Source organism: Heloderma suspectum, chromosome 10 (genome assembly GCF_057233095.1).
Source record: "Heloderma suspectum isolate Gila_16-S chromosome 10, 16-S_ref, whole genome shotgun sequence".
Lineage (NCBI taxonomy): Eukaryota > Metazoa > Chordata > Lepidosauria > Squamata > Helodermatidae > Heloderma > Heloderma suspectum.
Window position 1 is genome coordinate 17675971 of NC_139467.1, and position 72089 is coordinate 17748059.

Genomic DNA, 72089 nt, shown 5'->3' on the forward strand with positions numbered 1-72089 from the left:
AGCAACAGCAACAGGGGGCTTTGGCAATCAGTATGGGGGCCCTGCCCAACAGTGCTGACCCCTGACGCTGGCCCTTCTCTGGTGGTAGAGAGTTCCACAGATGAATTGATGTGTGTGGGGAAATATTGTAATTGTTCTCTGTCTGTCACCGACTCACTGACTTGGAGGTCCTGATAACCAACAAACAGGTAAACAGTTGATGACTTGATAAGGAGCAACCGAGGGTACTGTCTTCTTCTAGGCATGGTGAATGTCTAGTGCCAAATGTTTAGTATCCCCACCCTGTTGGGATTTTTCAAGGAGAGAGGCTAAAGAGGGGAAGGAGATATGGTCTATTTGGCCTCTAACACCACTCAAGATAAGGTCCTTCTCTGAGGAGTCTGGCCGTTGATTCCAGGGTGAGTTCCTGAAAGCTATCAAAGGATATAAGTAAAGGGAGCATTAGGTATAAAGGGCAAATTTCTAGATAGAGGGATCTTTAGAGAGGAGGTCTCCCCTACCCACCAGAGAATATACTTAGGGTGGCTACATATGCAACACCCCCCCCAGAGGACAAAAGAGGACAATGATTTGCAAAAAAAAATGCACATATGCTAATGTATGTGGATAGATGCACATTCAGAGATAAACACAATTATGTAAATAGAAATATGACACATCTCACCATAGAAGGGAAGGCTGTGCCCAAGCGACTTGAATATTTGCCCAGATGCTAACTCTTGATGGGCAACTTCAAGGCTGCTGCTGCTCTCCCCACTTAGGGTTCTTTGTCCTTCGAGTGCTGTGCCACAAATCTCTCCCACATTATTTTTGACCATTCTCATTCAGTTCCATAGAAAATAAATTGCTTTCAAAAATAAATTCAAAGGTGAAGAAAATCTTGGAGACATTTCCATGGTTTGGGTTCTCTTGTGCTTGTCTTACTTCAGAGGTGGCCTAGGAGGGCATGCTACGGCTGTGCACTGCTTCAGTCCGAATCCCAAATTCCAAAGTGAATTGGGGTGATTCAAGCCATTTCGGTCCGAATCCAAAGCGGGTCCAGGGCAGTCCAAAGCAGGTTGGAGAGATCCGAAGTGTTTCAAATCTTTTTGGATAATTCTGAAGCCAAGACAGCCTGTCTGAGCAAATGTAATACCTTGCTAGAGAAGGGAGAGGGGCAGTTGAAAGGGGGAACTGAGCCTTGGAAAATGACACCTCTGGGTGCTAATAGGGCTGAACTTTTAACTCAGCAGCTTGTTTTCTTACTTTGTACGGTTCGTTCTTTGGCTCCCCACCCTTCTCAATTACTATTCCTTCCCTTCCTATGTTTCAACTCTCTATATTCTTTTTTTTTTTGTTCAGTCGTTCAGTCATGTCCAACTCTTCATGACCCCATGGACCATAGCATGCCAGGCCTTCCTGTCCTCCACTCTCTCCCGGAGCATGCTCAACTCCATATTCATTGCATCAGTGATGCTATCTAGCCATCTCATCCTCTGCCGTCCCCTTCTCCTTTTGCCCTCGGTCTTTCCCAGCATCAGGGTCTTTTCCAGAGAGTTTTCTCTTTGCATTAGGTGGCCAAAATATTTGAGCTTCAGTTTCAATATCTGTCCTTCCGATGAGCACTCAGGGTTGATTTCCTTTAGGATGGACTGATTTGACCTCCTTGCAGTCCAGGGGACTCGTAAGAGTCTTTTCCAGCACCACAGTTCGAAAGCATCAATTCTTCGGCGCTCAGCCTTCCTTATAAAAGACCAAAGAATACAAGAAAAAAAAAACCCCTTTTCTCTTCTGTTAGGCTTTAGTGCTATTTCCCTTCCCCTCACCCCTTAGCTTGTAGGTAGGGTTTTGTTGTTGTTGTTGCTGTTTGTTTTTTCTGTATCTGCTTTTTTGATTGGACACATGTGTGTTAGTGCACCATACACATTATTGTGCACAAGCACACAGTGTGGCCAAAGCAGTACACTAATACACAGTCCAATATATGTATATACAATCCAATATATACTATGGGGCAAAGGAGTGCACAATACACATAACCTGAAGCATCATAATTTTTGCTGATTTCCCAAGACACTTTGTGTCTTGTTTTCCCTTCTGTACCTGAAATGACCATAAGAATATGATCAGGCCAGGCTATATGTGTTTTTTTAATGTTTGCTTCATCTTACCCTTCCTGGGGAAAAGGGGCTGCAAAAATGATCAGGGGGCTGGAACAACTCCTCTGTAAAAGGCTTCAATGTATGGGCTATTTAATTTAGAAGAAAGGCAAATAAGGGGGGAGGTTTACACAATTATATGGAGTACAGAAAGTGTAGCAGAGCAATTCATAAATAAGCCCCACTGAGTTCAGTCAGTGCGACTTTTCCAGGTAATGTGCATTGCAATTTGCAGCCAAAGAGATGTTTGACTTTTCATTCTTCCCTTAATGACAGCCTCAGGTCAGTGGCAGATTCAGAACAGACAAAAGGAAAGCACTTTTGCATTTCAACAAACAAACAAATAAACAAAAAACACTACACCGGAGATTAGGGATAGTGACCACCTAATTGTCACCTTAAACACCTTTTGATTAGGATCTGTAATCCCCTGTGTGGCTGATAGTTTTTTACCTTGTATTTTAGTCTCTGAGAAACTGAAATTTTATGCATGGCTAGCACAAAAACTACTGCACCAAACTGTCTGAAATAAGGCAGGTTCAGTCACCTCCACAGCGGCTGCCAGTTGCCCAGATTTCATGCACTTCTGTCAAAGCACTGAAGAATTATAGAAAAAGAAAAAATCTCTTTTCTTTGAGAGATTTCCTTGAAAAAAGCTAAATTTACCTGTGCTTAGCACCAAAACTACTCGGCCAAACTGTCTGAAGTTTGGCAGGTTCAGTCATATCTACTGGGGCTGCCAGCTCTCCAACATTCATGTATTTATCATAAAAACTGTAAAGTTATGGTCATTTCTGTTTTCCAATGCAAGTCAATGGGAAAAGGTAAAATCTGAATAATTCAGATATCCAGATCTCAATTTGGATCTGAATCCAAAGCGACTCAGATTGGGTGTACATTTAAGAGAGGGTTGATGAGCTGCAGAAATCAGTCTTATGAATTGATGAAGTGGTCATGTGATTGATAACTACTTTTGTTTCCATCCCACAGCTCGACCCATGCACCCAGTCATTTTCCCGCAGCTCCAAACTGAGCCAAAGTCAGGATGTGCCCTTCTTTGCAGAACTGATGGCATCTACCCTGGTATCATTTTGAACCCAAATTAGCATCCTCCAAGCAGGATTGTAGAGTCCCCACTTGGATCCGATGGACCTGCCTAATCAAAACCTTAAGTCTTCAGTAGTGTTAGGGTAAGAAGATGCAGTGAAATGACTTGAACGCATTTTCCTCCTAGTGGTGGTTTGCAGATGTACAGAAAGTTCAGGGCTAAACTCAAATCATTTATCCTGGAGTTAGGGAAGAGGGGGCAGTTCTCAAGGAATTGCATCTAATTCGTATTTGCTTGCAGAAGTTTGAATTTATGTTCTCCTAAATCACAGAACTTTTTCCCCAGCACTCCCAACTATGCAAACTGTTTTTATTAGCAAGCTGACAGCAATATAATTGCCCTAATATTTATTAAGGACATGATTAAAAATTATTTAAATATTTCAAGAAAGAATGCACAAAATTACCAAAAAAGAGAAAAATAATTATATGTGCAAGCAACCACCATTATTGATTAGTAAATGAAGCAGAAAAAATGGGGATGCTGGAGAAATCCGACACAGACTCAAATGAAGCCAGATTCCAAAGACTCTGACCTCCGGAGTCCACAGCAGACCAGCTGCGCTCATCTATGCATATGAAAGAGTTCCTGCAGGGCAGCTCTCCAGCTTTCTAAAAAACGCAATAGCCGCCATTAGCCTATCACATCTTTTGGAAAGCTGTAGAGCCTCCCTGACAACCCCAGCAGACATGGCAGGGCTCCAAAGGAATCCACGGAGCCCCAAGAGGCCCGAATTGCCCTGTGGTGGACCGCCTCATGGTGGACCAGACATTTGGGGATTCACCCATTGCTAAGAACAATACCAAAATTGGAACGTAAATTCAAACTTCTGAATTTCAATGTGTGTGTGTGTGTGTGTGTGTGTGTGTTTACTTTAATGTGTAATCTGCATAACTTCTAGGCCACCTTTGGAAACATTTTTTTAAAAATTATTATTATTTTAAAACATGTCAGAAAAAAAGTTCTTACTGCCTCCAAAAGCTTCTCCAAGTTGGAATTCAGCCCCTCAAATTGAAAGAGGTTTAACACCCCTGGCTTTAACAGATATGACATGCAGCAGTTCAATGGCTGAAACATCTCCTCGCATAGAGATGCAGTGATGGGGAAAAGTTTTTTCTGCTGATGGCAGAGGAGACTAGCCAGGAAAACATGTTGACAATCTTTGAAGACATTGGATCAGTTTTCTATTCTAATAAACCATAGACCACCCACTTCTTCCAGAGCCCTTGCATTAGACCAACCTACCCCATTCAGTGACTGAGATTTTGAACCTGTTGACAATTGGGTTAATCTTTGCCATTGCGACTGGCTTTCTCATACCAGATATGGAAAAAATCATCTCACTCCCTGTGACAAACCCCTACTTCTACTATAGATCTACAGTGCCCCTTGGAGAATCTGGTCAGTCAGTACCCTGCTGGGCAACCTGAATAGTTTTATCTAAGTTTATCTCAATTCTTTGTCCTCCAAAATGTGAACAAAACCTTAATCAGTTTTCTTGAATAGGCTGACTGGTTCCAACCACCTCAGTCTTTTGAGACATAAGTTAGAGTCATTAAGAAGGTGGGTCCAGCACTGCACACTTTTGTGATTTGCTGGTTAGACCACTGATATCAGAAATGGAGGCTACCACATTATTGGACAAACCAACCATCAGTCTCTGCTAAGGGGCTGGCTTTTACGGAACTGAGATCCCCATTAAAAAGATACTTTCAGTCCTTCTCAAGCTTTCCTATAAACCATCTAACTAGAAGCCAGATGCGCTCTCTCTCTCTCTCTCTCTCTCTGATCATCCTCTCTGCAATAAACTTGTCATAAGCTCTAGGATCCAAGACTGTACTCAAGTAGGTAATGTGACTAGACAACCTAGATGGAGTTGTTGATTTTATTTGAAATTCTGTGTATGTGTGTATTTGTTGCCTTCCCTGTCACCCCCCTTGTTTCTCCTCCAACCTAAATAAACTCTCTCTCTCTCTCTCTCTCTCTCTATATATATATATATATATATATATATATACACATATACACATACACACACACACACACACACACATACACACACACACATTTGGCTGTGCTGTTTTAAGAGGGGTTTCTCACTGAACTCTTCCCTATGTGAAAAACTGCATGGTTAAAAAAGGTACTGCTTATGTTCTAATATTTGTAAAGGGTTTTGGTTAAGTTCTCTGTATCTGGACTTTGAGAAGGAAAGTCCAAAGAACTTTTCTTTCTTTCTTTTCCTGTAAGCCTGAGTTGAAGGGAGAGGTCCTTGGCAACAGGGCTCAGAAACTCCCCAAGCAGCTGGACAGACTAAGGTGTTTCAGGATGTTCATCCTGACTGGTGGAAGCCTATCAGAAATTCTTTTCTTAAGAAAAAGTTTCCTGGGGAACTTAAGTAAAGAAGGAGTCCACCAGGAGGAACAGCAATCACCCCTCATGGTCTCATAAGACTCTCCAATACCTTGTCTCCTCTAGGATGTATTCATCTTGAATATATTCTGAAGATTTGTCCTGTTCAGCTGTTGAGTAGAGACTGGCAGCTTTGATGCTTTGGATTTTTCCCTCTTGAAAAACCCTTTGATGGAATGACTATTGCCCTGTTATTAAATCACCTCCATAGTTTTGCTGTGATGCTGTTTTCTCCAACCCCTGCTTCTTCCCTTCCTGGAGTCATCACCCAGTCAGGGATCACACCCAATAGGATGAGGCCATAATGCTGCATAGCCAGGTTTAGTGATGTGATGACATCAGTAGGGCAACTGAAGACAATTAAGAAGTGAGGGCATTGCAATTAACAAGCAATCATTTCATAAAGCATGCTGCTGGGAGTGTGGGAAGTGGCTTTCAGCACTGCCCAGAGTGTTTGTGAAAAGGGTTAGGTGACCAGATCCAAAGGAGCACAGGGTTCCTGCACCTTTTCAATAGCTCTGTAGAAAGTGGACACTCAACAAGTTCAGGTTTTCATACAGGGGCCTGATGACATCTCCAGCTGGTTACTCTAGGACTGGACTAACTTCCATAATACTGTAATGTAAGAGATTACTGTTGCATCAGTGCGGTTCAACTGTGCGGTTCAACAATTTTAGCTAGAGAGAGGATTGCAGTCTAGAATGTAGGTGACCTCGGTGGCTTGGAGTGACCATTACCAAATTCAGTCAGTGCACCAACTATACCCGTTCCTGGATAGGGACAGCCTAGCCTGTACCCTAGCCTGATTCATGCACTGGTAACCTCACGATTAGACTACTGTAATGCACTCTATGTGGTGCAGAAGCTGCAGCTACTACAGAATGCAGTAGCTAGGGTGCTCGCTGGGACACCCAGCTATGCTCACACAATATCTACGTTAAAAGAACTGTGCTAGCTGCCTTTTAGTCACCACGCCGTGTTATTGTCATACAAAGCCCTAAACAACTTGGGGCCAGGATACCACCTTCCCTTATACACACCCAGCCAACCTTTTAAGGATGTACGAAAGTCACTTACCTTTTCAACAGGGTGATTCGCAGTGGGGGGGAGGCACTCTGCGCCTCCCCCCGAAATCCTAATCTGGCCAACTCCGCTCCGTGGAGGTTCCGCGGAGCCGCCGGCCGGGGCTGCCCACAGCCAGACATCCGGCCGCTGGGCAGCCATCCAGAAAAAAAAAATACACAGTGTACGCAAATGGCGGCGGCTACAAAGACCGCCATTTGCATTCCCTTTTTTTCACTGTTTCAGCCTACGTAAATATTTACGTAAGCTATTACAGCGAAAAAAAGGGGAACGCAAATAGCGTAGTGGGCGCTATTTGCGTTCCTCCCCCCCCCCCGCCGTTTTAGCCTATGTAAATATTTACGTAAGTATTATGGCAAAAAAAAAAAAAAGGAACACAAGTAGCGCCCACTATGGTGTAGTGGCAAGAGTGTTGGACTAGGAGCTGGGAGATCCGGGTTCTAGTCCCCACTCGGCCATGGAAGCTCACTGGGTGACTTTGGGCCAGTCACACACTCTCAGCCCAACCTACCTAACTGGGTTGTTGTTGTGAGGATAAAACGGAGAGGAGGAGGATAATGTAAGCTGCCTTGGGTTCCTTGCAAGAGGAATAAAGGCGGGATATAAATGCAATAATAAATAAATAATTATAAATAAAATATCTCTGGGACCTAGGATTGCCAACTGTCCAGAAGGAAAAACAAAAACAAAACAGCTTGATTTGCTCTTATGCTTTGAAGAGCATCTTGCTGTGGACAAATCAGGATAAGCAGTTTCACAGCATGATTGGCAGCTGGTTTTGTCTATATCTGCTAGATGAGAGCTCCTGTGAAAGGCACAGCTACAGTGACTTGTTGAAAAGAAGGGAAGAAGACGAATTCCTGGGAGTTCTCATATTTCCTTCTCTTTCTCCCTGCTCCATTTCATTAGAATTCTTGCTCAATTTCCTGATGGCCTTCTCCGTCTATGCTAAAAATGTTCTTATCAGGTCTGGATAACTGCTTAACATATCTTCTGACAGTTCTTGAGGACGTGGCGGAGAATGAATCCCAGCCACATGAACTGGGATTCCTTCTTCCTGCTGAATCATTGATGTGATGATCTCCTTCTTTCCCTCGAATGTGCAAAACACTTTTATCATCATTGTCCAGCAACCCCTCTGATGGAAGCCCTGATTACATTCAAACATGGCAAATCAGGAACTGAGATTCCAAGTTCACAGTGGATGTGAGCATTTTGGAGATGTCACCGAGGTTCATTCACAAATGCAAAACTTGGTAGCTCGTGATGCTCATCTAATGTCTTTGGTGAGCATGACAGTCCCAAAGTTAGTGTCTAGGATTTGGACAACAACAAAAAATGCCATTTTAACCCAGTTCTAATGCAATGTAACCAACGTTACCACTCAATTTAGGACTCTTAGGGTTGTCGTGGTGAGGATACTTTCCCAAGAGTTCTCCAATTATACATATAATTAATTAGTAGTCCATTCTGAATCAAGCTGAGGAGCATTCACCTAGCCTTCCCCAACCTGGTACACTCCAGATGTCTTGGATGGCAACTCCTATCTGTCCTGTTCAGCTCCATGCTATACGAACACACACAAGAGTTAATGGCAATGGAGGCATCAATTAAGCTGGCCAGGTGTGAAGCAAAGTTTTGTTTGTTTGTTCTTTACAGGCTAAGTCAGGGCCATAGCCAAGGTCAAGCGCATGGGATAGCAGACAAGCATAATTAGAACCAGAGGCAGCATCCAGCAGAAGTCCAAGGTTGATAATACAGAGATCCAAACATGAGTGAAGGTTACGTTAGGAGGAGCTGAGAACCAGCACTGTTTTCAGCAAAGTCCAAACAGAAAATGCAGGCTTATATTCCCAGGGCCTCCTGAGTAGGGATGGCAGCCATGGATTTAAGTGAGGCTAAATGCACTGGCATTCGGCCCCCCGAAATCTGTGGCGGAACGGCCTGCTCCCCCGCCCCCCCGCGGATTCCCCCCGGGACAAAGCTTACCTGGGGCAGATGTTCTGGACGGCGGCGGCTCTGGCAGCGGTTCCGGCGGCGGCAGCAGCTGGTCTTTCGACTGGCTGCTCCAGCCGCCATTTGCATCCTGGTCTTTGCTGTGATAGGCTACATAAGTATTTAGGTAGTCTATAAGAGCAAGCCAAAAAACCCCAAAAACACGGTGTACACAAATGGTGGCGGCTACAGTGGCCGCCATTTGCGTTCCCTATTTTTCACCGTTTTAGCCTACGTAAATATTTACATAGGCTATTACGGCGAAAAAAAAGGGGAACGTGAATAGCGTAGTGGGCGCTATTTGTGTTCCTTTTTTTTCGCCGTTTTAGCCTACGTAAATATTTACGTAAGCTATTATGGCAGGGGGAAAAAAAGGAACACAAATAGCACCCGCTACACTATTCGCGTTCCCCCTTTTTTTTTTTTTTGCCATAATAGCCTACATAAATTTACTTAGGCTAAAACAGAGAAAAAAAGGGAACACAAACAGCGGCCGCCGTAGCCACCGCCGTTTGCGTATGCTAGGGATGTCAGAGAATTCCACCATGGATCTCGGTGAGGCCGAATGCCAGTGCATTCGGCTCCCCAAAATCTGTGGCGGAATGGCCTACCACCCTCCGCCCCCCCGCGGATCCCCCCCGGGATGAGACTTACCTGGGGCGGATCTTCCAGGTGGCGGTGGCTCCGACGGCGGCTCCGGCAGCGGCTCTGGCGGCAGCTCCGGCGAAGGCAGCGGCGGTGGCCAGTCTTCCGACCGGCTGCCACCACCGCCATTTCCAGGCTCGTGGGGAAAAAAAAAAAAGACGTGATAGGCTACGAAAAGATTTAAGTAGCCTATCATGGATAGGTTTAAAAAAAAAAAAAAAGATGTGATAGGCTACATAAATCTTTACGTAGCCTATCATGGTTGGGGGTGGGTTTAAAAAAAAAATGCATACGCTAAAACACGTATGCTAAAATTTATGTAGGCTAAAACGGGGAATCAAAACGGGATGCAAATGGCGCCCGCTACGCTATTTGCGTTCCCCTTGATTTTCACCGTCATAGGCTACGTAAATATTTACGTAGATTAAGACGGTAAAAAGAAGCAACGCAAATGGCGGCGGCCATAGCCACCGCCATTTGTGTATGCGTTGTTTGTTTGTTTGTTTTACCCAGAGCCCTCCGCAGCCGGAAATCCGGCTGCGGACGGCTCTGGCCTGGCTGCGCCGGGCCAGGCCGGCTGCTCTGCAGAGCTGCCGCGGAGCGCAGCCGGCCATTCGAGGATTCCGGGGGGGAGGAACGGAGTGCCTCCCCCCCGGCCAGGATTCCAGGGGGAGGGACAGAATGCCTCCCCCCCACCATCAACATAATCCGCAAAAGGTAAGTCACTTTTGTACATCCCTAGCGTATGCCGTTGTTGTTTTTTTGCTTGGCTTGCCGTGATAGGCTATGTAAATACTTACATAGCCTATCACGGCAGCCTGGCTGGATGCAAATGGCAGCCGCTATGGCGGCCATTTGTGTCCACACCAGCCAGTCTGCGGCCGGAACTCCAGCTGCGGATGGCCCTGGCCAGCTGCTCTGTGGAGCCGCCGCAGAGTGGAGCCAGCCGGGTAGGATTCTGCCCCCCCGCCCCCCCCCCCCCCGGGACGGGACTTACCTTGTGCGAATGTCCCTGGCAGCGGCGTCTCCGGCAGCGGTGTGGTGGCAGTGCGGTGGTTGCGGCAGCGGCCGGTCTTCTGACTGGCTGCCAGCACCGCCATTTCCAAGTTAAAAACAAAACAAAACATGATAGGCTACGTAAAGATTTACGTAGCCTATTACGGCTAGATTTTAAAAAAACAATGTGATAGGCTACATAAATGTTTACGTAGCCTATCACGGCTGAGTGAAAAAACAAAACAAAACCCTGCGCGTACGCAAATGGCGGCGCCCATGGGCGCCGCCAGTCTACATAAATATTTATGTAGACTATGGCGAAAATAAGGGGAATGCAAATAGCGTTCCCCTTATTTTTGCCGTAGTCTACATAAACGTTTACGTAGACTACATGTGCCAAAATAAGGAACGCAAATGGCGTACGCGCGGGGTTTTTTGTTTTTTTTTCCACTGTATGTAAATGTTTACGTAGCCTATCACGGCTGACTGCAGGGACGCAAACGGTGGTGGCTATGGCCACCGCCATTTGTGTCCCGGCAGGACAGGATTCGCGACCGGAGGGACAGGGCGCCTTCCCCCCGGCCAGAATTTCGGGGGGGAGGGACGGGGCGCCTCCCCCCCACCGCGAATCAACTTTCAGGTTCAGGTAAATGACTTTCATACATCCCTACTTGCTCCTGAGGAATTCTTCCTTGGAGTCGGGTATTTCATCTTAAAGGAGCCCTGCTTATTTGCCTCTTAAGGTAATGGCATTCTCTGAGACTGAGTGGACACTCAGACTTGACCTGTGAACAGAACACCTCTCTTCCGGCAGTGCCAGACTCATGGTCTTTTCTCTCCTGCATGCCCATGTGACTCCCTGTCAGAGGTTGCTCCATGGCTTCACCTGTCTCAGGGAGTTCTAGCGCTTCAGAAGAGGAGGATGATCCGTAAAACGCGGGCATGAGACTATCATTCCTAGATAGTATAGCCAATGGCCATCCTGGCTGGGAATGATGGAGGTTGCAGTCCAACACATCTGGAGGACATCAGGTAAGGTTGGGAAAGGCCAGCCTGTCATTAGAGATTCTTGATCTTCTCCCAGAATAAATACTGCACTCTAAGTGGTTTACATTCCCACTCCGCCCTAGAGCCTGTGGTGTGACCTTGGGCCAGCTGCTGCCTCTCAACCTAACATGAGCATTGTGTGGTTAACATAAAATAAACCCTAGGTTTCTTGGATGAAGGACAGGATAGAAATCAGTGGGGAGGGCTGCCCTCTCCCCAAAATAGGTTCAGCAACTTGGATAGCTCCTTAAGAGTTCTGGCTGCTTCTGACTGAAATCCAGAATGGATTCACAGCTCCACCGAAATGAGCCACTAGCCTTCACTGAGGTGATTGTAAGCTTCTTTCAGGGGCCTATCCTGTGTGCCTTGGAAAGTACCACATGCACATTGATGGCATTGTAAAAAGATCCCAGACTGTGCATAGCAGTACACCCATACTTCCTTTGAGCCTGGTGGTGGTAGCCAGTGGCACCTACTCATATCCACCACTGATGTGGATATATTTATGTATGGGTTCTTCTCCACCCCTGGGGTGCTAACGCCTTTTTTTTTTTTTTTTTGCCTACTGGAGAGAACTGTACCACCTTTTATCGCATTATGACCTCATCTTACAGCATCAAGTGCTTTGCAAACATTAGCTAATCATATTTTCTTAACCTCCCCTGTAGCTTGCTACAGCCAAATTGCTTTATTGTGTTCAATGTGTGGCAAGAGGGACAGGAAGGGAGAATTAAAGTGAATTCATGAACCCAGAGGTCATGTCTCCTGTCTCTGTATCCTCCCTTGCTCCAGCATTCACCTTTAACCACTTTGGTCCATTTCTAGATGAAGGGAAGGAAACCAAGAGATGGGCTACTTTTTCTGTTCTTGCTGCAACTGGTTCCATCCAAACAGACTGTCTTGAATGGATAAAAAAGGGAAATGATTGCCGTTATTTACCCTCCAATATGCTTGCTTATCTCACTGAGCCATTCTGCGTCACAAAGGGTTATTATGATGAACGGGATAATAAATCTCTGAATCTCAAGAGCTGTTTTTCCAAAGGTCTGTGTGACACAGCTTCTTTAGTCTGTCGCCTTTCTCCCAGGAGGGCAATGCCTGCTGAGGCGTTAATGAGAAAGGTTTAATCCCAGTGGCAATAACAGGTGGGTGATGTTGACAGCTGCAGGGAGGCATCAGCAAAAGGGATCTCTCAAAGCTTGACCCTGTTGCTTGGGTCCATCCATCTGGCAGTGTTAATGAAACTGTCAAAAGAGTCATCCACTGGTTTGCTACAGCAAGTCCGTCAGTAGCATGCATGACTTTTGCCACAGGTGACAGCCACTGACCCAGAACCCTGCCTTCCAACAGCAGGGCATGCATGGAATACACCTCTGTTCTGATTCTTTGTGATCCCGCTAGGGATGTATGGAATGTGTAACATCCATTCCAACTGTGATTTGCAGGTTGTCAGGCACCTTTTGTCCATCCATTGATGGAACTGGAGTTTTTAAAAAATTCTGAATATATGCAAACTCACATGTGCAAACATATGCAAATCCCTCCCCAAATGTGCATTTTCACACCTTAGCCTATGGAGGAAACACACATTTTCGGTTGGGTTTTTAATTTTTTGCATGTTTTTCTACATTGAAATTTGCACAAAATTCCCAAAGGTTAGAAAAATGGCCTGCAAGTCTGTGAAATTCACCCAACAGGGAAAAAGTCTGTCCACTGTGGACTCCATGGGTTGGATTCATAAAAAAAAAAATGAACTCATTTGGTTCCATTGAAGATTTCTCCAATACCCCTAGATCCCACCACCTCTTCACTATAACACATTGCTGAAGGATCTTTACTGCTCACTTCCTTGGCAGTGGCTGGACCAGCATGATTTGTGCAGCCAAGAGGCTGATAGTTCTTCTTTTGGTTAAAATATATTTTGAAAACATTATTGTCCTATTTCCAGAGGCATAGCTGTGTTAGTCTGTAGCAGCAAAAGCAACAAAGAGTCCTGTGGCACCTTAAAGACTAGCAAATTTATTTATCATGGCATAACCTTTCATTAGGGATGGGCAAATGAGTGATGTTTGATATTGCTCAGATTCTCCGCTCATCTCATGCCTGATACCCATTTGTGTTTGCCATCACTGCTCACTTTGTGCGGATGGGAGATTTGCGCAAATCGAGAACTGATCAAATGGTAATTTTGTGCAAATCTCCCCAAATTTGTGTCAATTTCCATCATATATGAAAGCCTGGCTGATTCAGTCTACTGAGGAAATCTGTGTCAGGGGTGTTTCTGGGCACAGGGAGTGGGATAGTAGTTCAGATTCTGAGAACCGCCAGACATGGGGGAGGTGTTTTCCTAGGCTAGTCCAGACATGACTAGGCAGTCTCCTCAAGTTTCAAAGGTCCAGCTGGCAGAGGATGAGGGTCCCTCTTCACCCCCCTGCCATGAGAGACAGCAAATAGGGGGAGGTGGGGTTTGGGGAGTCTGATTTAATAGATGCCAGGCGCAGGCTCAGAGCAAAGAGAGAGAAGGCAGGGGCAGAACTTAGATGGTCTACCTGATTGGCCTTGTGTGAAAAGCTGTGCTTAGAGGCTTCACGAGAGAGTGAGACCCCCACACACACTCCTTAAGTTAGGCTAGTGAGACCGCCTTCCTCTTCAAATGGCGGGCAACTTTGGTAACTACCTTTTGAACCTCCTGAAGGCATTTCCTTGTAGATTGAGAGTCACTGAGAATTTGCATCTGTATGACCGTGTGAAGTAATGGATTAAAAGCTGTAGACTGAAGCCTCTTGTCTGCATATGTTTCAGTGTTTGAAGTTAAGTGGGGGCAAAAGGAATCCTGACAATCTGTGCAAATTAAGAAATTTGCACAAATCAAACTGGGAACTGGGAACGAGACAAATATGAGGACATGTTCTACAATTTGCGAATATTTTCTGTGGACATGTGCTCGCACGCATGTTCGGAGCTTCAAATGACGCATGCTCACATTTTTCAAGCCAAAATTAGGGATGTCAGAGAAATCCGCTGCGGCCTCAAAAATCCACAGTGGATCGGAACCACTTACCTCTGCTCCAGGAGGTCTGGAGGCAGAACGGCACTTGGCTGCTTCTTCCAGCCAGAGCCGTTCATCTCCTCCCTTCCCTGCCGATTGCCTTTTTTAAAAAATGGTGATTGGGAGGATGTGCCCATAGACTTATACGCAAATAGAGTCATGAATCTTGCGTATAAGTCTACATGTCCATAGGCTTATATGCAAGATTCATAACTCTATTTTGTGTATAAGTCTATGGGCACATGCAATCAGCAGGATGTGGCCATAGATTTATATGCAAAATAGAGCAGTGAATCTTGCGTATAAGCCTATGGACACATAGACTTATATGCAAGATTCATGACTCTGTATATAAGTCTATGGGCACATCCTCCGGATTGCCATTAAAAAAAAAAAAAGAAAGATTTTTTAAAAAAGGCAATCGGCAGGGACAGGGAGGAGGCAAACGGCTCTGGCTGGCAGGAGGGAAGGTAAGCGCCCCCAAGCCAGTCCCCCCCCCCCGAATCCAAGCGGAGCGGAACTGCTCTGGAGGATTCCGGGGGGGAGGAACAGATCACCTCCCCCACACACACACAGATTCCCCACCGGAACAGACAGTGGGGAATCCGTACACTCCTAGCCAAAATTAAATTCTCATAAATCCCTGGTTTTCATTCATCTGATGAAGTGGACAGTGTTCACAAAGGTTTACACCATAATTAATACATTTGTTAGTCCTTAAGGTGTCACATGACTGGTATCATTGCCCTATACATTACATTAATCAATACATTAACTATGGTTCAAAAATGCAATCACAGAGCTGCAGGGTGTGAAATAGCTGGCTGTGCAGTGCATAGTGCCTTTGTGTTAATGTGCATGGATGTGTGCTATAGACAAGATGTGTCCACCCTTCCCACCCAGGGCCAAACTAGACATGACCGCATTTGTGTAATTAGCAACCATGTTAATGGTTTAAGTCGGGGTTGTTGTGTGATAACACAGAATCACAGAAATCATTGTAATGGTGAGCAGATTGACATATGTAGTGTAATTACCAAAAAAAACCCAACAACCCCCCCCCCCCGTCCTTATTCAAACCATAGGAAATATTATTGAATCTCTTGATGAATTGTACTTCAACAATTCTGTACAATTCATCAAGATATTCAACTCTATTTCCTCTGGTTTGAATAAGGACAAAGGTGTTTTTTTTTAAATAATAATAATAATAATAATAATAATAATAATAATAATCACACTATGTATATTAATTGGGTCACCATTGCAATGATTTCTGTGTTATCATGCAGCAAAATTTTGTGAATTACAACTGTTACGGGAATTATCATCTTACTGTACTTTTTGCATTTCAATTCCCTCTGACAACACAGTTTACATCCCCCTCCCACACACACACACACACCCAGCATGTGTATATAAATCTGCCAAATTGATGTTAGCACTTCATGCATCTGATAAAGTAGACAGTGCTTGTGAAAGATCATACTAGAATAAATATGTTACATCTTTAAGGTGGGACTAGACTCTTTGTTGTTTTTGCTGCAGCAAACTAACACAGCCACCTCTCTGGAAATTCATATAATAATCATATGCTTTTCATAAGAGCACCACCTTGCGATCATTTTCAGACTTTGGGGCATATGATATTTCACATAGTATTGCACATGGGTGGGCATGCACAGCCAACGAACCATGGTGGAACACACAGCAACTCGCAACAATGATATGCTTTTTCATGAAAGCATCCAATTTACACCATTTGTGGACTAATACAGAGTGACCATTTTCAGATACTGGGACATACGGTATTTCACATGTGGATCTAGATTGGACTCCCACACTTCCTATTTACTGGGGCTGGGTGGGGAGGGATTATACAATTACCGTCTACTTTAACCCTCAGAAAGCCAGCTTCAAGAGGCTCTTGGGAAGGAATTAAACCCCCAGAGAAAAGATGCATTTAATCCCCATTGGGAGATTTAATTTCTGTGGTGGAATTGAAATGGCAGCAGGGTGGGTTCAGCCATACAGAGGCAGTGTCCTGTCAGGTTTGCTGACAGGCTGCATCCTGCCACCACTAGGTCACCTTCCAGCTCCTGATAAGCTCAATGGAAAGTCCCACTGAGGGGAATTTTACCCAAGTCTCCCATAAGCCTGAGGCCAATCTTGCTCTTATGCAGCAACATGACATTTCTGGGCACTTCACTGTCTGAGATTCCTGAGATTTTTCAAGCTCTGTTATTTCAAATAATTCTCAGAATCCTCCTCTCCTTCCTCGTGACAGCCTGCCATGTGAGGTAGATGAGGTCACCCCAAGTGCAAAAGAATACCCTCATGGAGTCTCTTTTATTATTTAAAATTATATTCCATATTACAATGAAGGCAATTTGAAATACATTAAAATGAGGGGAAAAGATCCAGATTATGTACACTTAAAAACAAAACAAAACAAACAAAACACACACACACACACACACACACAGCAAACATCAGTGCAAACACATAGAATGCAAGTCCTTGTTTTCACATGAGAGCATCACAGGACTCAATAGTTCACACATTTGAATCACAGTTCTCTGCCTTCAACTCTGACTTGCTCTATATCCATTTTGTTCTCTCTTCCTAGATTACTTCAGTTTTCTCCATTTCCTTTTCCTCCTGTATCCGTGTGTCAGTTCTTAACTATTATTCTCTGCCTTTTTCCACAACTTCCTTAGCAATTAGAGACCACTGCATCTTGCAATTACTGGGCTGGATCCAGATTTAGTCATAGCTAGAGTAGACCCATAGAAATCAATGGGACTTAGGTGAGTCACAATTAACTTAAATCTCACTGATTCCAAAGGGCCTGCTCTATGGATGACTAAATCTGGATCCAGTCCACTTAGTGTTCAGTTCTAAGGATGGGATGGGCTTCCCCAGATATCCACCAGGGAGGCATTAACAGCTCACATGGGGCCAAACATTCCATTTCTCTCAGTTCTGCAGCATGGCTTGACACATTACAAGGAAGCACTAAGGCAGGAATCATTGAGTTCCACTTCTTTTTTCGGACTTCTGTAGTAACACACAAAGTGGGGAGTTGGCATACAACTCCCCCCATCCTGTTTTGGAGATGTGTGTCCTCCTTCTGTTTCTCAGAATGTGTAAAGCCACCCTCTATGGGAGCTGGCTCCCTCCCTCCCTCCCTCCCTCCCTCCCTCCCTCCCTCCCTCCCTCCCACATCTCTATCAACTGGTGCTGTCTATTTTTAAAAATGCTTCCCAACAGTTCTAACACACTGTTATTTGTGGCAGTGATTGGAGCCCTCATTTCCTCAGAAAACCCATTTCTGGACAGGAGACCAGCAAAGAGTCTGAGGACTGTAAAGCATATATCAGTCCTTTATCCAGCAGGACAGGGAAAATGAGGAGAGGTTCAGAGTCCCACCACCTCATTCTGGAAACTCTTGGAAAGCCTCAGTCACAATTTTGTAGGAGGCATCAGCATAGAGGATTGTGGGTTTGGTGGTTTATATGCAGCACCTCACCTTGCCCTGAGCCCTGCCTGCCACCATTCCCTCTGCCCCCCTCCCTTTTCCTTCAGACTTATCCAACAGCACTAGCAGTTGGGAGGATTAATGGTAGGATCTTCATTAGGCCCCAGGCACTGCTATGATCATGCATAGCAGCATCCAGGCCATTGGGAGCCATGGGAACTGCATTTCCCATGGTTCCCAATTCTTTGGATGCTGCTGTGAGAATCACAACAATGTCTGGCTCCCAATAGAGGCCATCTTGCAAGCCATTTCTATCACCAGTTAACTTTTGGAGACAGAAAAGAAGAAGGGGTGAAAGGAAAATGTCATGGGTAGTAAGGTCAATCAAGGGCTGAGGCAGGGAGGTCTCCAATCCTCATTGTGCTCCTGACTGTGCAGCCTAGACTCAGAATCAGATCTCAGGCAATTAAGGTGTGCTGACCAAATTATTTTTGTTGTTATTATTTGCTGAAGCCGCTTCTAAACCAGGCTGGAGGGGGGCGGAGCTCACCCATCACTACTTCTTGGTTTCAAGAACCAAAGTGTGAGAAGATTGGTTGTGGTTCCTCAACCCACTAAGAGAAAGTCATCCTGCAGATGCTCAGAGGCACTCTCTCCTCCCAGTAGCCCAGAGGTGCAGACATAACAGTTCTAACAACATGCATGACCTGGAAGGTGCAGTTTTGGAGGCCTAGAGCTATTTCAGTAAACCTCAGAACACATTTTGCACTGTCCGCTCAGCCTCTAGGGAAGGACTTGGGAAGGGTCCATGGAGATGGGTGGTCAGAGCCTGGAGCAGTAAACCAGTTCCTGGGGGCCTGCTCTCCCCAGCTTCTCAGTCCCTCTACAGAAGAGCTTACGGATCAAAGAAGGCAAAACACAGATACTTTCTACCCGGCTCAGGAAGGCCCAACATGAACGTTGCACGGCAGAGGAAGAGAAGTAGAAGATGATAGGGTCTAAGCTGGCATTGAAGGTGCTGGGAAGCAAGGCCTTGTCCCTCCAGTCTGGACTCTCCCACTGGACAAAACCGACCACATGGGAGACATTGTAGGGTGAGAAGCAGATGATGAAGACGGCTAAAGTGGCAGCCACCAATCCCACGGCCCGTTGCTTTTTGCTCCTGCGGATGTGGGGTGAGGAGACCACAATCCTCATAAAGCCAAAGTAGCAGAAACAGGTGACCAAGGATGGCACCAAGAAGAGGACGATACCCAGCTCCAGGCGGACGGGGAGGAGGATGGCCAGCTGGTCCTCTGTGAAGTTGTCATAACAGACGACAGTCGAGTCATCGTTTGGCAAGGAATAGTTGTCCCGCTGAAATTCGGTGATGTACACAATGCTGCAGTGGGCAAATGAGCAGACCCAGAGGCCCATGCTGGCTATTGCCGCATAGGCCGAATGGCGCCTCAGTTTGTAGTGGATGGGATAGGCCACGCCCAGGTAGCGCTCCACGCTCACTGCAGTGAGGAAGAGTGTGCTGGAGTAGATGGTGCTGAAGTAGAGGAGGCCACTGAGGGGGCATAGGAAAGTGGGGAGTGGCCAACGGCCGGCAATCTCCTCAGCCACCTTGAAGGGCAAGAAAGCCAGGAAGCAGAGATCAGAGAGGGTCAGGTTGAGGAGGAGGACGCAGTTTGGTGTAGCCTTGGTCTTCAGCTTCTGGATGAGAGCACACAAGGCCAGGAGGTTGGTGGGGAAGCCTGTGAGGATGGTGAGCAGGTAGATGGAAAGGTAGATGGCCCGGGCTTCGTAGCCGTGAGGCATGCTGGAGGCTTTTCACCTGGGGGGTGGGAAGAGGAGATGTGTGAGAGGCAGTTTGTGGATTAAGGAAGAAAAGAGGGGGAAATATACCCACTCCCAAATATTCTCAAGAACATAAGAAGACTCAGGCTGGATCAGACCAAGGGTCCATCTAGTCCAGCATTCTGTTCACGCAGGGGCCAACCAGCTGCCCATGGGAACCCCACAAGCAGGACATGAGTGCAACAGCAGCCTCCCACCCATGTTCCCCAGCAGCTGGTGTACATAGGCATACCGCCTCTGATACTGGTGATAGCATATGACCATCAGGATGAGTAGCCATTGATAGCCTTCTCCTCCATGAATTTGTCCAATCTCCTTTTAAAGCCATCCAAAGTGGTGGCCATTGCTACATCTTGTGGAAGTGTATTGAACAGTTTAACTAGCCACTGTGCAAAGAAGTCCTTCCTTTTATCTGTCCTGATTCTCCCACCAATCAGCTTCATGGGATGACACCACTGGGTTCTAGTATTATGAGAGAGGGAGAAAAATGTCTCCCTGTCCACTTCCTTCTTAAACATTTCCTCTAAGAAAGTGAAAAGACATTTTCACAGGCTCAGGGAACTGGGGCATGTATTACAGGGATGCCCTGCCCCCACCCCAAGCGTGTCTATGGGTGGATAGTTACACCAGAGAAAGGAATGCAGCACCAAAAAAAGAGAGGAGAGGACACCAATTTGAATAAAAATATGCATATGCTGATTTGTATGCATGGAGGGAAATTTAGAATTAATTACTAATATTTAAATAGAAATACAATATATCAGTCACCATAATGAAGAAGACTGTGACCAGGTGACCTACTCCATCTCCTTTCCAGGTGCTAACTGTTGAAGGGCAACTTCAATAGGGATGTATGAAAGGTACTTACCTTTCCGCGGATTATGCTGATGCTGGGGGGAGGCATTCCGTCCCTCCCTCCGGAATCCTGGCCGGGGGGGGAGGCGCTCTGTTCCTCCCCCCCGGAATCCTGGCCGGCCGGCTCCGCCAGCAGCCAGACATCTGGCCAATGGCTAGCAGGGACGCAAATGGCGGCGGCCATAGCCGCTGCTGTTTGCGTCCCTGCAGTCAGCCATGATAGGCTACATAAATGTTTATGTAGCCTATCACGGCTGATTAAAAAAAAAAAACGCGCATACACAAATGGCAGCACCCATGGGCGCCGCCATTTGCATTCCTTATTTTGGCACGTCTTAGTCTACGTAAACATTTACGTAGACTAAGATGGCGAAAATAAGGGGAACGCAAATAGCGTAGACGCTACACTATTTGTGTTCCCCTTATTTTCGCCGTCTTAGTCTATGTAAATGTTTACGTAGACTAAGACGTGCCAAAATAAGGAACGCAAATGGGGGCGCCCATGGGCAACAATGCGTTGTTGTTGTTTTTAATCAGCCGTGATAGGCTACGTAAAGATTTACGTAGCCTATCACGGTGTTTTTTTTTTAAAATCTAGCCGTGATAGGCTACATAAATCTTTACGTAGCCTATCACGTTTTTGGGGGGTTTTTTACCTGGAAATGGTGGTGGTGGCAGCTGGTCAGAAGACCAGCCGCCGCAGCCGCCACCGCCGAACCGCCACCGCCGCCACCAGGAAGATCTGCCTAAGGTAAGTCCCATCCGGGGGGGGGGCAGGGGGCTGTTCCGCCACCGATTTCAGGGGGCCGAATGCGCTGGCATTCGGCCTCCCCGAGATCCATGGCGGAACTCTCGTACATCCCTAAACTTCAAGGCCCCTCTTCTACTCTACCTTCTTAGAGGGGGGTCTGGTTTTTGTTTTGTTTGTTTTGTTTTGTTTTGTTTTAATCTTTACTGGAAAGCCCTTCAAATAGAGGACTTTCCCCTGTAAAGTAGGACATGTGGCCAACCTAACCTGAGTTCCGGTTCTACTGGAGCATCTGCTTCCCTGTTTGCTTTGCAAATCTCCTGTAATCCACCCAAGAGATATAGACCTGATGCTCCTGCCCTGAACCAACCACCCAGAATGGCCCTTTGTGAGCAGACAAGATGTTCAGACCCACTTGATAACAGTTGGTGCCTGGAGGACTGCCAATAGCAGGTGCAGTGATTTTTATTGCAAAACACAGGAGCCTTGGGGAAATAGAGGGAGCAGCCCTGAGCAAACCTGGAGGCGGTTTATTTGTCCACCATGGTGGTCTTGAGCAAATATCTGTGCCAGCCCGTCTCATTTTCTGTGGGATCACTGTAGGTCATGAATTTTCTATTGCAGATTCTTGGAAACTGCAGAAGTCTGCCCTGCTTATCTATCTCTTTTCTCTTGTTTTCCCTAATGTCTCTTTCCTATGTTCGGCTGGCATTTCTGCCTCTGTGTCTGAATTGTTTACCTCCCTACTCCTCCTCTTCTCCTCTTCCATTATCGGGAACATGCAGGCAGATTATCTACCTATTTTACAGACTTGGGAGGAAAATTATACTATTTCAGGACTGTGCCGAAAATGTGATAACGAGTTCATTGTGGAATTGGCATTGAGCTACAGCCATCTCTTCTTGCTTGGCAACATCCTCAAAAAAGGTCAGTGAGGGACTGTGGTTTACAAAGCATGCAGCCAAAGAGTGGAGTGTTTGGATAAAGTAATTTGGCCATTGGTCCCGCACCAGCTGGCATAATCCATCCAGGCTCACTTGGCATCATGCCGTGGGCAATCGTTGCCCCCCTTTTTTTTCCTTCCCTTTTCCCCCTGCCTTTCCTGGCTCTCTGGGCTGATGATTGGCTGGCCCCTAAGAAGGATCAAGGCCAGTGGGGGGAAGGAAACTGCAGTGTTTCCAAGTGGCGATAGGACACCTTGCAAAGATGTCCACAAAGTTTGTTGTTGTTCAGTCGTTCAGTCGTGTCCGACTCTTCGTGACCCCATGGACCATAGCACGCCAGGCCTTCCTGTCCTGCGCTCTCATTTGTCCCCCATCCATTCGCAGAGACCCACATTAGCCTAAGGAAAACAGATTACCAACTTTCATAAATGCCATCTTCCCCTAACTACCAGCGGTGGCTGGTGCACATGGTAGCTGGTGGGAAGAAGCCAGGCTAGCAGAGGCAGAGCTAGGGGGCCACCAGAGGCAGAAACAGAGGTAGTGACCCATCTGCCACAGAAGCTTTTTGAAGATGTAAATGTCTTTGTTACCCATCTGGCATAGGGCTTGTGAGACATAACACTTTGCAGCCCCTAGGCAAGAGGAGCTTTTAAAAACATAAACGCTGTCGCTGGCCACCCATCTGGCATAGGCAGAGGCCAGGGTGAGAAATGATTTGGGAAGCAAGCAGCACACAAATGTATTTCTGGCCATGCAGCCAGAAGCCAGGATGAGAAATAAATGTGTCATACTTCAGACAATGTCAATGAATTAATTACAGCACGAATAAATGTATTGCAATTTGTAAATCCTGCCCCCCACCCCAAACTTTTACTCATGCTGCAAGTTGTGCAGGGGAAAATGATTAAGACCCACCCACAAAGAGGGAAATGATTGCCTACACAAAACACCTGATCGATCAATCAATCCATCAATCAATTCAGTTCAGTCTAGATCAATCCAGGCAAACAGCAGAAGCCAGCAACAAAAGCATCAACATGCTGATTTATCATCAAATTTTGTATTTCTACATGATGGAGCTGGCCGCTGCTGTCTAGCCTAGGGACCAGCATGCTGCCTGACTGGGCCAAGTATGGCTAGCTGTGATGCTGCTTTGAGGAACTGCTGTAGCCAGCCACACAGCAAGCCTAAAAGGCCTCCAGTTGGTTTGAGCCAGCCAATGAGTTAAAGTGTGTGTGGGCTGTATCACATGGGACACCCTCACCAGCACCCAGTACAGCTAATCCATTGGGAAGGATGGGTCCATATCTGATTGGCTGCCTGGGAGCCTGAGCTTTAGCTTTTTTTTTTTTTTTTTTAAGGCTGTCCAGTTTTGGAGGAGCGTGTCCTCCAGGAAGCCTTTCCCACTGGGGAAAGGTTTGGCGCATGCACACTGTGCTTGCATATGTAATTCCCAGAATGATGCTGCCAGACAAGAGCAATGGTGCCACACTGTATCAGAGGACTCAGAGCAGATTTATTAAGCAAATGAACGGAAATGTAATAGGGGGATAACAAGAGATTCGTTCATCAGTTCTTTTTTTGTATGGGTGGGGCATAGCTAGGGATGTATGGATTGTGTAAAATCGGTTCCGTCTGCATTTCATGGATTGTCAGGTGCCTTTTGTTCCATCATCTGCTCATCGGCGGAATTGAATTTATTTATTTGTTTGTTTGGTTGTTTAGCTTCTAGATTTGAGCATACATGCATTTGTGTAAATTTGCACTTGTGAAAATGCACAAATCCCTCCCCCTGCAATGCTGAAATCCCCCCAAATGTGTTTTGTCATGCTTCAGCCTATGGGGGAAATGCACATGTTGGGCTGTGTGTGTTTTTTGTTTGTTTTAAGTATTTTGAGTATTTTTTTATATTACTAAATTTGCACAAAATTCCAGAAAGTTAGAAAAATGCTCCACGGGTCCACAGAATCTTCCCAACTGGTGAAAAGCCAGTCTGCTGCAGAATCCATGGGTCAGATTCATAAAAATCCAAACTCATTTGATTCTGTTGCCGACTTCTCTGGCATCCCTAGGCACAGCCCCCATATGCAATGATTAGCACCATGCCTGCTAAATGCCACGTTTCATAAAGCTCCCCCAACTTATTTGCCTGAAAACGATTCATACTCCCTGCAAGTGGATGACAATTTGGAAGGCTGCGGTCACCAAAGATGCAGTAAAAAGTAACGGCGAGAAGGTAAGCAGTGAGTTTGCTCACTTCCGTCAAGGAGAACGTAAGATCAGGCCAAAAAGGGTCCATTTAGTCTAGGGGTGTTGCACCTCTTTCTGTCTTGGGGCTGAATTCCATTTCAGAGAAGCTCTCGGGGCCTGCATTCCCATGGTGAGTGAGCCAGAGGGCAAAAGGGGTGGGGACAAAACACCAAAAATACCAGCGTATTTTAGTTTAAAGCTCTTTACTGCCAGTAACTAAGCCTTAGGGGAGTCATTTCAGCCTCTTAGAATGTGAAAAGAGCATCATAAAAGCTGGGAAACCATAAAATGATTGGTGGCTGGGGGGAAGGGGATGGGGCCTGGGAAGTGGGGGGTGGCTAACTGGGGAATCCCGGGGGGCAGATTGGGAACCCCGGGTGGGCCAAATTTAGCCCATATGCCTCAGGTTCAGCACCACTCATCTGTTCCAATGCCCCTGATCTAGTCCAACACCCTTATTCTACTCCAACATCCTCTGCCCTGCAGGGGCCAAACAGATGAATTCAGGAAGCCCACAAGCCTGAAGACCAGTGGAGGCTGGTGGCTCCTATGTCAGTGGAGCGGTGAATCTGCTCTGGGTTTCCGCCAGAACCAGTCAGAACTCTAAATGAGCCATCCAAGGTGCTGAACCCATGTTGGGCACTTTGGATAGCTCCTTTAGAGTTCTGACTGGTTCTGACTGAAACCCAGAGCAGATTTGCTGCCCCACTGACATAGGAGCCACCAGCCTCCACTGCTGAAGGCAATCAATCACCCCTCCAGCAACTCGTATTCAGTGGCACACTGCCTATGAACATGAAAGCTGAAAGTGGCATGCATGGCCCCTAGCAGTTTATCCTTACACCAATCCTGCATGGTAGGTGAGGCTCAGAGATAAGACTGGCCCAGGGTCAATCAGAAAGCTTTGCTGTTGAACAAGGATTTCAACCCATGCCTCACTGAGCTAAGGCCAACATTCTTGTTGCTCCACTACACCAGCAGCAGTTTAGCCCTCACCACCATACAGACACGTGCAGATTAAAATGTAGGAGCAGGTTCTAGCTGAGTTTAGCAGAGCAAAAGCTGCCATGTCACCTAGGAGAACTGCTGAATCAGTATGACTGGGACTGGCTTACCATGCCTGCAGCTCCCCCTTCTCGACAGCTGCTTTGGGGGCACTAGAGAGTAGAGGGATTCATCATCAGAGTCATTGCAGTCTAGTGAATGAGATCCAAAATTTACAATGAAAACAAGAGATGGGGAAGATGCCCGTTTATTGGAGCTGTCTGTGCAAGGTCAATAATACCCCTGTGAGAAAGCAGAGAGATGGGTCATGGCAGCAAGGGAGGGGCAGATAGGGATGTACAGATTGCGTAAAATCCATACCATCTGATTTTGCAGATTATCAGGCACCTTTTGTTCTATCATCTCCTCATCAAGAGAATTGGATTCTTTTTAGTTTCTGAATTGGTGCAAATTCGCACTCATGCAAAGATGTACGTGCACAGATACGCACATGTGCAAATGCACAAATCCCCCCAAATGTGCATTTTCATGTTTTAGTCTTTGGGGGAAATGCACATTTTCAGCTGGGTGTGTGCATGTGCGTGTGTGTGTGTTTCTATTACTACATTTGCGCAAAATTCCAGAAATTTAGAAAAAAAATGGTCTGCAAATCTGCAGAATACGCCTGCCTGGGAACAGCCGGTCCGCTGCAGAATCTACTGGTTGGATTCATAAAAATCTGAACTGATCTGATTCCCTCGCAGATTTCTCTGACATCCTGAAAGGCAGGAAAACCATTTCCCATGACAAATGGTGACCCTGGAACTGTGACAGCTCCAAGGGAGCCTGCTTGGACTGCAGAGAAAGCTGATCTCAACATTGCTGTTTGCTTTGAAAATGGGAACTTTATATCTTGCCGATTTGCTTGTGTTGTGTCTCTCTGCCTTTATCTGTTTACACTGCGATAACAGTGCGGAAGTTTGCAATAGCTCCTCCGAGGAGCGGAAAAGAACTGTTGCATCTAGGGAGTCATCTGGATCTCAGCCCAGAGATGCTGGAGAACCTGTTGATCTGCCAGTTCTGAGATCAATCCACATAGGGGCAAGCTAAGATGAACCTTCCCAAAGAGATTCCAGAGGACTAGCGTCTTCTTTTCTGCAACAGGCTACGGGACAAACCACACAGGACATGAGTCACGTTTTTAAATAAGTATTCCTAACCTGGGCATTTTGGAGGAAAAAGAAGTGGGGGTGGGGGAGGGAATGCAGTTACGAAGTCCCAGTCTGGAATGTGCTTCCGAAATGGATCAGGGCCCCTCCATCAGTTTCCTGCTGAAAATGATTCCTAGTTGTTGTTGCCCTGAAAGAGATGTTTACTATAAGAAGCACCTTCAAAGGCAAATAGAACGGGAAGATTTTCCAAAAGAAAACTGCTGTAAGCTCCAGTCTAATCAGAGAACTTATTTCAGATCAGGATCTTGGGGTTGCTTTTTCTCCAGAATAAAAGCAGCCAGGTTAAGCACGCTTCTTCAAACACATGCCTGACATCTAGGGATGTCCGTTGCTGGGAAATCCTCTTCTTTTTTTGGCTTGATGGAATTCCATGGAGTGAACGACTCGCTTTGTGTCTGCAATGTGGGCTGTGGGCTATTCCCCAAACTCCGGGAACTTATTTGCACTCTTTGGTGGTGGTGGGGTATTTCAGACCCCTGCCCCCGTACAAAATTCCCAGAAAATCTGTGAACTGCCCCAGCAAACTGCAGATTGAGTCAGGTGCTACAGCAGGAACCGAAACAAAGTCTGGGGAGGCGAGCCTGGGAAGACTCATTGAACTCTCCCCCCTCCATGGATTTCTCTGACATTCCTACTAGCTTCACAAAGGCCAAACTAGATATGAGCTCTTCCTTCTCCAAAAAAAATGTTGCTAAAAACAGTCCCGATGGTGGATTCTAATCAGAACCCCAGTGCTGGGGCATGGGGTAGGGCAAACAGAAACTTCAGGAAAGGGGGCAAAGCAATTGCCATTGAGCAAATGGCACACAGCGGAAGAGTTAAACCCATCCTCTCGCAGTGCTGATTCATATCTGCCAGCATTCCCTATGATTGGATTTTACAAAAAGTTAAAGACATAGGAGGTCTTAGCATGAATTCCCATCATCTCGTTGAGGTTGGCTCTAAAGCAGCCTTCCCCAAGCGGGCACCCTCTAGATGTTTGGGACTACAACTCCCATCAGCCCCAGCCAGCATGGCCATTAGTCAGGGCTGATGGGAGCTGTTGTCAAATAACATCTGGAGAGCGACAGGTTGCCTCTTCTGCACTTACGTGGAAATTCCACATGCAAATGCACTCTTTGGGCTCCGTGGGAATTAGTGAGCATACGCACAACTTGCCTATCTTTGTGAGTCATCTCTGGCACTGTCAATGCAAACTCATTTATTCGGATATGAGCTTCTGAAGCAAGCAGCCACTTCTCTAGACAAGACAGGCATGGCACAAATATCTGCCCTACAGCAGCCTCCCCTAAGCTGGTGCCCTCCAGATGTGTTGAACTACAACTCCCAACATCCTCAACCAGCACGGGCACTAGCTTGCTGGCTGTGGTTGATGGGAGCTGCAGTCCAAGACATCTTGAGGGCACTGGTAGGGATGTACGGACTGTGTAAAATCCTCTCCGTGTTTCACGGACTGTCAGGTGCCTTTTGTTCTGTCATCCGCTCACAGGAGGATGTGATTTTTTTTTTCATCATGCAGAAAAATATGTAAATAATTAAATAAGTGTTTACATAATTCACCTTAGTACATAACATTTAGCATATCGTCCCCCATTCCATTCAAAGTTTTTCTCAGCAGAAACGTATGTATTTTATTACGAATTGATACGTGTAAATTTCAGGAAAGTAATAATAATAAAAAAATCATCCCAAAGTCCACGGACTCTGCATGGCCTGAGGGGGGAGGGGGCGCTCCGCAGCAGATTCCACAGGTCGGATTCTTAGAAATCCAAGCTCATTTTAGTCCGTCTAGAATTTCCCCAGCATCCCTAGGCACCAGCTTGAGCAGGACTGCCATATCACTTAAGTGTGAATAAAGATTATGAATAGTAGACTCAAATCAAAGTGCAATTAATATCCAACATGTGGTCCTTTGGGATATTAAGCAGTAAACTGGCCCTATCTATATCAGTGAGAGTGTTGTAGTGGAGGCGGGGCTCACAGGGACGCACTGCCGCCATTTATTTATTAGCTGGGACCCTGATGTCATCTGCCACCCCTCTCAGAATTCCCTGTTCCCTCTGACCTTTGCTGCAATCCTCACTAGGGATGTACGAATCCTTTACCTCGTGCCAGGTGGGGGCATCCGCGGTGGGGGGGAGGTGCTCCGTCCCTCCCCCTGGAATCCTCTCCGGCCGACTCCGCTCCACAGCGACTCCGCGGAGCCGCCGGCCAGGGCTGCCCGCAGCCGGACTTCTGTCTGCTGCTGGGCTGCGCCGACCGCAAATGGCGGCCACCCAAGCGGCCGCCATTTGCGTACTTGCAGAGGCCATGATAGGCTATGTATATATTTACGTAGCCTATCATGGCAAAAGGCAGGAATGCAAATGGCTGCCACTATGCCATTTGCGTCCCTGCCTTTTGCCATGATAGGCTACGTAAATATATACGTTGCCTATCATGGCCTCCGCAGGGACGCAAATGGTGGCCGCTACGTCATTTGCGTCCCTGCCAAGCCATGATAGGCCACATAAGTATCTATGTAGCATATCACGGCAAAAGGCACGGACGCAAATGGCATAGTGGCCACCATTTGCGTCCCTGCCTTTTGCCGTGATAGGTTATGTAGATACTTACGTAGCCTATCACGGCTTGGCAGGGATGCAAATGGTGTCTGGCATAGTGGCCACCATTTGCGGCCGCAACCCGGCAGTGGCCAGAAGACCACCCGGAGCCACCGCAAACACTGGAGCCACCCCGCCGCCACCACCGCCAGGTAGGCTGTGTCCCGGGGGGATTTCGTGGGGTGGCAGGGGGGATTGCTCCATTCTGCCACGGACTCTGGGGGAGCAGATTCTAAAGAATCCGGCCTCACTGGAGTCCATGGTGGAATTCTCCAACATCCTCAATCCTCACAGTAGCTGAGGTGTGTGTGTGTGTGGGGGGGGGGATTTTCCCAGCAACAATGTATTATTCCCTCCTGTCATGCAAAGTATTTTGGGGTGGCTTGGTCTTGTATAGACAATTAAGACCCATGAGCTTTACAAAACACCTGTTCCTGGTGCAGATGAAAACTAGGGATGGATGGACTCACCTGTGCCTGGCTTGTCAGGTGCTTGCCGAGACACTGCTGCCACCCACCCCTGCTCGCAGCACCACGCAAGTTTCGTCGCAGACTGGCTAACACCCGATGTAGCCAGGGTGTTTCCTGTCCTTCTTAGTGAGTCACCATTGTGTGCAGCAATGAGAACCCAGGCGATTCTGGGTAGGTGATGTTGCATACTTGGCATCCGTAAAGGCCCCTTTTACACAATGTTACAGATGTGAGCGCTCCATTCACGCTTTTAATGTTTCATAAATGGGCCCTGAACATGCAATGGCAGCTGGCTAGGGAGGGCAGGCAGCTGCGGGATGCTCACTGAGCCGTGGGGTGCTCACCAAGTGGATCCGCGAGCGCCCTGCAGTTTGGCTAGCAGGGTCTGGGAGGGCAGGGGAGGGGGAGTCGGTTGGACTCCGCCCCTCCCGCAGACTCTCATAAAATCCCTAATGAAAACGACTAGAACTGGCTGATGTGGTTCAACACACCTGCCTGCATTTCTGGATTCTCCTTGGGGGTGAAGCTATGGGAACTATCGGGATGCACTTCAACATTTACCACTACACCATTGATCAGCAGGCTTGTTGACTTCAATTGTTTGGCTCATGTGTTCTGCATACGCTTCTATACCATGTTCCATTATTTCATAAGCATAGGGATGTCAGAGAATTCCGCCACGGATCTTGGGGAGGCCGAATGCCAGTGCATTCGGCCCCCCGAAATCAGTGGCGGAATGGTCTGCCCCCCCGCCCCCCCGGGACGAGACTTACCTGGGGCAGATCTTCCTGGCGGCGGCGGCTCCGGCGGTGGTGAGGTGGTGGTGCGGCGGCAGCGGCGGCCAGTCTTCTGACCGGCTGCCTTCACTGCCATTTCCAGTTAAAAAAAAAAAAAAGATGTGATAGGCTATGTAGAAATTTACGTAGCCTATCACGGCTAGGTTTAGAAAAAAAAACGTGATAGGCTACGTAAATGTTTACGTAGCCTATCACGGCTGACTTTAAAAAAAACCCAAAACAACGCACGTACACAAATGGCGGTGGCCGTGGCCGCCGCCATTTGCGTACGCGCGTTCTTGTTGTTGTTGTTTTAGGTCAGCCGTGATAGGCTACGTAAACATTTACGTAGTCTATCACAGCTGACTGCAGGGACGCAAACGGCGGCGGCTACGGCCGCTGCCATTTGCGTCCCTGCTAGCCAGCGGCCGGATGTCCGGCTGCTGGTGGAGCCGGCCGGTGGCTCTGCAGAATCTCTGTGGAGCACAGCCGGCTGGCCAGGATTCCGGGGGGAGGGGGAGGAAAGGAGCACCTCCCCCCCGTCCAGGATTCCGGGGGGAGGGACGGCGCGCCTCCCCCCCCCACCATCAGCATAATCCACGAAAGGTAAGTGATTTTCGTACATCCCTACACAAGCATGACCGTGTGTCTCCCACAATGCTTGTGAACTACAGAAAAAGGGGCAGAAAGAGGTAGAGTATTCAGTTTACTGAGAATCTTGGCCAGCTGCACTCTCATCATGCTGTGCTAAGGCTCCTACACATTGATTTGCTGGCACAGTAACTCAAAGGACCGGGCAGTTATATGAACAAGATATGTTCTGTAAATGTGCATATATTGATTTTTTCTTAATGTTTTGTTTTTATTTTCCATTTGGGGGGGGAGGGGGATTTTGCTTTTCTCTTGTTTTTCTGTTGTAACCTTTTGCTTTTCTATTGTACTTCCCCCCTTTTTAAAAATTCAATCAGGCTTCAGGCCTGATTTTGGAATGGAAACTGCCTTGGTCATCCTGTGGGATGACCTCTCCCAGGAGAGGGACAGGGGGAGTGTGACCCTGTTGATTCTCCTGGACCTCCCAGCAGCTTTTGATACCATTGACCATGGTATCCTTCTGGATAGGTTGTCTGGGTTGGGAGTTGGAGGCACTGCACTGCAGAGGTTCTGCTCCTACTTGGATGGCTGATTCCAGAAGGTGGTGCTGGGGGATTATTGCTCTGTGCCATGGCAATTGTGCCATGGGGTTCCACAGGGCTCTGTTTTATCCCCCATGCTGTTTAACATCTACATGAAACTGCTGGGGGAGGTTATCCGGAGGTGTGGGCTGAGGTGCCACCAATATGCGGATGACACCCAGCTCTAGCTCTCTTTCTCATCAAACCCAGGTGAGGCAGTGGCAGTTCTGAATCAGTACCTGGGCATGGTAATGGACTAGGGCCAGTAAATTGAAACTTAATCCAGACAAGATGGAGGTACTCTTAGTGAGTGGTTTGTCTGCCCAGCTAGGTGATATTCAACCTGTTCTGGAGGGGGTTGCACTCCCCCTAAAGGATCAGGTTCGTAGTTTGGTGGTGCTCTTGGACCCAGAACTGTCACTTGAAGCACAGGTGGACTCAGGGGCATGGAACACTTCTTATCAGCTTAGGCTGGTATACCAACTACGCCCTTATCTGGACAGAGATAGCCTAGCTACAGTTATCCATGCTCTGATAACCTTTTGTCTGGATAACTGCAATGCGTTATATGTAGGGCTGCCTTTGAAAATGGTCCGGAAACTTCAGCTGGTCCAAAATAGGGCAGCAAGATTGTTAACAGGGACTGGCCTGCGAGCTCATATTATGCCAGTAGTTTTCCATCTGCACTGGCTGCCAGTCCATTTTCGGGCCCGATTCAAAGTGCTGGTGTTAACATTCAAAGCCCTTAACGGCTTGGGGCCAGGTTACCTGAAGGATCGCCTCCTCCCATATGTGCCTGCCCGGACCCTAAGATCATCCTCAGTGGCCCTTCTCCATGAGCCCCTGCCAAAGGAAGTGAGGCAGGTGGCTACCAGGAAGAGGGCCTTTTCAGCTGTGGCACCCTGGCTGTGGAATTAGCTCTCTCTAGAGAGGTTCACCTGGCACCTACATTGTATTCCTTCTGGCACCAAGTGAAGAACTTTTTATTCTCCCAGTATTTTAGCATTTTAGCTTCCTAGTCTTTTAGCTTTGGTGTTTTAAATCTGCATTTTAAATCTCTGCATTGCTCCTAGGTTTTATTCTGGTTGTATTGTTATATTGTGGCTTTAATGCTTTTATATTTGAGATTGTTTTATCCTGTGCTTGTTGGTTTTAATTTTTGTGAACCACCCAGAGAGCTTCAGCTATTGGGTGGTATAGAAATAAACAAATAAGTAAATAAATATTCAATCAGCGCAGCAAACGGAGGCACCCTATTACTGTGCAAAGTTCACTGAAATAAAACCAGTGTGCTTGAATCATGATAGGTAGATTACGCCTGATTTATTGGCCAGAGAAAGTAATGATCTGTCTGTTGACATATGATATCAAACACTGCTAATACCTGCCCTGCTAATAACTGACAATGGGAATAATCACAGGTTATCGTAAGGAGCTCATGAAATGCCTGACATAGATATGGATTGCAGATTACAGTTGCTGGGGGTGTTTTGCTCTGCACACACAGTTTGTCTTATCCCTGGCTTCACTACAACACTATTCACAGTGCCCACCGTCGCTATCCATCCTTCCCCTTGCTGGATGTGCGCTACGTACATGTGTGACCTCAACAAAATCAGTGGGGGCTGGTGGATCCGATTTCGGTGGGTCCGTAAATCCATTCTGGGCTTCAGTCAGAACCAGCCAGAACTCTAAAGGAGCTATACAAAGTGTTGAACCTATTTGGGGGATAAGGTTCAGCACCTAGGATAGCTTCTTTAGAGTTATGTCTGTTTCTGACTCAAACCCAGAATGGACTCACGGCCTCACTGAGATCAGAGCCACCAGCCTCCACTGAACAAGATGCTGCTCCTGTTCACTGTTCCAGTTAGTCAGCCAAGCCTTCCTCCACAGTACTTTATGTCATTCCCCCTCCCACCCACTTTTCTATTTTTTTCCCTCAACAGTCAATCATCATTCCCTGCTCACCAAGCATGCTTAGTCCTCATTGGACTATTTTGGATTCCTCCCTTAGGTTACCCCTTCCCCCCCCCAAAAAAGAAGTTTTTGTACTACAACCCTTGGGGCCTGCCGACACCTCCCTCTTGTGTGTGCTTGGTACCATTTTGGCTACATATGCATTGGCACTCACATGTGAAGATCAGAAATAAAGGGAATGATGCATTTACTCTCTGCTCAGAGAATCATATTCTAGAGACCCTGGGAAGGAAATTTAACTGTGATGACATGAAGGGCCAAACTATATTGAATGTGTATGGGTTAAAATTTGCTGAACAGCAGCTACAGAGAGGGGAGGCAAGAAGGACTGGGAATGTGGGGGATGGAAAGGTGGTCCCCCAAAGCTATTAGCTTTGAAAGTTTCCCTCTTGGGTGTAGGGATGTCTGTCACCAGGAAATTCATTTTTGGGGCACGACGGAGTTTTGCAGCACTTTTGCTGAGCCAAGCTGCAGGGTCTGTTCTGGGAACCTTTTTTTCTTTTCTTTTTTTTAAGGTTCTGCAATTTGGTTCTGCAGTTATGACCAAATTTGCACAAATTCAGTCGTAATTGCAGAAGCAAATAGCAGAACCTCCCCACCCCCATCTCAAATGCAGAAAATCCATGAAATGGTCTGACTCACTGGAGATTGAGTCGGGCACCACAGCAGGAACCAAAACAAAGTTTGGCGGGGCGTGGGGGGGGGGGCAGGCTAGGAAAACTCATCAAACTCCACCACCACCCCAAATGAATATCTCTGACTTCCCTACTTTGGGTTCATAACAACTTAAGGCAGGGTCAGTGGGGCCGCAGCATTACGATGGAGAAATGGTTAAACTCCCCTCCCTGCAGGGCATTGTCTGAATCCTACTTCTGTTTAAAGGAGCAGGGTGGGAGGGGAGAAAACACACACATTAAATGCTTAAAGGACAGAGTCCTGTGGCATCTTAAAGACTAACAAGGTTATTATGGCATACGCTTTCATGGATGAGTCCACAAATGCTTATGCCATATTAAATGTGTCCATCTTTAAGGTTCCGCAAGATTTGTTGTTGTTGTTCGTGCAACAGGCTAACACGACTATCCCTTTGGAAGTTAAACGCCTACACACATTTGGCCATCATGTGCCGCTTGGCCCCAACAAAGCATACCCCAAAGGGAAAACAGGGAGAGTGATTTATCAGGTCCCTGATAAGGACAGTTGGAGTGTCTACCTCCCCAGCCCGTGAACAGTGTAGAGTTGCTAAGGAACGGCTAACTGCATCCTTCTCTCCTTCCTTCCAATGTGACAAAACAGAGAGCTGAAGCCTGATGCATGGCCACACAGACGGAGGGCCCTGGAAGCGGACATGTGTGAGGGGGGTGGCTACAGGCAGCTGATGCACCGCATCATTTCTGGGCTTTGCTTCCTGGACAAATTGCCTCCCTGGCCTGGAGACTGCACCTCACAAGCAGCCTGTGCAAAAAGGGCACGCTGGCCAGCCAGCCCCATTTTCTCGACACAATCCGTCTGGGACCAACAGAGCAGTCGGCAGAAGGAGATGAGCTCAAGAGGTGACAGGGATGGGATTCTGCCAGAGGAGATGGCAAACCGCTTCTGGCTGTGCCAGTTTGACCTGTGGACTCGTTATTCACTCAGGAGCGGAAACTGCTGCGGACCTCACTCTATTGTCTTTGTCCCCAAAAAGGTGAATAATGCATTTCCTGACAGCTCAGCTACATGGCTGGGTTGATGCTCTCCTGGGATGGCGTGACATACCCTGGATTTAATGCAGTAACTGTAGGCGACACTGGTGAATTCACTTCTACAACCTCAGGGCCCCTCTAACCAGTGGGGTAGCGCTGGCATTTTTGATTAGCAGGTACACTGACTTCACCTGCCACCCCTCTCGGAATTCCCCGTTCCCTCTGAGCTTAACTGCAATGCTCACAGTAGCTTGAGAGCTGGAGGGGAATGAATGTCCCAGTAACAATATATTGCTCCTTGTTGTAATGCAAAGTATTCTGGGGTGGCCTTGAATGGGCATTTAAGACCCATTTGTTTGTTTGTTGGTTGGTTTGTTTTGTTTTAAGACCTGCCCCTTGCAGATGGAGACTCCTAGAATTGGTTCACTGATATGGATCAACGCAGCCGCTTGTCATATTTGACTCTCCGTGGAAGTGTGACTTCAGGGAGTCTCATGATGAGCTCTTGCACTTCCAGATTTACCACTACACCACTGATCAGCAGGCTTGTTGACCTCAGTGGTTTGACTCAGTGTTTTGTCTCTGCTTCTATACCACATACTGTTGTTATTTATTTATTTATTTATTTATTTATTTATTTATTTGCAACATTTGTGGCCCACTCCATGTCTAAACAGATTCCAGAGCAGTGAACAACAAGAGCTAAAATGAACAAAACATAAAAAGAATGAAATCTCTCTCTCTCTCTCTCTCTCTCTCTCTCTCTCTCTCTCCACACAATCAAATGCTTTGGTACTGATGTACCAAGCCCTAAACAAGTTGGGATTAGGATACCTGAGAGAGCCCCTTCTCTCAGCCCGATTGGATATATCTATATATAAAAGAGTGCCAATAAAACCGACATTGGTCAACCAACGAAGGCTTCCTGGAAAAGAGATGTTTTCAGGAGGAACTGAAAACAATGCAGTGTTGGCGCCTGCCTGACCTCCAGAGTCAGGGAGTTCTGCAGGAAGTCTCCCTCTACTCAGCACCGGTTAGGCCTCATCTGGAGTACTGTGTCTCGTTCTGGGCACCACATTTTAAGAAGGATGCAGACAAAATGGAGCGGGTTCAGAGGAGGGCAACAAAGATGATCAGGGGACTGGAAACAAAGCCCTATGAAGAGAGACTGGAAGTACTGGGCATGTTTAGACTTGAGAAGAGAAGACTGAGGGGAGATAGAATAGTGCTCTTCAAGTATTTGAAAGGTTGTCACAGAGAGGAAGGCCAGGATCTCATCTCGATCAACCCAGAGTGCAGGACACGAAATAATGGGCTCAAGTTACAGGAAGCCAGATTCTGGCTGAACATCAGGAAAAACCTCCTGACTGTTAGAGCAATGCGACAATGGAACCAATTACCTAGGGAGGTAGTAGGCTCTCCCACACTGGAGGCATTCAAGGTGAGGCTAGACAGCCATCTGTCAGGGATGCTCTGACCTGGATTCCTGCATTGAGCAGGGGGTTGGACTCGATGGCCTTGTAGGCCCCTTCCAACCCTATTATTCTATGATTCTAAGGGAGCCACCACACTGAAAGATCTTCTGTGGGTGGACTCCAGTCAGGCTATAGGTCCGTGTGAAACCACTAGGAATATGCCCTCTAATGACTTCAGTGATCAGGCAGGTTGGTAAGGGAGAAGGGGCTCTCTCAGGTATCCTAATCCCAACTTGTTTAGGGCTTGGTACACCAGTACCAAAGCCTTTGATTGTGTGGATCACAACAAACTGTGGCAAATTCTTAAAGAGACGGGAGTACCAGACCACCTTACCTGTCTCCTGAGAAACCTGTATGAGGGTCAAGAAGCAACAGTAAGAACCAGACATGGAACAACCGATTAGTTCAAAATTGGGAAAGGAGTATGACAAGGCTGTATATTGTTGCCCAGCTTCTTTAATTTATATGCAGAGTACATCATGAGAAATGCCGGGCTAGATGAATCACAGGTCGGAATTAAGATTGCTGGGAGAATTATCAACAACCTCAGATACGCAGATGATACCACCCTAATGGCAAAAAGCGAAGAGGATCTAAAGAGCCTCTTGTTGAGGGTGAAAGTGGAGAGTGCAAAAGCTGGTTTGAAACTCAACATTAAAAAAACTAAGATCATGGCATCTGGCCCCATCACTTCCTGGCATATAGAAGGGGAAGAAATGGAAGCAGTAACAAATTTTACTTTCTTGGGCTCCAAAATCACTGCAGACAGTGACTGTAGCCATGAAATTAAAAGACGCTTGCTCCTTGGGAGGAAAGCTATGGCCAACCTAGACAGCATAGTAAGAAGCAGAGACCTCACCTTGCCGACAAAGGTTCGTATAATCAAAGGTTTGGTTTTCTCAGTAGTAATGTATGGCTGTGGGAGCTGGACTATAAGGAAGGCTGAGCACCGAAGAATTGATGCTTTCGAACTGTGGTGCTGGAGAAGACTCTTATGAGTCCCCTGGACTGCAAGGAGGTCAAATCAGTCAATCCTAAAAGAAATCAACCCTGAGTGCTCCTTGGAAGGACAGATACTGAAGCTTCAGCTTCATATTTTGGCCACCTAATGCAAAGAGAAAACTCACTGGAAAAGACCCTGATGCTGGGAATAGGGATGTACGAAAGTGACGTACCTTTCGTGGATTATGTTGATGGTGGGGGGGGAGGTGTTCTGTCCCTCCCCCCGGAATCCTGGCCGGGGGGGGAAGCGCTCCGTTCCTCTCCCCGGAATCCTCGAACGGCTGGCTGTGCTCCGCAGCAGCTCTGTGGAGCAGCCGGCCAGGCCCGGCCTGGCCAGGCCAGAGCCGCCCGCAGACAGATTTCCGGCCGCGGAGGGCTCTGGGTAAAAAAAACAAAAACAAAAAACAACCACTTACGCAAATGGCGGCGGCTACGGCTGCCGCCATTTGCGTTCCTTCTTTTTGGCTGTCTTAATCTCCATAAATATTTACGTAGACTATGATGGCGAAAATCAAGGGGAACGCAAATAGCATAGCGGGTGCTATTTGCGTCCCTTTTTCATTCACCCTTTTAGCCTACGTAAATCTTTACATAGGCTAAAACGGCGAATCAAAAGGGGATGCAAATAGCGCCCGCTACACTATTTGTGTTCCCCTTGATTTTCGCTGTCATAGTCTACGTAAATAGTTACGTAGATTAAGACGGTAAAAAGAAGGAACGCAAATGGTGGCGGCCATAGCCGCCGCCATTTGCGTACGCTTTTTTTTTTTAAAACCCACCCCCAACCATGATAGGCTTCGTAAAGATTTACGTAGCCTATCACATGTTTTTTTTCTTTTTTAAAAAACCTAGCCATGATAGGCTACGTAAATCTTTACATAGCCTATCATGTCTTTTTATTTTTTCTTTCACAAGCCTGGAAATGGCGGCAGCGGCAGCTGGTCGGAAGACCGCCCTCTGCTGCCACCGAAGCCGCCACTGCCCGGAAGATCCGCCCCAGGTAAGTCTCGTCCCGGGGGGGATCTGCAGGGGCGGGGGGGGCAGGCCGTTCCACCACAGATTTCGGAGGGCCGAATGCACTGGCATTTGGCCTCACCGAGATCCGTGACGGAATTCTCTGACATCCCTAGCTGGGAAAGATTGAAGGCAAAAGGAGAAGGGAATGGCAGAGGATGAGATGGCTAGATAGCATCACCAATGCAATGAATATGAACTTGAGCACACTCAAGAGCAGAGGACAGGAAGGCCTGGCATGCTATGGTCCATGGGGTCACGAAGAGTCGGACACGACTTAACAACTGAACAACAACACCAGTACCAAAACCATAAACCTGGCCCAGTAGCAAATAGGCAGCCAGTGCAGATCCTTCAGCAAAGGAGTTTCATGCTGAAAAGGGGCAGCTCCTGATCACAGCCAAGCTGCTGCATCCTGCACTAGGTCCAGCTTCTGGAGCAGCCTTAAGCGCAGCCCCACATAGAGCGCATTGCAGTAATCCAGTCTTGAGTTTACCAGCGCGTGGACCACTGTGGCCAAGCTATCCCTGTCCAGGAGATGCCGCACCTGGCAAACCAGCCGAAGCTGGTAAAAGGCAATCCAAGCCACCACGGCCATTTCAGAAACATCTGCATACTACAGTCCAGGAAGAGTTTCTAATCATATGATGAGTTGTTGTGGTGGCGATTGTGTCTCCCTCCTGATGTTGTTGGACTGCAAATCCCATCAATCCTAGGCAGCAGAGCCAATGGTGAGGGATGATGGGAGTTGAAGTCCAACAACATCAGGAGGGAGACACAATCCCCATCCCTGCTCTAGAGTGAAGCGCCATGCCACAGCTCACAGAGGGACAAGTGCTGAACCGAAACCCCCTCCCTGTACCCCCAAATTCACCATCCTATTCACACGCTGTGGAGGGCCATTTTTGGCAATTTGGGAGATTGAACCATGCAACCATGCTAAGTCCTATCCTACTTGTGGGTTTCCTGTGGGCAGCCAGTCTTATGATGGGTGAACATAAGAAACATAAGGTGAGCCCTGCTGGATCAGACCAAGGGTCCATCTAGTCCAGCATTCTGTTCACACAGTGGCCAAACAGCTGCCCACAGAAAACCCACAAGCAGGACATGAGTGCAACAGCACCATCCCGCCCAAGTTCCCCAGCAACTGGTGTTCACTGGGTGCCAGTTCTAGGGATGGCGGAGAATTTCTCCACGAATCCCAGGGAGGCTGAATGCCAACGCATTCGGCCTCCCGAAATTGGTGGTGAAATTCTCCGCCCCCCGCCCCCCCCCCGGGATGGGACTTACCTCCCTCGAATGTCCCTCTCGGCGGCGGGTCCCAGCGGCGGTTCAGCGGCGGCGGGGGTGGCGGCCGGTCTTCCGACCGGCTGCCACCGCCGCCATCACAAAGTAAATGTAAAAAAAACCCCCCACATACCCGTGATAGGCTACGTAACAATTTACGTAGCCTATCATGGCTAGATTTCCAAAGTCAGCCGTGATAGGCTACGTAAATCGTTACGTAGCCTATCACATGTGTGTGTGTGTGTGTTTTTACATTTACTTTTTTATTTCGCGGCCGGGGAGATGGGGCGCTTCTCCCCAGCCTGAATTTCGGCCGGGCGAGGCAGGGTGCCTCCCCCCCGGCCTGAACTTCGGGGGGAGAACCGAAGCGCCTCCCCCCCACCGCGAAGCAAGCTGCGGGACCAGGTAAGGGACTTTCGTCCATCCTTAAGTTTTACAATGCAATTTTAGTTTGTAAATTTTAACTTTTTAACAATTTCAACTCAGGAGTCACCAGATTGAGGGCATGACACATTGCTCCCCCAAGCTGGCATCATCTGGTACCAAACATTGAGGAAAACAGCATCCCCCAGGAATGTGTGTATTTGTGTGCATGTGCCCATGAATGCAGCTACTGCTTGGACTTTGCAGCAGGGAGTGGGATTGCTGCTGCTGCCTCCAGGCCTATATGAATCGAAAGCTGCAGAGAAAAACATGAGTTGGGGATGGGGGGTTGGTGGGAGGAACACAACTTCATACAACCTTTTCCTATGGAAAAGGTTTATTTTATTCATTCATCCATGAGATATTTCTACCTTACTTTTCTGGCAACCTCAGAAAGAAGTTTAGATAAAATAATTAAAATAATAAGCACTAATAGAAAGGATATAGTAAAAGAAAAAGAAGATGACAAAACATGAGAAAAAAGGCTGAGGTTTTTTCCTGCTACATTCTTAAATCAGATTTTATCTTTTCCCTGTTACCACCTTTGCTGCATTACTGGAAGATGGATGGTAGCAGCTCAACAAACTGTTTCTGTTTCTTCTCCCCTTCCCTACCATTAGGCAGAGTGAGGTAGCCACCTTGGAGCATGGAGAACAGTGGTGAGGTGCTATGAGGATGGAGCTGGGTAGGCCAAGAAGCCTGTCCACTGCCCCCTAAGCTTGCCTGCTGCCCTGAGGGGGGGATGCTGTCTCCTCACCAGTGTTGAAATAATATTTAACAGCCAGTTTAGGGATGTACGAAATTGCCCTTACCTGGCTCCCCCCCGGAATCCTGGCCAGCCGGCTCCGCTCCGCGGGGATTCCACAGAGCCGCCGGCCGGTTCCGCCAGCAGCCAGACATCCGGCCGCTGGCTAGCAGGGACGCAAATGGTGGCGGCCGTAGCCACCGCCGTTTGCGTCCCTGTAATCAGCCGTGATAGGCTACGTAAATCTTTACATAGCCTATCACGTCTGACTTAAAAAAAAAAAAACGCACGTACGCAAATGGTGGCGGCTATGGCCGCCGCCATTTGCGTTCCTTATTTTCACTGTCTTAGTCTAAGTAAATATTTACGTAGACTAAGACGGCAAAAATAAGGGGGATGCAAATAGCGTAGCGGACGCTATTTGCGTTCCCCCTTATTTTCGCCGTCTTAGTCTACGTAAATATTTACGTAGACTAAGACTGGCCAAAATAAGGAATGCAAATGGCGGCGGCCATAGCGACCGCCATTTGCATACGTGCGTTGTTGTTTTTTTAAAGTCAGATGTGATAGGCTATGTAAAGATTTACATAGCCTATCACATCATTTTTTGTTTTTGTTTTAACCTAGCCATGATAGGCTACATAAATCTTTACATAGCCTATCACTTCCTTTTTTTTTTTAACACTGGAAATGGCGGCGGCGGCAGCCGGTCAGAAGACCGGCCGCTGCAGCTGCCACCGCTGAAGCTGCCGCCGGAGCTGCCGCCGCCCGGACGATCCGCCCCAGGTAAGTCTCGTCCCGGGGGGGATCCGCAGGGTGGCGGGGGGGTGGCAGGCCGTTTTGCCACAGAGTTCGGTGGGCCGAATGCACTGGCATTTGGCCTCACCGAGAACCGTGGCGGAATTCTCTGCCATCCCTAAGCCAGTCTGATTAGCTTAGGTATGTGGAATTGGTGTGGGGAGTCATCTTATCCTTTGTCTCAGGCAGCAAAAATATCTTGGGCTGGCTCTGCCCCATTCCCCCTGTCCTGGCAAGATGGTTCTTCAGGGACAGTTGGGAGCAGGAGGGGTTCTCAAATAAAGCTTTTGGCTCCCCTCTAATGACTCCTTGGTTTGCCTCACTTCTAACAGCAAGCTTGGATGGTGATGAGTGCCAACAGAAACAGAGCCCAAGTGGGGCCACTGAGAAACAAGAGGGAGGGGTAAAGAGAACCCCAAAGCTTGCAGAAGTACAAACAAAACATTTTAAAAGCAATATCCTAAGGGGTGAATGTTGTTGTTCAGTTGTTCAGTCGTGTCCGACTCTTCGTGACCCCATGGACCATAGCACGCCAGGCCTTCCTGTCCTCCGCTCTCTCCTGGAGTGTGCTCAAGTCCATATTCATTGCATCGGTGATGCTATCTAGCCATCTCATCCTCTGTCGTCCCCTTCTCCTTTTGCCTTCAGTCTTTCCCAGCATCAGGGTCTTTTCCAGAGAGTTTTCTCTTTGCATTACGTGGCCAAAATATTTGAGCTTCAGCTTCAGTATCTGTCCTTCCAATGAGCACTCAGGGTTGATTTCCTTTAGGATTGACTGATTTGACCTCCTTGTAGTCCAGGGGACTCGTAAGAGTCTTCTCCAGCACCACAGTTCGAAAGCATCAATTCTTTGGTGCTCAGCCTTCCTTATAGTCCAGCTCTCACAGCCATACGTTGTTACTGGGAAAACCATAGCTTTGATTAGACGGACCTTTGTCGGGAAGGTGATGTCTCTGCTTCTTACTATGCTGTCTAGGTTTGCCATAGCTTTCCTCCCAAGGAGCAAGCATCTTTTAATTTCATGGCTACAGTCACCATCTGCGGTGATCTTGGAGCCCAAGAAGATAAAATGTGTCACTGCTTCCATTTCTTCCCCTTCTATATGCCAGGAAGTGATGGGGCCAGATGCCATGATCTTAGTTTTGTTAATGTTGAGTTTCAAACCAGCTTTTGCACTCTCCTCTTTCACCCTCAACAAGAGGCTCTTGAGATCCTCTTCGCTTTCTGCCATTAGGGTGGTATCGTCTGCATATCGGAGGCTGTTGATAATTCTCCTGGCAATCTTAATTCCGACCTGTGATTCATCCAACCCGGCATTTCTCATGATGTACTCTGCATATAAGTTAAATAAGCAGGGTGACAATATGCAGCCTTGTCGTACTCCTTTCCCAATTTTGAACCAATCGGTTGTTCCATGTCTGGTTCTTACTGTTGCTTCTTGACCCTCATACAGGTTTCTCAGGAGACAGGTAAGGTGGTCTGGTACTCCCATCTAGGGTTGGTGGAGAATTTCTCCCCAAAACTTCAGGGGGCCGAGCTCCAATGTGTTCGGCCCCCCGAACAAGTTTCGGGGAGAAATTCTCTGCACCCCCCGCCACCCACACCCCCCCTGGGACGGGACTTACCTTTGCCGAATGTCCCTCCCGGCGGTGGGTCCGGCCGGCAGTTCGGCGGGTCTTCGTCTGGGGCGGGAGCGGCAGCCGGTCTTTCGACCGGCTGCCGCCACCACCATTCCAATAAAAGAAAAAAAAAAACGCCCCCGTGATAGGCTATGTGACGATTAACGTAGCCTATCACAGCTAGATTTGCAAAGTCAGCCATGATAGGCTACGTAAATCATCATGTAGCCTATCACAGGTGACTTTAAAAAAAAAAAAGCGCGTACGGATAATGGTGGCCCCCATAGGGAGCCGCCATTCCCATTCCTTATTGGTCGCTGTAGTCTACGTAAATCTTTACGCAGACTACGGCGAAAATAAGGGCAACGCTATTTGCGTTGCCCTTATTTTCGCCGTAGTCTATGTAAAGATTTACGTAGACTACAGCGACCAAATAAGGAACGCGAATGGCGGCTCCCTATGGAGGCCACCATTTGCGTACGTGCTTTTTTTTTTTTTTAAGTCACCCGTGATAGGCTATGTGATGATGTACATAGCCTATCACGGCTGACTTTGCAGATCTAGCCGTGATAGGCTACGTTAATCGTCACGTAGCCTATCACGGGGCCTTTTTTTTTTTAACTTTTTAGTTTGCGGCCGGGCGAGGTGAGGCGCCTCCTCCCCAGCCTGAATTTCGGCCGGGCGAGGCAGGAAGCCTCCCCCCCGGCCTGAATTTCAGCCGGGTGAGGCGGGAAGCCTCCCCCCCCTGGCCTGAACTTCGCGGGGGGAGCGAAGCGCCTCCCCCCCACCGCGAAAAGCTTCGAGGACATGTAAAGGACTTTCGTGCGCCCCTACATCTCTTTAAGAATTTGCCACAGTTTGTTGTGATCCACACAATCAAAGGCTTTAGCGTAGTCAATGAAGCAGAAATAGACATTTTTCTGGAATTCTCTTGCTTTCTCCATGATGCAGCGAATGTTGGCGATTTGATCTCTAGTTCCTCTGCCTCTTCAAAACCCAGCTTGTACTTCTGGTAGTTCTTGGTTTGCATACTGCTGAAGCCTAGCTTGTAGGATTTTGAGCATTGCCTTGCTGGCATGTGAAATGAGCGCAATTGTGCGGTAGTTTGAACACTCTTTGGCATTGCCCTTCTTTGGAATTGGAATGTAAACTGTCCTTTTCCAGTCTTGTGGCCACTGTTGAGGGTTCCAAATGTGTTGGCATATTGAGTGCAGCACTTTAACAGCATCATCTTTTAGGATTTTAAATAGCTCAGCTGGAAGACTGTCATCTCCGCTGGCTTTGTTGTTAGTAATGCTTCCTAAGGCCCCTTGACTTCACTCTCTAGGATGTCTGGCTCAAGTTCAGTGACCACACTATCATGGCTATCAGGGACATTAAGCTCTTTCCTGTATAGTTCTTCTGTGTATTCTTTCCACCTCTTCTTAATCTCATCTGCTTCTGTTAGGTCCCTGCCTTCTTTGTCCTTTATCATGCCCGTCTTTGCATAAAACATTCCCTTGAGATCTCCGATTTTCTTGAAGAGATCTCTAGTCTTTCCCATTCTGTTGTTTTCCTCGATTTCTTTGCATTGTTCATTTAAGAAGGCCTTCTTGTCTCTCCTTGCTATTCTCTGGAACTCTGCATTCAGTTGGATATATCTTCCCCTTTCTCCCTTGCTTTTTGCTTCCCTTCTTTCCTCAGCTACTTGTAAAGCCTCATCAGACAGCCACTTGGCTTTCTTACATTTCTTTTTCTTTGGGATGGATTGAGTTGCTGCCTCCTGAACAATGTTACAGACCTCCGTCCATAGTTCCTCAGGCACTCTGTCTATCAGGTCTAATCCCTTAAATCTATTCCTCACCTCCACTGTATATTCATAAGGGATATGATTTAGGTCATTCTAGAATGCTTTAGTGGTTTTCCCTACTTTCTTCAATTTAAGCTGAAATTTTGCAACAAGAAGCTCATGATCTGAGCCACAGTCAGCTCCAGATCTTGTTTTTACTGACTGTACAGAGCTGCTCCATCTTTGGCTGCAAAGTACATAATGAATCTGATTTCGATATTGACCGTCTGGTGATGTCCATGTGTAGAGTCGCCTCTTGTGCTGTTGGAAAAGAGTGTTTGCTATGATGCCAATCAGTATAGATGATGCTCAGTAACCATGGAATGTTGAATATCAACTGGGGGTTGTGAGAAAAGCAGAATAGAGGAAAGGAGAGGACAGGACAGGAGAGGTGAAAGCTCCTATAGTATCCTGGAGGAAGGCATGGCAGAAAGGCAAGGACCCTTAATAGGAACACTGCTAGAAAGTAGGTATGTCAGAGAAATCCGCAACAGAACCAAATGCATTTGGATTTTCATGAATCTGTCCCATGGATTCTGCAGCAGACTAGCTTTTCCCCTGTTGGGCAGATTCCATGGACTTGTGGACTTTTGGTTTGGCGTTGTTTTACTTTCCAGAATTTTATGCAAATTTCAGCATAAAAATGTGGGGGGGGGGAAACAAAAACAAGCAAGCAAAAAATGTACATTTACCCCATAGGCTAACGCATGGAAATGTGCATTCTGGGGAAATTTGTGCATTTGGGGGGAATCTGCGCATTTTTGTACATGCAAATTTGGAAACTGAAAACCAATAGATTCCGTCAACGGGTGGGCAACGGAATGAGAGGCACCTGACAATCCGTGAAACACAGACAAGACAGACTTTACACAGTCCATACATCCCTACTGGAAGGTGGATAAACACTGCAGCATTTTGTTGGAGATCCCATGAAAGACAGCCTACATGTCCTGACATCCACAGTCCTTCTTTCCGCTATTCATTTCTAATCACTGGCACTATCCGATAGTGACTGCAGCAATGAGAGTATAAGAGACTGCATATTTAGAGGCCTATGGGAGCTATTAGCTTCCAATGCCCACTTGCATGTGGAACCCGGTGGGCAGGGCGGCATAGGACATCACCAGAGGCAAGGACAGAGAAACACCCTTGATTGATGAACACCTAAAGACGTACCAACAAAGAGTGCAAATCTTCCTGTCACCTTTGATACAGTTCCCTGCAGTTTTCTTAAGCCAAAAAAAGGAAAGGGTTTGAAGAACTGGAATGGGAGGTGGGGGGTGATTTGCAATCTCATGTTGTCATAGGGTATTTTCATATTTCTGATACCTTGCGAAAGGACTATTGTTGTTTAAAGACCAGGACACTGAAAGCAGAAAGGGCTGGGGCTTCCCATCAAGGTCCAGCCAGGTGCTGGGTGTGTGTGCAGGTTTCTGCTCGCTCTTTCTTCCACCCCAGATTCTAAGTAGGTCATGGATGGGACAGGAATCATAGAATCATAATATCATAGAATAGTAGGGTTGGAAGGGGCCTACAAGGCCATCGAGTCCAACCACCTGCTCAATGCAGGAATCCAAGTCAGAGCATCCCTGACAGATGGCTGCCCAGCCTCATCTTGAATGCCTCCAGTGTGGGAGAGCCCACCACCTCCCCAGGTAATTGGTTCCAATGTCGTATTGCTCTAACAGTCAGGAAGTTTTTCCTGACATTCCGCCAGAATCTGGCTTCCTGTAACTTGAGCCCGGGACTTCCTGGGAGCTAGTACTTCCCAGGATTTGGAAGCGATGCTTCTATTAATGCAGCCCAAAAGAGCGTTTGCCTTTTTTTGCAGCCACATCACATTGTTGGTTCATATTCAGCTTGTGATCGACAACAATTCCAACATCCTTCTTGCTTGTAGTGTTGCTGAGCCATGTATCCCCTATCTGGTAACTGTGCATTTGGTTTCTTTTTCCTAGGTGCAGAACTTGGCATTTATCCCTATTAAATTTCATTCTGTTGTTTTCTGCCCAGCGCCCATCATGGGACATCATGAATCAAACTGACTTCTCCAAAGCTGCTTCTGATATCCCAAGTGACTCTTAGAACTGACACATTCCTCCAGAGTGGAGAGAGTGAATGGAATGGAGTCCCTTGGAAAAGGGCATAGCTGGCTGGCTGGCTGGAACCCTGAGCAAGAACACTGCATATTGGTCATGTACTGAACCATCCACAAGGAAGGGGCCACGGCTCAGCACATTCTTTGCACATATAATGTCCCAGATTCAATTTCTGGCATCATCAGTTAAAACTCTCAAATAGCTGGGCTGGGAGATCCTCCTGCCCCCAAACTCTGGAGAGCTCCTGGGATGTCAGAGAAATCTGCAACTAAACCAAATGAGTTTGGATTTTCATGAATCTGACCCATAGATTCCTCAGCGGAATGGGTTTTTCCCTGTTGAGTGGATTTCACAGACTTGCGGGCTGCTTTTCTAAGTTTCCTGAATTTTGTCGTTGAAAAAAATATGTAAAATAATAATAAAAAAAAATAACCAGCCAAAAATGCACATTTCCCCCATAGGCAAAATCATGAAAATATGCAATTGAGGGCAATTTGCACATCACAGATCTGGACACACACACACACACACACCAATATTCCGTGAATGGGTGGACAATGGAATGAAAGGTGCCCGACAATCTGTGAAACACAGACAGAATCTGTACATCCCTAGCTGCTGCTCAGAGTAGAAAATAATGAACCAGATGGTCCAATGGTAGGACAGATACCAGCTGCATAGTATACAAACACATGCAAGCAAACAAAGCTGATGAGGCTCAGTCCCCAAGCTTGACTTTTTAAACAAATCAAGAGCTGGCAACCATAACCACAAGGGGGACAATGTGAGAGTTGGCATAACCAGGGACCTGACAAGGGCCACACTCTTTCAGGGGCCTCCTGGCCCTGCTTGCTGCTGTTCCTCCTTGCCTGTCACCACTTGTCAGGGAGGGGCCGTAGCTCAGTGGTACAACTAGGGATGTATGAAAGTCACTTACCTTTTCGAAGGGTGACATTCATGGTGGGGGGGAGGTGCTTCGTCCCTCCCCCCGAAATTCTCTCCGGCCGGATCCGCTCTGTGGAGATTCTGCGGAGCCACCGGCCGGGGCTGCCCGCAGCTGGACATCCGGCCACAGGGCAGCCTGCAGAGATGCAAATGGTGGATCCCGTAGCAGCCATTTGCGTCCCTGTATTTTGCTGTGATAGGCTATGTAACTATTTACGTAGCCTATCACAGAAAAAAAACAGCGAACGCAAATGGCGTAGTGGCCGCCATTTGTGTTCCTTTTTTTTTTTTTTGCCGTTTTAGCCTATGTAAATATTTACGCAGGCAATTAGGGCAAAAAAAAAAAAGGAACGCAAATGGCGTAGTGGCCGCTGCCATTTGCATTCGCTGTTGTTGTTTTTGCCGTAATAGGCTACATAAATACTTACGTAGCCTATCACGGCCTCCGCAGGGACGCAAATGGCATCCCTGCGTTAGCCGTGATAGGCTACATAATTATTTACGTAGCCTATCACGGCTATAACGAGAAAGCGAATGGTGGCCACAGACGTGATAGGCTACGTAATTATTTACGTAGCCTATCACGGCTATAACGAGGAAACGAATGGCGGCCGCAGATGCAGCCGCCATTCGCAAGTCAGCACGGATGGCAGCAGGTAAGTGCTGGGGTGGGGGAGGCGGGGGACTTCATTCCGCCACGGATTTCAGGGGGCCGAATGCACTGGCATTCGGCCTCACCAAGATCCGTGACAGAATTCACTGACATCCCTAAGTACAACACATGCTTTGCATGCGGGAGGTCACAGGTTCAGTTCCCAGCATCTCCTGTTAGAGTTAGGAAAGAATCCTACCTGTAACCCTGGGGAGTCACTGCCAGTCAGAGACAACATTCCTGGGCTAGATGGACCAAGGGTCTGACCAAGTATATGGCAACTTCCTATGTTCCTGTTGACCTGCCCTCTCTGAGCATGTGGGAAGATGGAGCAGCACCCTCCACGTGCCCAGCCTGCTCCCTCTGGGTGATTGGTATGGACTGGGCCCAGGTGGGCAGCAGTGACAGTGGCAAGAGAGAGGTGGGCTCACTCCTGGAAGGAGTAACTGTCCCACTCTGCTTCCTCTGAGAGTGGCACCTAGTTTCCACACTTCCATCAGCGGTCTTGTGCCTCCCTCTTCCCCATAGAACACCTTCCCCCAGCCAGCACCCTCTGGATGTGCTGGACTACACTCCCCATCATCCACTGTCAGGGTCTGGGGATGATGGGAGCTGTCATCCAGTCCATCCAGAATTTGCCTGGTTGGGGAAAGCTGCCACACACCAAGGCAAAGCTTTTCAAAGACTGACTGCCCAAATGAAGGCTAACAGTCCTGCCCGTCATGGCAATTAGCTCCTGACATTCATATTTCCCAGACCACATTTCTGTCGTTGGCTCATCATCACCAGGCCACACGGTAAATTGCTCTTTAATCGACTGTCTCTTTTTTCCCCTCCTGCCCCCCCTCTAGAACAGACAGCAGTGAGAATCATTAGCGCTAATGGCTGGGGAGGCGACGGATTTCCCGATTTCCATCTTTTTTAATCGTATGCTAAGACAAGTGTTCCATGATATGCTGGAATCAGGAAGATTCTTAGTTCTGATAAATGTGCTGAAAACAAGTGAGGTGGGGGCAGGCAGGGGCAGGAGGACTACGATGAACTGTCTCCCTGGACTGACGGGCAGATTTGAGAATCGAAAGGGCTTTCCCCCCACCCCCATACTCACTGATTAAAATGGGTTCATACGAACATAAGGAGAGCCCTGCTGGATCAGACCAAAGGCCTTGCTAGTCCAGCATTCTGTTCACACAGTGGTCAACCAGCTACCACAAGTCCACAGGTAGTATATGAGTGCAATAGAGCCCTTCTGGTTCATGTTCCCTGCAAATGGTGCACAACGTTGGCTGTTGTCAGTTTTACATAAGAACATAAGAAGAGTCATACTGGATCAGACCAAGGGCCCATCTAATCCAGCATTCTGTTCACGCAGTGGCCAACCAGCTGTTGACCACGAACCCACAATCGGTACATGAGCACAACAGCACCCTCCCACCCATGCTTCCCAGCAGCTGGTTATATAGGCTCACTGCTTCTGGTACTGGAGGTAGCACATAGCCATCAAGACTAGTAGCCACTGATACCCTCTCCTCCAGGATGATGATGATCTGCTGCTGTTTGTTGTTTTTAGAATGTTTGCTGCTGTTGCTGTTGCTATTTCTATTGTGTTGCTATTTCTGTTGCTATTTCTATTGTGTTATTACCACATTGGGTTTTTTTTTAATTATGTTGTATGCCGCCCTGAGAGGGCTCATGCCCTGAAAGGCAGCCAAGAAATATGATAGATAGATAGATAGATAGATAGATAGATAGATAGATAGATAGATAGACAGACAGACATACTGCCTTTGATACTGGAGGTAGCACATAGCCATCAAGACTAGTAGCCATTGATAGCCTTCTCCTCCAGGAATCTGTCTAATCCCTTTTTAAAGCCCTCCAAGTTGATGGTCACCGCTACATCTTGTGGTGACGAGTTCCATAGTTTAACTATGTGCTGTGTGAAGAAGTCCTTCCTTTTATCTGTTTGGAATCTCCCACCATTCAGTTTCACAAGATGACTCTGGGTTCTAGTAGTATCCACACTATGCACAATGCTGAACGCCTCTATCATATATCCCCTTACTCATCTTTTTTCTAAGCTCAACAGTCAGTCCCAGACATTGTGCCCTTTCCTGATAGGGTAGTTGTTCCAACCCCTTGATCGTTTTTGGTACAATCTCCTGGAAAGCTCCCCTGTACACATCCTGTTGGAAATGAACAGGAGCTACCCAAGAGTACTACAATCAGATTGGCAGCACCATCCATCTCTGATTCTGCAGCCCTCCATGGCACAGAGAATCCGGTTGAGGTGGGCATGGGCCTATACCTCATTTAAAAAATATACATTTTCTTTTATTTGCATTCTTATCTTACCCTTCATCTAAGGAGCTCAGAGTAGCATATACAGCACTCTTCCCCCCAACACACACATTGACATACATTCTATCCTCACAGCACCCCTCTAAGGTAGGCTGAATGACAGTGAATGGCCAAAGCTCATCCAATCAGCTCACTGGTAGCTCCCTTAAACCATTGGCTATTGGTCCTCCTAGGTCAGCACAGTTCTTGTGAAACTGTCCAGGGTTTCAGGCAGGAGTCTTTCCCAGACATACCTGGCGATTGAACTGGAGACTTCCTGAAGGAAAGCACATGCTTTACCATTGAGCTATGGGTGGTAAACCCCACTCATGGCTGAGTGGAGTTTTGAGCCCTAGTGTCCCAATGTTTATTATTATTACATTTATATCCTGCCTTTTTTCCTCCTTAAGGAACCCAAAGTGGCATACACAACCTTCCTCGTCTCCATTTTATTCTTACAACAACAACCCTGTGAGGTAGGTTGGGCTGAGAGTCTGTGACTGGCCCAAAGTCACCTAGTGACTTCCATGGCCGAGTGGGGATTGCCCTTCAGATGTCTAGGACTCCAACTCCCATCAGCCCCAGCCAGCATGGCTAATGGTAAGGCATTCTGGGATTAGTAGTCCAAAACATCGAGAGGGCAGTGGGCTGGAGGGAAAGCTACTCTAACTGCTGTGCACCCTGGCTTTCCTGGCAGGACCACCTCCCTATGGAACAGAGCCAAAACCTATCTGAAGAAATGGGTTTATGAATGACACATCTGCAGACCCACAGAATACATACGGCCTAGAATGAGGGAAAATAGCCCGGAGGGTGGGTGGCTAATTGGTGGCATGGGCAGGCTGACTGGTGCATGATGAGATTCGGAAGGGGGGGGCAGCAGTTTCTCCACTATACAAGTATACACTGGTAAACACAGCAAGTCGATGAACTCCCTTAACAAGATGGCCTTTACCCTCAGTAGCCAGGAGATGGCAGACACCTCCGAGCACTGGGAAAGCTATTGCACAGTGCAGCTGTTCAACTTCAGGCTTGATCTGGCCTTCTGCATGTAAATCTCTGGCATCCCTAGTTAAACAGGATCACAGGGAGCAGGGGATGGGAAAGACGCCTGCCTGAGACCCGGGTGAATTGCTGCCACTCAGAGTTGACCTGAGTGCCCTTTTGGCACCCTTGAGCGCCATTTTTCTGGACCGCACTTGGGGGACTGTATGTTTCGAAGGCTCCCGTGCAGGACCGGTGTCAGGGGTAGGCACGGCCGGGCACCTGCCAATGGCCCCCACTCCAGCAAGGGGCCCACTGACAAGAGCCCCCACCCCAGACGTGCTCCTCTTCCCCATTGCAAACTATTTGTCTCCTGCCTCTCATTCTGACCCAGTCAATGGGGGGAGGAGGAGGAGGAGATGGTGCTGCCTCCTTGCTCACTGGCTCTCTGCCTGTCAAGTGAGCAAGTGGTAGCAATGATGAGGAAGAGAATGAGGAGCAATAGCAGCTGGCGACAATGGCAGTGAGAAGGCAGCAGGCTCATTGAGGGCCGGCCCCCAAAAACCTGGAGCCGGCACTGTTCCCCTGTATAAAAACTCCCTGCACACAGAAAAAGGGTACGTCAGGGTTTTGAATGTTAGACTACCCTTCTCCCTGATATACTCATCTTCTATGTGCAGGGAGGGTGTTTTGTTTTGTTTACTGAGGGGGAGAACATGGAGAAAGAGTCTTCAAACATGCAGTCCCTTCACCTGAGGATCTGAAATGGCTCAGTCCAGTAGAAGCTGAACCACATACTCTAAAACGCGACTGCCATGAACAGTCATGGGAACCAACTCTTGGCTGCTGCCCTTCCTAAGGACATCAGGAGAGCCATGCTGGATCAGACCAAGGGTCCATCTAGTCCAGCATTCTGTTCACACAGTGGCTGACCAGCTGTTGACCAGGATCCTGCAAACAGGACATGAGTGCAACAGCACCCTCCTGCCCATGTTCCCCAGCCACTGGTGTACATAAACCTACTGCCTCTGGTACTGGAGGTAGCACATAGCAATCAGGACAAGTAGCCATTGATAACCTTCTCTTCCATGAATTTGTCTAATTCCCTTTTAAACCCACCCAAATTGGTGGCCATCACTAGGTAGCGAATACCTAGTTTAACTTTGGCGGTGATTATCTTTCTCCATAAACCAGTTTGTTGTTATCTCTGGGAGATTTATTAGAATAGCTTCACATCAGGCAAAACTGATCTATCTTCAGGGAAATCATAGCTTCAAGTACTCACGCTGGTGTGCCAAAAGCTGGTCTGGGCTGACATCCCACACCACAAGATGGAAGACAACAAGAGCTGAAGAGTGGAAATGGCTACTACAAAGGTGGGGATTGCATGACTAGGCCCGAAATCAGGCCTATATAATTTGTGACCCACCCAAAAAAAGCAAGCCACCAGCAGCTATGAATTGGAGAAAGCAAGCCACCAGCAGCTATGAATTGGAGCCTGTCAGGTGCTTGATACCTGCTGTTTGGTTGTTCCACCAGGAAAGAACAGAAGGGGGAGGAGGAGGAGGAGGAGGGGAGGAGGAGACCACAACAACATGAAGTTTATTGAGCCTCTAGATGACACATGGATGATGGGCTGAAGTCACTTTGTGGTCCATTTTGTTCAGGTTTGGTTTATGTCCTAGCAGGGCTAGGCATGGTTGGGGCCACTGACAAGAACCCCGTGGGGTTGCTCCTTCTCTTCACCATTGCAACCTGCTTGTTCACCTGCCTCCTCCTCTGGCCTGGACAATGGTGGTGGTGAGAAAGAGGAGCAGTAGAAGCCACTGCCTACTTGCTCACTGGATCTCAGCCTGTCAAGCAAGCAGGAGTAGCAATGATGAGAAAGAGGAGGAGAAGCAATAGCAGCTGGCAACAAGGTTGATGAGAAGGTAGTCTCACTGAGGGTGGAGGCCCATTCAGGGCATCCTGCCCGAGGGTCTGGCAAAACGTGGAGCCAGCACTGCAGCCCAGCTAGGCAACAGCCATCCTTGTTAAGTAGCCTGTCCCGGTGCTTGATTTCTTTTAAAAGAGGGGACTTAGAGCTCAGGATCACCCTCTAATCTTCCTTTCACAGCTACTCCCAGCATGGTGAGGACTCTTCTGAGCGGCATAACCATTTCATCTGTTCTTACGTCAGATATGGCAGCACAGAAAGGCCTAGCGCTGAAAACAGAAGCTGGACACAACATAAGCCCCAGCCTGCCCTAAATCAACTCAATGTAAGTATTTGGACTTCACTGGATTATGGATGGAGTCATTAGGCATTCCTGGAATCTGAGGGCTCCTTCAGCCACCTCTGGGGAAGGACACAGTACAGTCTGGCTGTCACAGAAGGGGAAGCCAAGGCTTCACTTGCCCCAGGTGGGAGAGGAAGGCAGGGAAGACCAGTGGCTATAGTTCCATAAGCGAGAGGTGTGAGCTGGGTGGTTCTATGAAAAGGGCTGAAGGCTCCTTTGCTGGCTAAATTAGGAGTTGAGCCTTATTACAGTACTTAATGTTTGAAAACCTCAAGCCCATGATCAGTTCGCTGGTATGCCCTCTTTGGGCAAAATCTAGAGCTGCCCTGGTGTCAGTAGCATTCTTGGGTAGCTGCCAGGGCCCCAATGAGCCACCCGGGCCCACTGTTTACGCCTGCCTTCAGCACTTTGATCAGCAGTGGGCAGCAGGCCACCATTTTAATTTCCTGCAATGCCCACAATGCAGCATTGCTCTGGATTGTTGTGGGAAATGGCATGCACCACCTGCCTCTGATCACAGTGCCAATGCCACTACCGCCACCGCTACTGCCACAGCTGCTAGATGGACCCGGCCCCCAGGGTTCCCACTGACACATTCCCAAGGGCCCATCAAACCTGGAGCTAGCTGTGCTTCCCCGGAAGTTAAGAGTGCCCAAGTCATATCCGTTTCAATGGGCTGCCATTTCAGAGGGGAAAACCATGTTAGGGTTTTACAGCAAATGCCACCCAAGAGTCTTAGGGCACCTTAAGGGTGAACAAAATGACCCTTAGCCTTTCCCAGTCGTGGATCCTCAGATATTGCTGGACTACAAGTCCCATAATTCCCAGCCAGCATGGCAATGGCTGGGGATGATGGGAGCTGCATTCCATTGCCAACTGTGGGACCCATGGTTGGGAAAGGCTGGATAAACTTCCATGAGCCTAACGTGGCCACATTCTGACACTGATAAAGTGATCCCCTAACCCTGAATATACAATGGAAAAAATATATTGCCTCCCTGCCCCACCCAATACAAGAATTAGCTGAAGTTGTGCCATAGTACTACGCAGAGCTCACATGAAAAGAGAAACCAATCAAATGAATCCAACCAAGATCTAATCGGTGTGGGTATGAGCCGCTTCACTGGTGATGAATAGACATAGCAAGATCAACAGTGAACATACACATCCAAAGCAGGACAATGACTTTCTGCGGTGACTTGGCCACACCCAGGAATGGTTGAAATCTAGTCTCACAGTATCAAATTGGTGTATGGATTCTTATGTTGTGGGATTTATTTCTGAGCCTCCCATCAAGTGGATTCAGAAGAGCTCCTCAGTCCTCACCCCATCTGATGCACGTACAGTAAGACAGGAGAGGAGCAGTAGGATTGTATGGGCTAGCCCCCGCCCCATGGCCATGCCCCCCCCCCAGCTGCACACGCAGAGCACATCAGAAGGGGATGTATATGTGCATGGATTATGTCTGGGTAGAACTCCTGCATGCAAGGAGAGATCATGTCCCAATCAGTACACATTAGTATGTGTGCAGAACCCTTTCCGGCAGTGGAGGCAGGTGGCTCCGATTTTGGTGGGGTTGTGCATCCATTCTGGTTTACAGTCAGAACCGGCCAGAACTCTTAAGGAGCTATTGAAAATGCTGAACCCTATCCCCCCAAAATACGTTCAGCACCATGGATATCTGGATAGCTCCTTTAGAGCTAGAGCCCTAAACGGCTTGAGACCTCAATATTTGAGGGAGCACCTCTGTATGCCTGCCCGCAGACTGAGATCTGTCAGAGGGGCCCTCCTCTGTGTCCCACCAGTATGAAACATACACTATGATGGGACATGGGAAAGGGCCTTCTCTGCTGTGGCACCCTGGTTGTGGAATGACCTCCCCTTGGAGGCCCTATCAGCGCAGACATTGGTCTCATTTTGGCGCCAAGGAAAAACATGGCTTTTTACCAAAGCCTCTGAGGACTAAATGCACTCCCTAAAGCAGCACACTGTTTTAATGTTTTATTGTTTTAGATTTTAATTGCTTGCTATTCACTTGTTTAATGGTTTAATGTGTTTTCAGCTGTTTAAATTGATTTTATCTGTACGATGCCCCGAGATCTTAATGATATAGGATGGGATACAAATGTTTTAAATACATAAATAAATAAATTAGAGTTCTGCCTGGTTCTGACTGAAACCCAGAGGGGATTTACAGCCCCACTAGAATCGGAGCCATCCTCCTCAACTGCTTTCTGATGCAGTTCTGAACATGAGGATGGTGGCGGCGGCAGTGGGGTGGGGGATGGTCCCCAGGCATGTTTGCCTTGGAGAGGGGCAGGGCTACCCCACATGGCCCCAAGACCCTCCTTACACATTCTTTCAACACCCGTGCCTGTGTGTGTTAATCTGAACCCCTCTTTGGAAGCGTATGTCAGAAAGAGACGTACCGCTGGGAGATCAGTGAGATCTGTGGGGATTTCAGTGGATCACACACACACACACACACACACACACACTTATCTGTGGGAAAGCATTACCTTCCTGATACACCGTGAGGTTTATAATGGGCAACAATTCTGGATATGCTGGCCAAGGTCCAAAAGAACCATGCAGTTCATTCTACAAACCCAATAGAGCTTTATATTTGTAGGGGCTTTGCACAGCAGACAGACTTGAGCTCAGATCTCCACTCAGCTACAAAGTGTATCGCCTCGGATAATTCACTCTTTCTCTCAACATAAACCTACCTCACAGGATTGTTGTGAAGATAACCCAGGACTCCCCGCTACACACACGTTACATCTGAGCTTCTTGGAGGGAAGGTGAGAGGTAGAAGTGATAAATAAGGCCCCCTTCCACTGGTACAATCAGAGCTCTCTCGCTCTCTCTCGCCCTCTCCCTCCCTCTCATCCAGGCTGGCTTAGAATCTGGTTGGTTCCGAAGATTCCCCCCCCCCACACACACACACACAAAGCATTACATATTGGCTTGCAGCCCTTGTGGGGAGTCTCAAGTCTTTTCGGGACTAAAAGTATGGTTCTTCCTCCCCTGATTTGTAGAGAGATGGAAATAGGATTTGCAGAAATTGCAATTCAGCCGGTCAGCCCCTTCTCAAAAATGCTTTTCCCCACGGGCCCCAGACGCACCTTGGCACTTACCCCGGAGGCTGGGGCCGCGGCTGGACTCCTGGGTCCTTGCAGGAGGCGCGGCTATCGCATCACAAGCACCCAGCCATATCCACAGGATTTCTTGCACTATCCTTCCGTTCGGGGCCACCACTCCGCACCCTCTTTCCCCCAACCTGACCCGGCTGCGCGGCGCAAAAGTGTAGCGGACCGGCTGAAAGGCTTCCGCCCCACAGGCGATCCGGGGGAGGGGCCAGGGAGAGAGGGCGGGGCTTCGAGGAGAGCCGCGGCGTGGGTTACTAGGAGGCTTTTGCCGCTTTAGCGGGCTGATCGGTACGCGCCAAAAGAGAGCATTCTGCCCGATCCTCCCGTGGGTGCGTACTCGGAAGGCGCTCCCACGTGAGTTCAAGCAGGCTTCCTCCCAGGTAGGTAGGCGTGACACCGCAGCCTCCTTGAACCATGCCTGAAATGTGGTTGTGGATGCAATCTAGTGGTGCACACACAGGCAGGCAGGCAGGCAGGCAGGCAGGCAGGCAGATGGGTCTTTTGAGGGGACAGCGAACCTCATTGAATCCCGGGGGAGCTGCTCCCGAGTAAACGCGCAAAGGATCGGGTGGCAGGCTGTCGGCGTGGAAAGAGAAGGTGTCTCTGTTGGGTTGGGGTCGGCTCCTGGCCTCCCATCACGCTGCAAGTGTCTCATTTAGAAGCACACCCCAAAATCCATTAAGAAAGAAAAGATGGATGCGGGACGCAGGCAAGCTGGAGAGGGTTCAGAGGAGGGCAACAAAGATGATCTGGGGACTGGAAACAAAGCCCTGTGAGGAGAGACTGAAAGAACTGGGCATGTTTAGCCTTGAGAAGAGAAGACTGAGGGGAGATAGGATAGCGCTCTGCAAGTACCTGAAAGGTTGTCACAGAGAGGAAGGCCGGGATCTCTTCTCCATCATCCCAGTGGGCAGGACACAGAATAATGGGCTCAAGTGACAGGAAGCCAGATTCCAGCTGAACATCAGGAGAAACTTCCTGACTGTTAGAGCAATAGGACAATGGAGCCAATGACCCGGGGAGGTGGTGGGCTCTCCCACACTGGAGGCGTTCAAGACGAGGCTGGACAGCCATCTGTCAGGGATGCTCTGACTTGGATTCCTGCCTGGAGCAGGGGGTTGGACTTGCTGGCCTTGTAGGCCCCTTCCAACCCTACTGTTCTATGATTCTATGGAATACCTGCATAATGCCTTTGGACTGATAGCGCTAGCAGTCCTTCATTTGGAAGCACCCACAGACACGTCCCAGCACTACAGATCCAAAGCCACTGAACAGCTAGGAACATAGGCAGCTGCCTTATAGTCAGACCCTTGGTCCATCTAGCCCAGCTCTGTCGACACTGACTGGCAGCATCTCTCCATGGTTTCAAGGAGGATTCTTCCGCAGCCCTACCTGGAGAAGCCAGGGATCGAACCTGGGATCTTTTGCATGCAAAGCAGGTGCTCCACCACACTGAGCCACAGCCCCTCCCACAGCTATTCTGCCTTTCCCTTCCCTCTTTTTTTTGAGGGGGGGGGGAGTCGGGAAAAACATGGGATGGCTACAAGTAGAAGATGACATTGTCTGGGTCCCTCCAACCGGTTCCCCCACCCCGTGGTAAAATTCAGTGAGGCTGCAAGGTGATTGTACAATAAAAGACTCATATTGAAGCATCCTCTGCTGTCGTCAGTGGGCTTCCAGGAAGGGGGTGGGGGGACCCCACCAATAGGCAGAGTGAGGCATCTGTCATGAAAGTTGCCCTTCTGATGCCCTTCTGATGCCCTTCAGATGCTCTTCTGTGGAAGGGCAAAAAATTATTAATTATTGCCCAAAGTACTTGACCTGCCTTGGGAACGGCACACCTGGGCCCAGAGAGGGGCATGGGTGCCATCTGCTGTTCTGTCTTAGGCAGAAAAATGCTTTGGGCTGGCTCTGACTACAGGGATTTCTACACCAGCCTAAAAGCCTGCATTTAATTTAAAACGGGGCTTTCCACTTCCCATTTTAAATGCAGGATCACAACTGATTCCCTTTACTCGCTCTTCCTTCTCTGTAGATGGCCATTCCCATAGCGTTATGTTTCCGTGAAGAGGCATTACACATGCTCCAGGTTCAGTGATGCTTGCTCCTAGGTTCCCGCCCCTTTCCCTCCCCTTGTGCATTACTGGTGGATGGGACTGACACACAGACAGTCCCCCACTGATCTCCCCGGCCCTGTCTCCCTCTTCCATGCTTTTGGCCAGTCCCTGCCGCTCAGCCCCTCTGCTGGTCCCCCACTCTGCCCCCCCCCCCGCTGCTCTGCTGCTATGCCATTCTGCCGCTCTGTTTTGAACAGGCATGCTGAAAATGGCGAGGAACCAAAATGGCGCAGAAGCGGGAAGGCTGACCGCCCAGCAAGCCTTTGTCACCACCTTCAACATCTTGACCATGCCCCCAACAACCACATTCAGTGCTTCATTCACGCTAGGGGAGAAATACATGGGGAGGACGTGGCGCTCCGTTTGCGCATATCTGGGAAAATACCCATTTTTTTCTGTTTGAGGAAAACACGGGATAGGTGGGAGGAAATAGTGGAATAATGACTGGAAAATGATGATGTCATGTAATGGACCCGCACAATTCAGTGAGTGAGCAACCATGAATGCACAATAAACTTGAGGTGTAGAGATCCCCTGATTCATCAACAGCTGGTTCCCAGCCAGCTGTTAAACACTCTGAACTTGATACCTAGAAAGTCTATTAAGTGCCTGAAAAACCACAGATGAGCACCAGTGTGCTTTCGGTTTTGTGTTTAAAAAGGAAGCTGAGTGGAGGAGTCAAGGCTTAAGTGACACATTTGTCTGGAACCCCTTTCCCCCTGCTTCTTTTTTTTTTCCTGGGCTGGGCTGGAGTTTGGTTGGTTGGTTACAGAGTCTTTATGTGTTTACCAACAAACTGACCCGGTTTCACATGGGTTTAAATAGCCCTCCATGTGATACAACGGAGCCTTCAAGCTAGGGGTGTACGAATCCCCTATCTGCCAGCCCAAGGGGGGTCCACGGGGGGGGTCAGCGATCTGTTCCTCCCCCAGAATCTTCTTCGGCTGGCTCCACTCCGCGGCGATTCCATGGAGCCACCGGCCGGCTCTGAAGTACCAGCGATATGGCTGCTATGCCGTATCGCTGGCTGAAGGGGACTACTGACTGTGGACGCAAGTGGCATCTGGGACACCATTTGCAGCTGTAAAGGCCTTAGTTTAAGGTAAATGCAGCCTTTTATGGCTGCATTTACCTTAAACTAAGGCCTTCATGGACACAAATGACATAGTGGATGCCATTTGCATCCGCAGTCAATCCGCCCAGCCAGCGATATGGCAATGGCGGCCGTATCGCTGGCGCTCTGGAGGAGGATCTGGGGAGGATCCAGCCAGCGAGGATTCCTCCTGGAGGCGGAGGTAAGTCTTCCGATCCTCCACGGACTCCGGGGGGCCAGACTTTTTTTAATCCGGCCTCTCTGAGATCCGTGGAGGATTTCTCTCCCATCCCTACTTCAAGCAAAGTTACGCAGCTGACTGAGTTGGGCACATTATGCCCACCCCAAATGAGTTAAGCCATGTCTGCTGGCTTCCCTAGTCATGGCCCATACCATGGTGCACCCCTGTAGCCCCCTGAGGGAGGGGTCTGTCCACTCCATTCCCCTGAGAGATGCATAATGGTGACCCTCAGCCTGCTAATCTACTGTCACTGCAAACTGTATGGACTGCAGAGTTATGCACTGGTGAAGGAAGTCTGCCCCTACTGGCTGAAGGCATTACTGCAGGTTTCAACCACATGGGCACATTTAAATTGATTTAAATTAAGTAATGCATTTTAGAAACAAAATAACCCTGCGATGCACACATCTATGGTCCCCTTAGTATGCATAACAAGGTTCAGGTGTCTAAATGTCATGATCCCGGTGCTGATGGATTGACAGACAGACAAATATCCTTTTTTATTACTATAGATTTAAGCGGATCAGTATCCTGGCACCGCTCTCCCTCTGATGCTGTTGTGATCACGTGGGGATAGAATCACTGGAGGGAGTTTATCTCTTGCCCTGACCTACCTTGCAAGGTTGTTATGGGGACAAAAGGGAGGGAGAGCCATGTACACTTCACTGCCGTCTCAGTTCTCCCACTGAGACAGTCAGATTGAATGGGTATGGAAAGCTATAGACATAGACATAGAACCATAAGGTTGGAAGGGGCATACAAGGCCATCGAGTCCAACCCCCTGCTCAATGCAGGAAGCCTGATTCCCAGGCAGTCTCCCATCAAGTACTAACCAGGGCTGACCCTGCTTAGCTTCCAAGATCAGATGAGACTGGGCACATTGACTATCCAGATCAGTTAAAGGCCATCTGGTTGGCAACTGTAATACCTTACAGCAGCCTTCCCCAACTTGGTAAACTCCAGCATGGCTGGCTGGGGCATGCTGGGTGTTGTAGTCAAACACATCTGGAGGGCACCAGGTTGGGGAAGGCTGCCTTAGAGCATTTAAAGTATAGGCCCCATCTCCAGGTGAGAACCTAGCAACCCAACCTAGTGGTAAGAGTGACCCTATAAAGCCAAATCGGCTCTGATTGGAAGACAAGAGGATTCTGACTGGTTTATGCAGAGCTCTAGTAGCTTAGTGAATTCTTTCCCAAGCTGCGTCTGTTCTTTCACCCCTGCAGCTGCTCTTGTACCAATATTTGTGTATCACTTCTTTATACTCTCTGTATTCTGTTAAATTATTTTCCATATATATATATATATATATATATATATATATATATATATATAATCTTTTGTCCCCAGCTCCAACATCCTCGTGACACTGTATGCCTAGCTGCATCTCGGTTCTTCTCCTTTTTATAGCTTCTTCCTTATAGAATTAATAACGGCTCTCAAATAAACAAGAAAGTGATGGAGGAAGAGAAGTTACATTCCCAACGTAAGAAAATAACATCGCCCTGGCTTTATTACCCATAGTGCATCAGGTATCAGCTACAGGAAGTGGTTTGGGCCAAAATGAGGTTGCCAACCATCCCTTCATTTATTGGTCCAACATGAACAGCATCAGGGTTTGAAAAAGCCAGGAAACATTGGAGAAGTGCAGCAGCGTTTTTTTATGCTTCACCTACAGCACATCCAATTCTGTCGTAGCACTGCTCCCTATCTTTCCAGATTCTGTCCTGTTCCAGTCTTGGCTTCATTATATGACCTACCTGAGGTTCATCCCCTTCCCCAGTTCAAGGGGCTGGTAAAAGAAATTGCTTTCAAAAGGAAATTCAAAGGAGAAGAACATTTCAGAGAAATTCTCATGGGTTGAGTTCAGTGTTCTTGTGTTTGCTGTACTTATGGGGTAGCTAAGGAGTGTGGGCAAGAGCCTTTCTACATGAGGCTCCTATTTTGTGCTCATGATTGCTCACTCATTGTAGTTTGTAGATCCTTTATGCAACGTCATCATGCTCCAGGGCCTCTCCTGTGCTTTGCAACCATTATTGCAAGGTGAGGGTGAGGGGTTTGACTGAGGAAAGTGCAGTATTTTTCAGAATGGCATTATATTTATAGTGTGTACTTGCACAATTCTGCTATACCACAGCACCATCTAGTGGTTGTATAATGAAACATAAAGAAAGGCAGAGAAAGACAGAAAAAACCTGGAAAAAAGTATGTGTAACGGAGCCGATCGTAATCCCACAAAGAATCCCAAAGCAGAAGCCTCAGTGAAGGTGCAGGATAAAAGCCTCATGTAGAAATGCCCTGAGTGTCCTGTCTTTCACTGTACAATCATCTCTCTGGAAGCCTGTAGGTGCCACAGCTTTTCTCACTTCAATTAAAGCCCAGAGGAAGGCATTATAAAGTAATTCTTCCCATAGGGCTTTTTCAGATCGAGAAGTGCAGGTAGCCTGGGAAGTTGCAAAACAGCAGAGAGATGTATAATAGAAAGAAAATGCCTCCCCACCACACACACACAATGCCCTTGAATGACACTAGATATGGGACCTGGGGGAGGATCCAAAATGGTGACCAGGCTTCCAACATATTTGGTGCTTTGCCACCAAACAAAAACCTGAGGGGGGGAAAAAGAAAGAAGCTGTGCTACAAGCACGGCTAATAGTGAGCCCCATGTCCAAGAAACTGTTGGAGAATTTCTCCTTCCCCCATAGAAGTTCTCTGGAATTGCCCCCTCCCCTGCCGCCATTTCTCTGCATACAAACAGGGTAGATAATTTTGAGAGGCCATTTGTTTGCAGTTCTTGTATTTTATCTTTCAACTGACAAATGGACCTGGCTTCGCAAGGGTTGGAATAGCCATCAGTTTGATACCGAGAGAAGCCTTCAAGCAGACTTAGACAGCTGTCAGAGTTGGACACATTGTGCCCACCCTGTCTGAGTGAAGCCACACTCATTGACACCCCTAGGCATGGCCTCTGTCATGGTGCACCCGCAGCGCCCCTCTAGCTCCCTGAGGGAGGGGTCTGTCCACTTCAGTCCCCTGAGGGGGGGGCTGTCCCACAACAGGGGGCAGGTGTATAACTCTGTCTCGCAGCCTGCTAATGTCCTGTGGCTTCAAACTATATGGAGTGCAAAGCTATGCGCTGGTTAGGGATGTCTGCACCTAGTGGCTGAAGATGTTACTACAGGCTTCAACCACATGGACACATTAAAATTAATTTTAAAAAAAATCAATTAAGGGAGTAATCTTATGGCCTCTATACGGGATCAGGGGCAGGGGCATAGAATTTTTCAGATTCGTGGATCCAAGGTCTGAGACAGTGTTCCGACCTTGGAGCCAGTAATCTGTGCTCCCTGCCCCCGCCCCTACCCCCTCACAGCTGATGCAGAGAGAATTGTGCCATCAAGCTCGGGGAAGGGAGTAAAGGGGAGTGCCAGTAGGTGGGGAGGGGTGGGGACTGGGGAAGCTGGGATAAAATGTATCCCAAGTCCTCTCCAGCCTCCTTCCCTCCCACTCCAACATGCCCCAGCTAGATGGCTGGAAAAGCCTGTCTAGCCAAAATGCAGAGCAGAAGAAGCACAGAGGCAAACATCACCTCTCCCACTTCTCCCACTCTGCATTGGATGCCTCAGAGCCTCCAAATCTGGAGGCTTAGGAGTATAGGATTGCACCCTAATGCATTTTTAAAATCAAATGCCCCTGAGGTGCACATCCTCTGCCAAGTTTCTTCTGTCTAGGTGCCACAGTCTTTGTGCTATGGTGCTCATGGACAGACAGAGAGACAGACAGACACATAGCCTCTTTTATTATTATAGATTCAAGCACCAGTGACCTTAAGCCACTCTGTGTTATCATGTAACAAAGACCGGGAACCTAGGGTTCGCAGATTTAAAACAAACAAACAAACGTGGCCCAGGCTTTCTAGGACCAGATGACTGGTCCAGCTGCCCTCTCTCTCCACCAAAAGAGATAAGTGAGCTGCTGTGAAACATCCACCATTTTAAATGTCCTGCAATGCCCTGGTGGTGGTGGGGTCATCAGGGGATTGTGGGAAATCTAAAATGACGGGCACCTCACAGCCAACCCCTCCTGATTGGACTGCTGACTGATGCGCCTGGTAAGTGGTAAGCTTGCCAGGGGGTGCTAATGTCAGAGGGCCCAGGAGGTGTCGGGGGGGGAAACAGATAGTCTTTTGTTCCGGGTCTTGAATGTGGAGATGGGATAATTCTGCATTGGCTGCTCTCTCACTTTCTCAGAACAGCACCCACCAGAGGGGTTTAAAAAAAAACAGGCGGGCTGATAATCAAAACAAAACTAGGTGAGTTGCCAACTTTTTCATTGGCCCTGTACCGGTGTCATTACCCACATCCTAGTGCATTGAAATGAAGCAATTAATGCTATTCCCATGGCATTAACTCTGTGCTAGGGGGAGGTGTCATAGCATCATTTCTCTGTGTTGGGCTGCTGTCAAAGTCACAGGAGCCAAGGCAATGCAAAACATGGCAGCCCTCAGCCCTCCCATCACGTTCCAGTTGCCTTGTCATGCCCCCACCCCTTCCCCTTCCTGCCATATCATGTCCCCCACCCCTTCCCCTTCCCACCATTTCACCCCCCCCCCGTGCACACACACACAGGCACACATACATACACACTCACACACTTTCCCTTCCCTTTCCACTGTCATACTGCATCAAGAGCCAAACACTAGACAGGCTTTTCAGAGAGCCAGAGAGGCCAAAATGCTTGGCTCTGAAGGGGTCCTTCCTCAGAGCCAGGCATGGGAGAGATGTCACAGGAGATGCTCCAGGAGCCCTCCCACTCTCTAGCTCATGCTGAGTGGCTGAAAGCAGCTCAGAGCAAAACAAAGGACAGGTGCCTGCTCTGGAGAGACCTGCTGGCTGCTCTCTTGCTGCAGGATTTGCAAAAGTGGAAGACTGGAACCGGCAGGGCTCTCTGGAGCACCTACTAGCATCACCGAGTGGGCGGCTGCTCCAGAGACCCCCGCTGGCCCTGCTGGCCCACTGCAGCAAATGCCACAGGAAGACAGTAGCTGGCAGGACTCACTGGAGCAGCCACTGGAGGCAGTGGGCCTTCTGGTGGGGGCAGCAGGAAGTGGCAAAATTTGTTGCTCCTCCCACTCCATCCCTGAGGTGAGTGTTTCACCTCCTCATGAGAGGGCTGGCCTTGGCCATTCTAATCAACAACTCTTAGGTTAGCAGTATGGAACCTCCACACATATAGGCAGTGTACCACTACATGCCAGATGTTAAGGGTAAACAAGTGGGGAAAAGGATCACTTTCATCCTCTGCTCATGAGCTTCCAGACTCACTGGGGAGGGGAGGGGCACCGCTAGTGATAGAATGCAGGACTTGGTAGACATCTGGTCTGGCCCAGAGTGCTTTTATGTTCTTTAGCATACAATTTTCCATGCAGCTGATGGATGGTGATAGGAGGCTTCTAACAATAGATTTTGACCCCATTCCCCCACTCATCCATTTGTCATTTTCTGTGCCAGTGGCTGACTCTGCTTTTCATCCTACCCAGTTGCTTCCTAGTGGAAGGTGACTTTCACTTAGTAGCTAAGAAACTTTGTTCCCATGCACAATTCTGGAGTATTCTTTCATGGGTGCTACAGGGTAGGGATGTCAGAGAATTCCACCACGGACTCCAGTGAGGCTGGATTCTTTAGAATTTGATACCCTGGAGTCCATGGTGGAACAGCCTCCCCCCCCACCATGGAATCCCCCCGGGACGGACCTACCTGGTGGTGGATGTGGCGGCAGCGGATCCGGCAGTGGATGAGGCAGAAGTGGCTCCAGCCGCTGCCAGGCTGTTGCAGCCGCAAATGGCGGCCATCGTAGCGGCCGCTATTTGCATCCCTACGCTTGCCCGTGATAGGCTACATATATATTTACATAGCCTATCACGGCTAAAGCAGGGACGCAAATGGCATCCCCTATGCCATTCGCGTCCCCACTTTAGCCGTGATAGGCTACGTAAATATTTACGTAGCCTGTCACGGGCAAGCATAGGGACGCAAATGGCGTCCCCTACGCAGGATGCCATTTGTGTCCACAGCAGCCCAGCAGCGGATGGAGGCCCTGCTGCGGATCGGCCCAGCTGGCAGCTCTGCGGACTGGCCACAGAGCAGAGCTGGGCTGGGCAGGATTCCGGGGGGGAGGAACAGACCACTTCCCCCCCCCCCGTCAAGGATTTTAGGGGGAGGAACAGATCACCTCCCCCCACCTGCAGACCCCAGCAGAGCCAGGTAAGTGGGGTTTCGTACACCCCTACTATAGGGTGAAGATTAACTGTGCTCATTCATGCCACCTGGGGGCCTGATGCAGTGTTGCTTCATTGGTCAGATAATGGGTTTTTCAAAACTCTCAGGCTCTGATTGGCAAATGTTGGTGTCGGGTGAATTTCCACCCATGGCAGCCTTGCCCAACCTAGCACTCTCCAGAAGGGCTGGACTATGGCTGCCATCATTCCTAGCCAACTGGGAATGATGAAGTTGTAGTCCAGCCCACCTGGAAGGTGCCAGGTTGAGGAAGGCTGAATCTATAATTTCATAAAGTCATAGACTTTGGAGGGGGACCTCAAAGGTTATCCAGTCCAAACCTTCTGCTCAATGCAGGAAGGAAAGCCTCAGGGAGGGGAACAGAATAAACTGACTGGTATCATGAACAAAGAGCACTCCACACTACAACATTTTGCTGCAGGTATCAGTTGTGAGTAAAAAAAGAAAGAAATACATTTCATCTTCGAGTTGGAGAGTGTCAGGGTGGACACTGAGCCCACAGAATCCCAGAGTAGTTCTGATTCTGAGGAAGAGCAGTCGCTCCTGGGAGGGGAGCGCGCTCCTCTTTCCCAGGGCCAACAGCTGATGGAGATTCCTCCCACCAGCATTCCTGGATTAGATAGCAGTCCTGGGAGTGACAGAGCGCGGGAAGCAGACTTGATGGACGCGCGATGCCGACGCAGAGAGCGGCGCCAGATGGAGGGCGCAGAAAGGAGGCGTAGTGCCCGGTTGGCGCACAAACAACGGCTGCACCCAGAAGATCCAAGGGAAAAGGGGAGGGACTCTCCCTAGTCCTTAAGTTCAGGGGTCTGCCAGTAATTCCCTTTCAAATGGGGACCAACTGTTCCAACTTAGGGCGTAGGTACTGTGCTGCTCAGACCTAGTTGCAAACGGTATAGTTGTTAAGTTGTAAAAGAAGAATAAAGCTTTGAAAGGAATCCCTTTGTCTGTGTCTGGACTTGGCTACTGGATTAGACTGAGAGAGGCCTCCAAGGAGCCCTTGACAGAGAGGGGTATATAGACCAGTCTTCTCCAACCTGGTGCTGTCGAGATGTGTTGGACTATAACTCCCATCATCCCCAGCCAGCATGGCCAGTGGGCAACTGAAAGGCACCAGCTCTGGGAAGGATGATATAGGCTATGTGGCCAACTGATCCCTTTCTGCCTTATCCAAGGCATCTAATTCCCTTTACTACTGAAGCTGAAAATGTCATCAACACTGACAGAACCCTAAAACAAAGATCCTTTTTGTGAAACTCATCATTTGGCTACCAGTTCTTCCCATGGAGGAAATAAATAACATGGAGAAGCTAGTATTCTTTTCTCACTGTGGAAAAAAGGGCTCCCAATGATATCAAAGGAAAACCATGCATGCATGCATGCTCTCTCCTGATGTGGTACATTGGTGCCACCTTGTGTCAGTGTCATACATTCTTAATTTACTTATTTTTATTATAAAATTCCAACAATACAAAATAAAACATTTTAAATGTAGCTACATAAATGTGAATATATCAATTTCAATGCATACATATACAATGTACGAGATTATGGCATTCTAAGAATTATACATAAACCTCAACAAAAGCTGACCAAATATCCAAGTAAGTGTCCATCCACAGGTGGCGTCTATATACCAGCTGTTCAAATGTTGAAAGTGTTGTAAGATCTTCAGTCCATTGCATTATAGGAGGTGAGTGTTACTCCTTCCAGTGTTGTAATATCAGTCCTGTACCTGTCAAAAGGGCACAGAAAATCCATTTATGCTGACCATGCATTAACATTCAGGAAACAGGTAGATAATTTAAAAGAACATGTACATCAGTAAATATTAAAGAGTCTTCCAATGCAACATTTATTCATATAATAACCTCCTCCCCAAAACAGACAATTATTGGGCATTGCCAAAACATATGGTTTAAAAAAGCATTAGCTGTGTTACACCTCCAACAATTAGCTGACTTAGAGGAGGCATTGTGGCATCCAATAGACAGTTAGACACAGAACTAGGGGTGTACGAACCTCACTCACCCATCCGGTTCGGGGGATCTGCTGGGGGGGAGGAGGCGATCCATCCCTCCCACTGGAATCCTCCCCAGCTGGCTCTGCTCCGCAGTGAGTCCGCAGAGCCGCTGGCTGGGCCTGTCTGCAGTCAGACTTCCGTCCACTGCCGGTCTGCAGACGCAAATGGTGTCTGACATAGCGGATGCCATTTGTGTCCCTGCTTTAGCCGTGATAGGCTAGGTAAATATTTACGTAACCTATCACGGCTAAAGCAGGGATGCAAATGTCGTCCACTATGCTGGACGCCATTTGCATCTGGAGACTGGGGCAGCGGATGGACCCGGACCGACCGGTGGCAGGTAGGGTCCTTCCGGGGGGAATTTCGCGGGGTGGTGGTGGGGGAATAGTCCATTTTGCCACGGACTCCAGGGGGCCAGATTCTAAAGTATCCGGCCTCATTGGAGTCTGTGGCGGATTTCTCCGTTAACCCTACACAGAACAAGAGTTGTGCTGAATAAGGTGTAACCTGAGATCCATAGATGCTTCAGATACAGATGCTAAAGTGGTGATCCATTGAATAGGCAAAATGGGACAATCCAATTCAATTCCTGCTTAAGATCTTGTATGTCATATTTATTCAATGATGATAAGTATTTATGAACATGGATCGTGGGTTGATATAACTTACCAGCCTCAATAAGTGTTTCTAATAGCAAAGGAGACTCTGAAGCTATAAAAGCAGCTGGGCCAATGCTAGATTCTAACAGACATTGCAGTTACTGTCATTCAGCCATAGCAGGCAACTCATATTTGGTGCGCAAAGCTGAGAATGACAAAACTCATCACCAGAACCCACAAATTGATCCAAGGTAAAAATCAATGTATCGATCTAAGTCCCCCCCCCAAAAAAAACCCCATTTTCTTACCAATCTTTAAATCTGGGTTTCCCCATAGACTCCATTTAGCATGAAAAAAAGGATTAAAATGTAATTGACATGACATTATATGCCACACATCTCTAACAGCCATAACCGTGGCAGGAACCCTATACATTTTAATGTGCCAAGAATGTAATGCCATCCATTCAGAGAGAAGAGCCAGACAAGAAGATTCCAAAACTGACCGAGGTGGAAAATCTGATCTAAGTGGAAAAGACCAAACTTTACAGGTCAACAAATAGGCCCAATGATATAAAGCAAGATCTGGGAAGCGAAACCTACCTTCTTTATTTGGAAGTTGCATCCTTTTCAAGGATATTCATGGTGGGGAGGAATGCCAAAAAAATTTACAAAACAAAGCATTGAGTTCTTTTAAAATGTTTGCTAGGAAATGATAAAAGAGTCCCACGTCTATGATAAACAATCTGAGGTAAAGCATGCATCTTGATTGTATTTAACATTTCCCCACCAACTAAAGATACCAATCTATCTAAATCCTGTGAAATATCATTAATCAGCTTATTCAAATTGAGCTTAATCATTTGACATATGTCTTTGGTAATAAGTATTCCCAAATAAGTAATAATATCTGGGCACCATCAAAACTTCCAATCAGCTACTACACGATATAGGATCTCCAGTCAGCATCAGTTCAGACTAGGGATGTCACAGGTGTCTAGAGATGGGGGAGAATTCCACCATGGACCCCAATGAGGCCGGATTCCAAGAATCTGGTAGGGATGGTGGAGAATTTCTCCCCCAATCTTCAGGAGGCCGAGCACTGACGCATTCGGCCTCCCGAAGTTGGTTGGGAAATTCTCCGCCAGCCCCCCGCCCCCCCCGGGATGGGAATTACCTCCTGCGAATGTCCCTCTCGGCGGCGGGTCCCAGCGGCGGTTCGGCGGCGGTTCGTCGCGGGCGGGGGTGGCGGACGGTCTCCAGACCCGCCGCCACCGCCATTGCAAAAGAAAAAAAAATAAAGTAAAAAAAACAAAACAAAAAACGTGATAGGCTACGTAACGATTTACGTAGCCTATCACAGCTAGATTTCCAAAGTCAGCCGTGGTAGGCTACGTAAATCGTCACGTAGCCTATCACATGTGACTTTGAAAAAAGAAAAAAAAAGTGCGTATGCAAATGGCGGTGCCCATGGGGCGCCGCCATTTGCATTCCTTATTTGGGCCTGGGTAGTCTACATAAAGATTTACGTAGACTACGGCGAAAATAAGGGAACACTATTTGCGTTGCCCTTATTTTCGCCGTAGTCTACGT

The 72089-nt window shown here is 48.0% G+C and overlaps 1 protein-coding gene across 1 annotated transcript; it reads right to left on the bottom strand.

The window, feature by feature from the left end:
* Positions 1-16801: 16801 nt before the first annotated feature.
* On the bottom strand, positions 16802-58318 carry LOC146337842 (free fatty acid receptor 3-like). Its single transcript, XM_084814368.1, has 2 exons — positions 58120-58318; positions 16802-19770 (listed from the first exon to the last, which is right to left on the bottom strand). Exon 2 carries the CDS (start codon positions 19752-19754, stop codon positions 18774-18776), a length of 981 nt encoding a protein of 326 aa, XP_084670494.1. The 5' UTR covers positions 19755-19770; positions 58120-58318; the 3' UTR covers positions 16802-18773.
* Between the last annotated feature and the right edge of the window lie 13771 nt (positions 58319-72089).

What these genes read in the sequence shown, in the direction of transcription:
- LOC146337842 (XM_084814368.1), bottom strand. Translation starts at nt 19,754, where the DNA reads ATGCCTCACGGCTACGAAGCCCGGGCCATCTACCTTTCCATCTACCTG.